This window comes from Colius striatus, chromosome 6, assembly GCF_028858725.1.
Source record: "Colius striatus isolate bColStr4 chromosome 6, bColStr4.1.hap1, whole genome shotgun sequence".
NCBI lineage: Eukaryota > Metazoa > Chordata > Aves > Coliiformes > Coliidae > Colius > Colius striatus.
Window position 1 is genome coordinate 11,002,115 of NC_084764.1, and position 61,219 is coordinate 11,063,333.

A 61,219-nucleotide genomic window follows, 5' to 3' on the forward strand; every position below is an offset into this window, starting at 1 on the left:
CTCGTTGGAGGCCTGTACCTAGGGAAGTCCCTCAGGGGTTGATGCTGGGACCAGTACTGTTCAATATATCCATTAATGAACTTGATGAGGGAACAGAGGGCACTGTCAGCAAGTTTGATGATGATACTAAACTGGGTGGAGTGGCTGACACACCTGAAGGCTGTGCTGTCATTTAAAGAAACCTGGACAGGCTGGAGAGTTGGGCGGAGAGAAATCTAATGAAATTCAACAAGGGCAAGTGTAGAGTCTTGCATGTGGGAAAGAATCATCCCGTGTACCAGCAGAGGTTGGGGAATGAACTCTTAGAGAGTAGTGTAGGGGAAAAGGACCTGGGGTCTTGGTGGGCAGCAGGATGACGATGAACCACCCATGTGCCCTTATGGCCAAGAAGCCCAATGGCATCCTGGGGTGTGTTAGAAGGGCTGTGGTCAGTAGGTCAAGAGAGGTTCTCCTCCCCCTCTACTCTGCCCTCATGAGACTGCATTTGGAATATTGTGTCCAGTTTTGGGCCCTTCAGTTCAAGGACAGGGAGCTGCTGGAAAGAGTCCGGCACAGGGCCACAAAGATGCTAAAGGGAGTGGAGTATCTCCCTTATAATGAAAGGCTGAGGGAGCTGGGACTCTTTAGCTTGGAGAAGAGGAGACTGAGGGGTCACCTCATTAATGTTTATAAATGTGTAAAGGGCAGGTGTCAGCAGGATGGAGTCAGGCTCTTCTCAATGATGGCCATTGATAGGACAAGGGGCAATCGGTATAAAAGAAATACAAGGAAGAATTTCTTTACTGTGAGGGTGACAGAGCACTGGAACGGGCTGCCCAGGTGGGTTGTTGAGTCTCCTTATCTGGGCACATTCAAAACCCACCTGGACGTGTTCCTTTGTGACCTACTCTAGATGGTCTTGCTCTGGCAGGTGGGTTGGACTACATGATCTTTTGAGGTCCCTTCCAACCCTAAAGATTCTGTGATTCTGTAATACTTCAGTATGTTTCAATTTTTTCACAGAAATAACCAGTCCTTTTAAAAAGATTTAGCTATTCAAGGTAACAATCCTGTGTCAAGAAAAATAATACTGTATGGCATATGACTGGTGCCAATGCATCACAACCTCAGTTGGAGAAAAACATTTGCAATCTTAAAAGTAATTTTCATTTTTGCAATATCATATAGCTAGACTAATTTATCCTCAACCTTACACAAAGCACCTTGTTCCCAGGAACAGTATAAATGCTGAATAAGGAACAAAAAAGCTTAGGAAGCAGAAGCTCTAGTTTGCCTGTTTATATTTGCTACAACATTACAGACCACCCATCTCCTTCTTCACTTTCTATGTTGAGGCTGAATCGTAGTTTTGAAAATTCAAAACAAGATGAAAGTAGAGTGCCATACCATTGTGAAGACAGAGAGAGGAAATTCTTCAGCAGAAACAGCACTTCTGCCATTTTACTTTCATAATGAAATATTTTTCAGGCTCACAGAATTGAGCCGTACACATAGGCATATTGCACTAATTTCTTGTTCTCCTTCTGTCACTTGTAAACACTAATCTATGTTTACTTTTTGCAACCAATCTCTGATGAAAAAACTATAAGTTGACTTGTCATCAGCTTTCTTTGTGCCTGCAGCCTTTGTATTTCTATACAGAACTGTGTGGTGCTGTAAGACCTGGCCAACACCTCAGCTTTTTTGTCCTGCTTTTTTTTTTCCCCCCCAACACACTGAAACAGAGTCAGGTGACCGAAGCACCTAAATATATGGGGAAAGGGAACAAGAAATGTTGTCAGAGGAAATTCTAGGCAGGTACAAAACTCAGGACTTAAAATGCCATCGTGCAAAGCTCCATCAGCAAGGGAGCAAATGCTGAAAACCCAGATAGTTAACCTGTCTTCCAAATTATTATAGTTATCCCACTAACCCTTCTTGGAAGCTATTAGTATTGATAATTTTACTTGCTCGTCTTCCTTCAGTACCAGATTTCACTTATCTGAAGCAGTTCTCACCAACTGTCCTTGATGCAGACATGCCCAGGAATTTACATTAGGTTTAGATGCAGCTTGGTAGGCTCTTACCAGTACTCCTCTTACAGCACTCTTTACAGTACTCCTCTTACTTTTTATCAGTTTATTTAGGATTTCCAAACTTGGAATTTTTACTTCAATTTTTAGTTCATATGGCCTTAGAATGTATATGAAAACTGAAGTTTTGCCTGATTTTAAGTCACAATCAAAGAGTTTGTTTTCTTTTTAAGTGCGCATTTATTTTCATATTCCCAAAAAATATTCTCACTTATCTTTGTCGCAAATTCTGTTGCTCAGCTTACTCGAAACAAAAGGCTCAACCATATACTGAAAAGCCATCTGTATGTTTCTTTAAAATTTAGTCTGAACTTGCTCGAAATCTGGTTCCAATTCCTTTTTAAACCTGGCTTGTGTCCACGGTCCCCCACAGAGCATAAATGCCATAAAGTCCCACTTCAACTTTCTCCTAATTGTAGGATTTTTCACTTTTTTTCCCTTAAGGTGCAGCGCAAATCAGGAGAGACATTCTCTTTGTTCATTGAGTGTTTTTGCAGCCACTACTTAGATGGAAATATAACACGAAGGACAGGATTTAATAGCTTTAGCTGCTTTGACTCAGTAAAGGAAATGCTCGCTATGAGTAATAGCATCCTTAATGAGCTGAGCGAGCTGAGCCCTTGTACACACTTCAAAATACCTTGAAGTTAAATCAGTGCTGAACTAAGACCTTTGTAAAGTTTAGCACCTGAACAAGAAAGGCAAACTAGCTGTGTTGACATAATTGAGTATTCACGCTGAGGCCTGTGAGGTATAAAACTGGTTTGGAAATCCAGGATCTTCTCAATAGATGGACTATTCATCACATTAGTAAATTTAAGCTATTGTGTTTTGTGGTGGTTACATCAGTCCTTTCGCCAATATTGAAATATTCTCTAATATTGAAATAAATCTCGTTGGTCACTTCCAATCTCAAGACATAGAAAAAGTGAAGATAAACAGTCACCAGAAAAATTATTTCATGAGTGTTTTATTTGAATTTATATCACATCCACAAAAATAGAAACAGTCTTTAGAACCATTTTGTGATACATAGTCTCTAAGCTGAGATTTAAAATGGCCATAGTGAAATATCTAACGTGGATTTGTTTCCACGCACGTACATTGAAGGGGATGCTGTAAGAAACAAGCAGGAATTATGCAACATGCTGCAGAAAGAGAGATGAAAATGTAAGTAAACATTTTCATGTATGTGTAGCTCACCAGCCTACATACAGTTTCTCAGGATGTTTTTAGAGTAAGATGCTCTAATTTTGTGCAGAAAATGTAGTTGGAGAGTGCTCATGACAATACCTTTGACATTGTAATTTGTATTTAACTGTATAAATAAAATATACTTTCCTATCTCGAGCTTTGTACATATGAAAAATTATGGTACAATAAAAATCTATGCACATGGTGCTACCAGTTCAGCAGCTGCTAACTTAAAGGATATATCTAAAAATATGATTGCCCAGCCTCTGAAATATAAAATAAAAGAGCAATCAGAAATGTTTTTTGTTTAAATAGTCATTTACATAAACATTCATCTCTTCATTTTCTCCATTTGCTTAGGTCTGGTAAAAAGACTTCCTTTGGTTGGTTGCGTCTGTCCTTGGCAGGAACTGTAGTTTTAAACAGTCCTTTGTGTTTGTCTTAGGCAAAGGTTAATATGTTTGTAAAACAGAGTAAATGTTGGCTGGCTTCTATTCCAACTCTGTGCCATCGTAATGCTGAATGACAAGTACCTGGTTGGAAAAGTTCTGCTAAGTGGGAATAGAAACTCACACAATTTCCATGCGCTGAAGGACGTGACAGTGGACACCTGGCATTTGCACTGCACCCCAGCATAAATCACTCTCTAGATTTATACTGTGTACTTCTAAATAAAGACTGATCTTTTGGAACCTTTAAAAGCAGGTTTGGCTGCTGCTTGGTAATTGAGCGATGACATGTGTATATCACAAGTTCTTTTTATCTCCCAAGAAGTTTGGTGAGAGATCTGGTAGAAAACAGCTTTATGAAGGTATTAAAAATCAGTTGCTGCATGTCAGCCTGAGATAAGGCACAGCAGTATCATGAGTTTCTGACAGTACCACTGATTTCAGATTTTCACCTGAGGCATGGATGGAGTGATTGGAGTGTAAAGAGTACAGATCAAAGGGCTGCAAATAACACGGGATGGGGGGAAAGGACGGTCTTTGGAGCAAAGTGAAGGTGCTCTCCTCATATGGTAGCCTGGTTGTTGTTATATGAACTACATAATGATGGTAAAAGAAGTGGAATGTAGCCAATCAAGCAAAAAAAAAAAGGAAATAATTGAGTTGCACAGAAGCAAGCAAGGCTAGCTCAGTCAGTCAAAAAAAGAAGAGAGACTGAAAGAAAATAAAGGCTTTGAAGTACAGAGGTTTATTATTTGATTTGTAAATAAGATGAACCTCTCTCCACCCAGGTTAGGAAATGTAAAAATTGTCATGTATGGGTAATTGACAGTGACAGCTCTGGCATACAGTGTAGGAGGCGGTGTTACTGTTTGACATGCCCAACATGTGTAGATAACGAGTTAGGCTTTCATGTTTACATACAAATTGTTGCTAAGCACATTTGATACTCTTTATATTGATACTTCTGTTGTCTCTTGGTTTCATCTCTATTTCCTTTTAAGACAAACAAAAAAATGGAATAGTCTACAACCTCCAGCTGCATCGTGCTGTATTTCAAGCTAATTTGGATTCATAATCAGGGGATGCCTGAAGAAATGCATATTGGATGGTTTTAACATTCTTAACTTTCCTTTTTTGTTTGTTTGGGGATATGGGGGTGGAGGTTTTTTATTTTTTGTTGTTGTTGTTTGGTTTCTTGTATTGGACTTCTAAGTCTCTGTTACTGTTTTCCAAATTCCCTGTTCTTGAAAAAGTGAGTTGGACTTGATCTTGGATTCACCTCTGTTAACATCACCAAGAAAATCCTGTTTCTCAGCTCCCACATCTCATGTACTCAGTGACCTGGTGAAGTGCTGCCTCCTTTAGTTTTTATTTCCCCATGCTCTCCATATGCTTGGTGCCACCAGGAAGCATTTGTGGTTTGGAGAAAGAAACAGTTGCCAATGAATGTTTAGTCTCCACATACCACTGCTAGAGACAAGCCCAAAATACTGACCCAGCTCTGAATGTCCCCAAAATCTCAGTGTCTTTACTTCAGTGGGTTTTTCTCCAACTAAAACTCCCAAGCACAGTTGGGAAATGCAAATACAATATGGAGTTAGACTGGAGAAAAGCAAAGGAAACCAATATTTTACATGCAATCCAGCTATGCATTTCTCAAAGGTTTTTGGAAAGTGTCTGTCCAAGTGAGACTTGACCTGCTAGGAGGACCATATGACATGGAGGAATTGGGGAGACTACTCTCTCATGCTATGGGATTAAAATGTGTTCTGCTTGCCCACCTCCTCACTGCTTCGTATGGCATGGATTTGAATGCTTTAATTATGAATATAAGAGGGTTGGAGGAGTATTAATATTTCTACTGGGAAACTGATGCCTTGTATCAAGTTTGCCCTGTCAAAAAACAATCATCTTCCTTCAACAGCTTTTGGTCCCTGAGATTGACTCTCTTCCTGCAGTTCAACTCAGAGATGTTAAAAACAAGTAATCCTTTTCCTGGGATAAGCTGAATGCCCTTTGGAGATCAGGAAGGATACTCAGTGCCAGGTAAGATCAAGTTCTAAAGTTCTGCTTACACCCAAAGAAGGTCCCAGTGGTGGAGGTAGTATGGATTCTCCAAATAAATGCTGATAGGTGCCTTGCAGAGCCACTGCCCTCTGCAGCTGGGATAAGCTAGCTGAAGAGGAAGACACCAACTGACTCAACAAAGGCAATTGGAAGCCAAAAAAGTGTTAAAACACTCAGAAGTCAGAGGAGGGAAGGAACAAGTGATATTGGCCAATGAAAGCTATAAACCAGCTGACTATGGAAGAATACTTGGCTCAGAGATGCTTTACTGTTTCCTCCACTTATAGTTGCCTTCCAAAGTGGATTATTATACTCCCTAAATGCCCTAGTATTTCGCTCCTTCCCTTTCTTTGCATGAGTCATAAATCACATTATGCCTGTATGATTATAAAAAAACAAACAAAAACAAACAAAACCCAGAAAAACTTCACAAGGGAAAAATAATCATAATTCTATAATGTTACCTTATATCACAGAAAACTGTGTACATTTTTTCCCCATACAGGACATACTTAAAATAAAATAATTTTAACACCAATAATGATAATGTTCCTTCTTCCCGACAGAAGTAGAATTGGTTTTTCACCCTAGTTTGGTACATAAATATAAGAAAATAGTCTTTGAATATTTACATCCAGGTGTTTCAAATGTTATTTCTTGACGTTTTTAATTCTCATTTTCTCTCCAGCCACGGGCATTCTTTCCAAATTTATATACTAATCTCCGACCATCCACACGTTCCAGGATTTCTCTTTTATAATAGTATCTGTTCAAACAAAACCAGAAAAACATTGAAGATTAAATTCACCTAGAGTCCTAAAAGGCCACTGCCAACTTAGGCAATCCTTCAGCTAGCTGAAAAGTCTTTATTTTCTGTTGATATTTATATATTATATATTCTGTTTATATATATATATATATTCTGTTTTATATATATTATATATTCTGTTTATATTTATATATATATATATAATATAATAGATTATTCTAACTGAAGGACAGAGAATTAAAAAAATATGGGTTTTTTCCACTTTATATTAACTGTATTCTGAGTTTGAATTTCACCACACTTCAGGTCATAGCATGTTGCTATATTTATTGTACATTCTTACAAGATTTCATGGGGATTATTTTCCAGATAAGACAGGATCCGAAATCGGACCAGGAAAGAACCTCTGCTTCCATTTGAAAACACATTTTGAATGGTCAAAATGTTGCAGAAAAAATGCTCAGTTATAAAGAAAAAAATTCCTCACACAGAATTTGTAGATCTATTTTAAGATAATGGGTGGGGGTTACGTCTAGTTTCTGAACATTGCTGGAAACAAGGTCTCCGTACACTACTAGGCCATTTCAGACTTCCCAGTTCATTAGCACATGGACTTTCAGCTTGCTACAACCATGTTTCCTTATGTTTGTTGACTGGGTGGCCAGCAACAGAATATATTTTATATATATCTATATATATGCATATAAAAAACATGTAGATAGTCCATATATATTATATGTATGATAGCATACAGAAGCAGGAGGGGAAAGAAAAGACAAAGACGAACATAATGTTACCGACTTAAAATTAATGGGAGAGACTCAGCTGCCAAAACAAAAGTGCTGCAGAGAATTAAAGTTTAAAATTTTTCAGTTTTAAAAGTCAAACAGTCTCCATTTGGGTGATCTCTTTACCTGTCCCAGTCTTCTATAGCAACACCTCAGCTCACCTCATAGCCCGGCTGAGCTTCTCGTAAGTCATGCTGCTGTTATTTTTCTTCTTTCCCCAGAGCTGAGCCACAGCCTCGGATTTTAAAAATCTGAAGACACCTTCTGATCGGTCTTCCCACTTAATTAATCCTGGATTTTTCTCAGGATTCAGAAGAATATCTCGAATAAATTCCCAAAGATGAGTTCCTCGAGGGTCTGAAGGAGGAAATGGGGCAGGAGGAAGGAGTGTCTAAAGAGCTTTCTGGGTTATGCTTGCCATTTTTATGTCACATTCTTACACGTTCTTACTCAGTAAGGACACACCATAGTTCCTGAAAGACCCACACCTCAGATATGTATAGGCCAAAAACCCTGCTGACAACCTTTACACTGAGGCTGCGGGTGAGCGTCAGCCTTCAGTAGTCTAAGCCCCATGGCAGGCAAGTAGGAGCCCCAGCAATCAGGGGAAGCAGAGTACAAACCACTCACTGCTTCCTTCTGCCTTTGGCGCTCTTTCTGCCCTGAAGATAACAGATTTAATTATTCCCCTCACCTCATTTGCCCATTTTTCTTGATATTCTTCTGCAGCATGGCATGTTATTATCGTGCAGTATGTGAAACAGCCATGATAACTGTGAAGCAGGTGCTGAATTGCAAAACATTTAAAAGGCAGAGGACAAAGGAGGTGAAATGCTGTTCCAAAGCAATGACTAGGACCTAACCCTAATGGCAAGTGCCTGCTCATGATGCTGTGTGAGAAGTTGTGCAAAGAGATGCCAAGCAGGGCATTTGCTGCACGCTGAATCTGGCAGGCACAAGCATGAGCATAGCCATGTGCATGCACAAGCCTTCCTGATTTAAACCTGTGTCTCCTTCATTATCCGTTACACAAGTTCATCAGCCCAGCTCAACACAGGGCAGATGCAACTAGTTTCTGGTTGCTTCTGAATAAGCCCTCACTGATAAAAACAATTTGTAAAGCATAACAATACTGAGTCAAAAATATCACAAGCAAACAGTACTAGAAACAGTCAGATCTTTGGAGGATTCAATCACGATAATGACCTAACCAGCTTTGCTTTGAAACCACTTCCTTTTTCCTTCTGAAGGGGATTTACTTTTAATGCGTTTCTTTTCCTTCAACCAGCCAACCACTACAAACATGGATGTTGACTTACTGTGCTTCTTGGTGTGGGACTTGGGGGTATGCTCTTGCGATTTTTTTATATCTGAAGAATCTGCAGAGAAGGAAAATGAAGCCTATTTGTAAATTTGATTAAAGGCTTTCCATTGACTGGCAGGTTGAAAGAAATAAAACCACAAAAAAGAAGGAATATCTTTTTTAAAGATAATCACTTTCAGAAGGTAATCTAAAGTGGGGAGGAAAGGGGAGAGTTTTGTTTTTTGTACTGGATGTTAATCAGCACAGTTCACAAAGAGATCATTAATGAATAAAGAATGAATGCAGAGGTAAACATTTGGCTTTTGAAACTTAAATTTGATTAACAAATACCTCACCTCATGTTGTGTGAGAGAGAAAAATAAGACCATCCTCTTTAAAAGGAAACCTGAATTGTCCCATTATGTCTTAGTCTTTGCAGAAGCATGTATCTTTGGGGGCTTATTTGTTTCTGAAGAGATGATCTAATGTGAAATGAATGCCCTAGCACCAATGCACAGAACACCTACTTGAGTAAAACATAATGAGCTGGCAACATGTTCGGTTTTTTTGTGAGGGGGCAGGGGTGGGGGGAGTGGAATAGAGTTGCATTGGTAGGACTTTTTGGCAGCTGGACGTGCATATATTGTTCCATGGCTCAGAGCCATAGAAACAAGCCATTTCTCATCAATGGTACTTTATCACCTGCAGCCATCCAGAGCAGGAATAGGGTTTCTGGCACAAGTGTTTCCTCAGAAATGAAAAAAAAAAAAAACCAAACCCAAACAAAAGAGAACAGTTGTGCCTGTTCACAACTGTAACCTGTCCCACAGTCTGCACGCTCAGCCCTCCAACCACTGCAGCCTGCCTCTGCTCTTGTCATTAATGAGTAGCTGTCATCTGATTGCTGAAGCCTCGCAAAATCTGTGGGATAGTCCTGGGAGGGAGCCTCTTCTGCGTTTGCTTTCCAGCATACTCCATGCCTCAGTTCCACAAAGCCAAGCTGAAGGTCCCACGCATGTTTTCCCAGCTTCTATGAATGCGCGATTATCATACTTTTCATAGAAACTGGGGATTTGCATGGGAAAGTGACTCACAGGAAATAGAAATTTGCATAGAAACTTGTTGGATTTGCACAAGCAACTGCAATAGTTGCATGTGAAAGGGTAAATGCAAAGCTATTCACACACTTGCTTTATTCATACATAACTGGAGACATCAGCTGAAACAGGTCAGTGAGGATAAGCCTAAACTCCACTGTTTAGTGGGCCTGACATAATTATTGTCCTTGCTCCCCAAGCAGCAAACGTGCTCCAAGTCATTTTGCCCTCCCGCTCTCAAAGAGAAGGAACTAACCTGAACATTGCTCAGCTTGGGGCATAAAAGTAAAATGAGGCTTATTTCACTGCCTTTCCTCAGGTTATGATTCCCCTGATGTTATTAAAAGCCTGTGGGAACTCCAGGCAGGGACAGCAGGACCCAATCCTTCATTTGCCTTCTTATATAAATCCTCATTTTAAAATCCCACAATTCACTTGCAAATGTTTGTTATGCTCCACTTAGCTGGCTCTTGGAAGTTCAGTTGCCTTCTGCATAGCTGGTGATTTATTCTGGATTTCAGCTGTGTAAGTAGCCTCCCACTGCCTCTGCTCCTACGTGGAGATCAGTTTCAAACATGCCATGTTAAGAGGACTAATATGCAGACTGACAGATGAAAAGAGTTATGATGCAGTTTCAACAAAGCTGTCTTGCAAAACTTTTGACAAAAGGTTGCACAGTATTTGCATATGATTCAGGAATGAGCCATTTTTTTACGGGATATACAAATTTAGTTTTTACAGGAGGCTGTGTCCTCAGTGTGCCACCCTAGCTCTAGGCTTCAGGAGTCAGTGGGTAAACACATCGTGCCAGGATCTTGACAGTTCCCCAGTCCTGTCAGAGAGCTCTGAAATCCTGGTAGCCATCTTGTGAGAGCAAGTGGAGGTGGTGGAGAAAGCAAACAGATTGTTTGGTTGGGGTTTTTTTAAGGTTTGGTTGTTTTCTTTTTCTGCTCAGGTTTTCACTTCTTTTCTTTCTTTTTAATTTATTGCTGTAAACTGTCTGTTACTTGGCAAGTCAGCTGTGCTGGGGCAGGCTCAGGGGCTGCTGCAGCTACACCTATAGCAGTGTGCTCTAGTTTCTCGTCCTCCTGTGCTTTCCACTACTTTCTCCCTCTGGTATGTTTGCTTAACAGCCTCCCAAGGAGGACCTGCCTTTCCTTCTCCGCACTTGTTTTCCCATACCCAGTTGCACCCCAGAGATGAGTGGTGGACCTGCATTGTCTCCTCTCTCTGATACTAACATCTTCCACTTTGGCTCAGTTACTTTATAAAAATACATGAGGATTATTTGATCTTTGTCTTGACAGGGAGAAGAGAGAAGCATTTATTCAAAGCAAGCTATTGTAATAACGATCGCTAAAATTGCTGTCAGAATCAGTAAAAGAGCTGTCAGAATCAGGCTCAGATTCAATCCTACAACAGAAGACCAGAGAGACTATTATATGTCAGTAGTTATGAGACAAGTAACAAACAATTAACAATATAATTACAAGCTCCTTACCAGGAGGCTGGTGACTAGAGGTCGTCATGGAAATCTGAGTACGACAGAATGTTTTACTGTCCAATAACTCTGGGAATTAAAAAATGAAGGTATTTAAGGTGATAGCCTCAAACAACAATGAAACCCTCTTAGAAATGTGTGAAGTGTTGTGATGTTAGTTACCTACTGTGCTACCATAGCCACTGTCATACAGGTAATTCTCTTCTTTCCAAGACACCATTAACGAGGGATCTGAAGGTAAAAGACCAAAGGGAAATTCATATCACTAGTAGGCAATTTTTTTAGCATGGAGGTGAATATTGAGCACTGAGGGAATAAGTAATTAGGAAAAAAAGAAAAAGTTGTGATGTAAACCAAGAATTGAAGAGGCTATGCATGAAATTACTTCCTTTCACTCAAATTATGGATGGGGTTTTGCATACTCAGGCAAATGTACTTACACAAAGCACTGACTTTTAGAAATAATGTAGTAGGCTCTTCCTCTTCCTGGCTAATGTATCATTTATGCTTGCCCTTGAAGGAGGTTTCCTATGACAGATCAACTCTAATTCTACCCAATCCAGTCCTGAATGCTCAGCCTCTGGTGATTTTGACAGTACTTTGGTGCCATAGAGATGAAAGTGTTCCCAAATATCTAGTAAAACAGGAGGATGGATGCTTATAATGAGTATTTATTTCTGTAAATGGTAGAACTTGAAAGTCCCCTCTGAAACAGAGCTTTGTCTGTAAGCACACAGTGAGGAACATCAAAGCCTAAGCTTAGAAGAAGCCATTTGATTCCAAGCATATCATTTCCCCATCCTTACCCTAAAAACCACTATCATGAATAAAGAAGAATAATCTTTAATGACCTTCTGGTCGGATGAACCACTACAAGCAGAAGTATTGACCTGTGCATTGATCAGGAAATCACCCTCTTCCCAGAGCGTTTTTGAGGCCAGAAGCCTTAAAAAAATCTTTTTCTTTTGAATCCAGGTAAGAAAGGGTGAAATGTAAGGTTCAAATAGAGGTGCTACTTAATTTTTAACATGTTCGTATAAATGAAATTTAAAAAACAAGCAAACAAAAATGAGTTATAGCTGGATCATCATGTTTGGCTGAGTTATCAATTATGACATAGGAATTTAGCAAGCATGTAAGTAATAACTGCAAGTTTGGGCTCCTATAATAGCACACACCCTTTTCTTGCTTGGACACTTGATCTGTCTATGTTACATCTGAAAACAGGCCTTACCTGGCCAGAACATAGGGAGACAGCTCGTCTTCTCATTTTTGCCTTTTCCAGTAGCTACCTCTTTGCAACTGTAAGGGTCTAACCCAGATCAGTATGCTTCTCATACAAACCACCAGCCCCGTCCCTGAGGGCTCACAAGGAGTTCCCTCCTCAGCAGTCCACACCTGCACCATCTGCTTCTCCCCACCCAGAAACTAAGCCCGCTCCTACTGCCCATGGTCACCATCACAAGAGCCCCACCGTGCCACTCTTGATTCAACACAGCTTGGAGAATAATCAGTTAGTCCTGGTCTTTGACCTCTCCAGGATGTGCAGCTGAGGTGCTTTGCACTGCACTGTGCATCTCTAGTGGGAAGAGAAACTACTATTTTATCAAGATCTCATAAATCAGGACTTAAAGGATTACTGTGGTTTCTTATATGGTACACATCGAGGCTGTTGCATATTTGTCACGCACACCACACACGCACAGACTAGTGATAGACTGCAGATTGCCATGCTTGCCTGCTGCAAGGAGAAGGTGAGTAGTGACCCTGGATGAAGAGGCTGTGCTGCTTTGTGTTAGCTGAATAAATACCCTGGCAGTATCTGAGACATCACACACTATGAATCTGTATTCATTCTGCCAGGAGATGATGGTAAAAATTGGCTCATGAACACATCCACACGTGACAAGAGTGGGATTGAGACTGTTTGGATGTGAAAAGAGGTGCTTCAGCAAAAGGAACCAGGAAAATAATCATGCCTGAGATGGGGGCTGAACTGAGCTGAAGTTCTTTTCTCAAGGAAACAAGTTCCTGGGAGGACAGGGATGTAGCTATGAACACACTAGAAAAAAAAGATTGCCACGGGAGAAATGCAGATTCTGTCAAATCAAAATGGTACCTGAATTTAAGTTTCATTGAAATGTGAAGAAATTGAAATGAAACATTTTTTCTCTTAAAATTGTTTTGTTTGGAAATTTCCTTGTTTTTCAAACATTAACAGCACTTCACAACGAAATAGTTTTCCCTTCTTTTTTTTTCAAAAAACCCTAAGAATACTGTGAAAAAAGCAGTTTTGAAATCTATTGAATGAATCACAGTTTGAAATCCTCTACAGAGTGCACTCACTGAGTACTGCAAGCTACTCTAGCTCTGCACATCAGTATAGACTGCTGATAGTGCAGACATCTTCCAGGAAAAGTTGCCACATGCAAACCGAGATACAGTGGTACCACCCAGAACCTCAAAAAGTAGACATTGACCGATATTTGTGTTATTACTTTTATTCTGCACAATACACCCTCCATTTCACTTAATACCATTTTGATATCTCTGTTGGAGAGGAGAGATTCCCTTCACTATCAAAAGACAAGTTACCCAACTCCTACTCACCTGTTTGCTCTGTCTTCACAATGACATTATGAGATTGGTACATGTCACTTCCACACTGGCCTGCAAGAAAGCACATAGCAGCCAGAATGTATGACAACAAGTATAGGGAAATCAAAAGTATTAGCTCCAAGTAACTGCTGCAGCTGAGCCAGAAGACTAATTTTGGAGTGGAAAACATACCCTTTCCCCTGGTCCCTCAGACTTCTGCCTTACATTGTATCTAAGCAATTTGTTAATATCGTGAATGAGGTATAAGCAGTATAGCAAATATAGCAAATGAGGTCTCTGGGAACCATAAGGGCCTTCTGAAGATCGCAGAATTCGGACCACTGGGCATGAGTCTCTCCCTAACTTCTATTTACCGTTCCATTTCAGGTGCTGGAGGTTGCTGTAAAGCAATTGCCCTGCTGTCCCAGCTGCCTGAGTGAATTCCTGCAGGCTCATGCTGCACAGGTGTTCCCCGTTGATATCAAACTCTTGAAAAGGTATGCAGTTGGCATCCAGTTGGTTGGTATCAAGGAGATGTTGCAGCCATTCCCAGACTTGATACTTAGTCCAGTACTGTGGATGTATTTCATGCCACTGAGTGCCATAGAAGCTGCTGGACACTATAAAAGAAAAGAGGAATTTACTGTCTCAACACTGCAAGATTATGTCACTGATAAGAAAGACCTACAGCTAAATTGCATGCCCTGGAAGTCCACAGATCTAGATGCTTTTTTCGGGCTTCGACACTAGTTCAGTGGATATTGTTGGAGGGTTTTGGGGTTTTGTTTTGCCTTGTTTTTTCCACCTAGAACCTAGGCATTATTACACTGTCTTGTAGGGCAGACTAAGCATTTAGGAATTAATTTTTTAATGTTGGCTAAATACATTAAAATTCTTTCCCAGAAGATACCTTACAGTACTGCTGTTGAAAAGTATGTTGATCCTTGCATGGGAAAACAATTTTAGTGCATCAGAAAATGATGAAAAAGCCTTGCAACATTCTCTTAATGTGATGTGGAAATTTTCTTTGGATAAGGACTGAATATAATCTGCGGGGTTCAATCAAAGAATGATAAAAACTAAGGCACTGTCCTATTTCTCCACAGTAAAAGCCTATGAGTGTGGCCCATAGCTTCATAATGGAGCTCAGGTTCTGAGGAATGCATGGCACTTCTGTATTCAGGTAAGGTAATTTCCAAATGCAATGATAGAACTCAGTTTCTTTAGTTATGGAAGTTGCCTGATTTTCTTGTTAAGGTGTCTGAATCTTTTCTTGGTGCTCTCTTACACTGCTCACAGTCGGATGCTGTTGCCTGGTGCTAATTTCTTTGTGTAATGAAAGAAATTGTATGTGGAGATAGGATTATTATACGAAAACACAAAAGCCCCATGGTTACTTAGGCTTCTTTATCAAAATTGGTCAACAAATTTTGTGTTGGTAACTTTGGGAGTTTTCAAGACTGTTTCTCATGCTCCTGTTGAAAGTTTTGGGGAATGAATGTGGACATTATTAAGATTGTGGTATGTCATTGAATAAAGGTTTGATGGCACCGTCAAGTATTCCCTGAAAATGAAGCTGATGTGTAATGCCATCACTTCAAAGGAATGAAAGAATTTCAGAGGCCCTACTAATGTAAACAGAGAGCCTTTAGGAAAAGGAAAGAGTAGGTAGGGAAAAGGAAGTGGTGAACGATTGTTGAGGCTGGTCTGAGCTCTTTGCTTCCTGTCCCTCTAAAACGTAAATGAGAACTTTCACACTAAAACATGAAAATAGAACCTGTCATTTCCCGTCATGAAAGTGGAACTCAGTCGGGATTGTTTTTCCCCATTAATCTGTTACAGACAGGTAGGCACATTTATTGAGCACATGCTTATATATGCTTGTGTATTTAGAAATTACATGTAAAAAAACAAAAGAAAGAAAAAAGTTTCATTGAGTAGGAATTTTCATTGTGAGTTTTGTGCAGCATTATTTTGATTAGAAGGACAACTGCAGTATTTGTCTATCTAGATTTTAATGCATACCTGTCAAGTGATGAAAACTTCAAAATTATATCAAACACTATATATATACATACGTATGTCTCTAGCTTTTACTGAGAATATATACAAGAATATAGATATATTTTTATATATCATCAGAAAACAGTAAGAAAAAACCTCAGATCACAACTATCCAGTACACTAACGCCACTCTAACTAATAAGCTGTGTAGTAATTTGAGTTGAAAAACCAAATACAATACTGGAGGAAAAGGATTATTTCCCTACAAAGGCAAAGGGATGAAGATCAATATTGTTTCAGAGAAGGCATGACAGGTAAAGGGAAGAGAGAAAGAATTCTGAACTGAGGAGAAGGAAATTTTGGCGCTTTTAACTCCACTAAATTCATTTTATGAAAAAGAAATAGTAAGGAAATTAACCAAAAACTGATCTCTTTCAGAAACTTGGTCTTGTTAATTCAACTTGTAACAAATATAAATTCTTCTTACCAGAAGGGAAGATCCAGTAAATTAGTAATTTACTGAGTAATATACTAGTAATTTAGTAGAAAACTAATACTCATGCATACTTAAAGGTATAGTAGCTGCTTCTCCCCCTTGCCTTCTCTCAAAAAACATGGCTCAGAGCCGTTTAATTCCTCCTACCATTGCACATGGAATATCCATCCGTCCAGGAAGGCTGCTGGTGGAGTAGATTGCTGCTGGAATTGATACTCATTCTGCCAGCTCCTTCCAAAATCATGATCTGTAAGTGAATCAGACAGCTTGCTTAGTGAGCCGTGTCTAGCCTGAGAGATAAATGGCAAAAAAAAAAAAGGCACTGAAGGTGAAGTGAGGAAGCCAATTCCATTTGTAGATGATAGAACTGAAATCAAGAACATGTTGCCACAACCCCTTTTCCACTGCCACAAAATCTCCTTATGATAAACATTACCATGATTGATTTGCATATGCAAGAAGCAAGTTTCTACAGCTGCCCATCCATAAATGTATAATCTCTAACCAGAAATTAAGCTGAATGAGAAGACAAGGCTCCTGACAGAGCAATGCAGGAAAACTGCCAAGCATTGAGAAATGAAATACTGAATAGTTCTACTTATTTTTTTTTTCCTCATTTAAAGAGAAATGTGTTTTAAACATGCTTTGGTTTTTTTCTTTTCTGCGAGAGAAAAGGCTTTTCAATAATTGCAAATTAAACTACACAGTTGATGACAACTCGTGTTCAGAAACTCCCTCACACAAAAGGATGCACACTTTAATGCCACAGGGGAGTAACATTACATGGAATATTTTGTCAGCTGATCCAGTTTCTTATCTGATATGTGTCAGCAGTGTCTATAACACTCCTCAGTAGCAAATATCACAATCATCCATTTCAAACCAGAAAAAAAAATCAGATGGTCAAAAATCTTGCCAATGAAACAGCTATTGTAACAGAAAAGGCACTTTGGAGTGACACCACCCCACAGACAGCATTCTCCTCTTTTGAGTTCCTTTCTACTTAACATTCAAATGAGTAAAACTGTCCTTTATTTTGGTTTTGTTTTAAAAAAACAAATCCTACTTATATTGGAGAAAAATGTCATGTATTTATCACGTGCTTATTAATTCCTGTGAAAATATTAAGAAAATCCCCAATAACAGATATTCTTGATATTTTACATTATCTTTCGGTCGTTTGAAGTTGCCGAGTTTAAAAATATACCTTGTAACCATAGGCATTCATCAAGTATTTGGGAAAGTAAATTGTTAAATATTACAAAGGTTTCAGAGTGTCATTCTTGTATAAATTCCCTGGGGGGAAAAAAACCCAAAACAACCCCAAAACCATTGTTCAAAATTATTCTCAATTGAAAGCTATAAAATCTGTTAAAAAACTGTAACGTTAGACATCAGGACGGTGTGTGTATGCAGCTAGACTTCACCATGGAATCAAAAGGGGTATGAAATTCAGAATGGACTTATGAAAGCTGGTCATTGGTCTTGGCTGTTTACTCACTGAGGCCAATGAGAATTTCCTCTGAGGGCACAGCCTGACCCTCTGTGAGCTCGAACCAGCAACATTTTGGTAGAAGGAGCCCATATAAACACTCACAGCTTTTATTTTAAAAAACAGCCTGAAAATGACCTGGGTTGGTATTTTCCTCTGTCATTTAAAACAAAGTATGTAACTCTAAAGCTACAAGTCTTTTCAGAGAGGGACAGCGAGAGGTTACTGAGATCTACTTAAAAAGCTGAACCCTTAGGAAGTTATCACAGGGAATGGTGCTTTACAGTATAACCCAGCTGGAAGTCTTGTTTTGCAGCTATACAGAATAGCAAAATCAAACCATGGATATCTTAACAGTTGCTTTCCACTGTCAATTCTAGTCGGTCTGTGACCACTATCGATGAGAAGTTAATTTCTCATAGCAGGTATGTGAAGATATAAAATATTAACAATTGATACTCATTGTCCCACAATGACTGTCCTATCAATCAGTAAATGTATGCGAGTTAGAACAGAAGACTTTTTTTAGTCCCTTATTAAAGCCAAGTGACTCAGTAACATGAGAGAGAAAGAGTAAGGAAGCATTTAAATTTATTACACTGATTACAAAGGTGTTCGGTGTAGAACGTGAATGTAATTTATCTCACATACTTGATACATAATAACTTCAAAACAATAATGCATGTTTGGCAGTCAATAATACTTGTACTTCAGAGATCGTATAGGTTGATGATATATCAACCTATACAGTGTTTATTTTACTTTTAATCATTGAAGACAATTAGGTAGGAATGAATGAAGTATTAATGTTTAAAACCTTATTACAGTATCATATACAGGTGCAGTAGAATACCAGCTATTCTGGGAAAACCATTAAAATTTGAGGATCAGCAAAATACTCCTAGGAACTTAGTTTGGTAAATTCACTTCTTTTTAAAAATTACAGAGTGCACTTAATACTGAATTTCAGCTCATTGATCTGAAGCCAAATTTTCAGAATTTCACGTACTGTGCTATGTGGAGTTTTTTCCTGCAATTTCTCCAGTTTCTGAAATTCTACATAGTTATCAGGTGTGATACTTGTGCAAGGAAAAAAATGCCTGGGAAAATGTGTGCATATGAACTGAAATATTTTTGGTGTTCAAGCTCCTGTGTAATTTTGCCCTGAAAATGTAGTTCTGCTAAACACTCGGTTTTCCTTCTTCATAACTAATCGGGTGAATTTCCAAACAAAAATATCCTATGATCCTTTGGTTCAGCAACTGAAGCTATGAGTAGTTAAATAAACTGAATCCTGTGTCTTCCACAGTTTTTCCAGCCTAGCAAAGCCAATGCATGTTAGAGATCTGGGAAGCAGTGCTCTGATAGTCTTTTCCATAGATTCAGATTTCGGTTATTTTCTTTTAAATTCTCTCTCCACCACAGTCTAACAGAAAATTCCTCTCCCCAGTATCCTTTAACAACATTAATAGTAATTTCAGATAATGTGCATGGAATTTGCTTTAAAAATTGATCAATCACTACATCCCACATTTAAAAGTAGTATGTTACCTGAACCAGAGTAACTTCACTAATTTACAGTATTACCCATAGGAATAACTGTACCTTAAGAGGAAGAATTTGCAGTATGACATTAACCACAGGCACAGAAATGAGTTTAGTTTTAACATAAACTTTCACAAAGTTCTGTCTGTTATTCAAGGCACTGGGGTTTTCTGTGACTTGAAAATTGTCAAGTTACCTTCTTTTTAATGCAAGCGTGTTCCTTATTTGGAAATCATTCTAGCCCTTTGTTCAGAGTGAGTATAAAGTCCTACTAACACAACTTCTATGCCTTTGCTTGGAAGCATACAGCATCATGCCCCAGAATATTTTCCCTAAGGAATCTAAACTGTGATTATTATTATTTTTTTTCCTCCATTTCATCCTGTGTATACCTTTCTTTGATATGAGTTCATGGCAGATTTATGCTTATAGCAGTGTCTCATCCTATACTTGGAAAGATTTTGAGTCAGGATATTGGAAGGGGTGTGTTCTTCATTACTTTAGGGCTAAATCCTCAAATCTCCCTTGTGTACAGACAAACCTGGCTAAAGGGTGTGAAGCCTCAAGGGGAAGGACACATAACATGTTCAGTTTTCTTTTAATCATATGCCATGTATCAAAGCGAATGGTGGAACTAATGAAGCCCGATTTCCTATGAATGTGTATCTTGTGGTTGGATTCTCTAGTGTCTAGTAAGATGTGAGCACTGATTGAAGTTTTTCCCACGGTTGGGGCATTCATAATGTCTCATTGTCTCAAAGGAATGAGCTCAAGTTTTACTTTCTTTCAGATGGAGTATTAATAGATTTTCCTCTTGTACTTGGCAGACATTTTTCATTAATCCTGGAGGAACTTCTACCCCCATATCAAATTTAATTAAAATTAGCGATGGGACTCAAAGATTGTTACAGGCCAAATGCGAGTGCCAACACACAGACAGAATAACCACAAAAGCCTCATTTCCTCCGGAAACCATGTTAAAAAGGGATTCTAGCTGAGCTGGAATTTTGGAAAACAGTATAAAGACCTTATGATCTGTCTCTCTACTAAGACTTGGTACATTATAAATGAAAGAACATGTGAAATATCATACATATATACACACACATGCATTTTTATATGCACATGTGCCTCTTTGTGTGTGCATTGCAGGTATCTGTGCATACATTTCCATTCTTTTCCACTGAAGTGGAGTATAATCTCTGGAGCATAATCTTTTAACACTACTAGGAATATTGCACAGTTATGAGAGGAAGCAAATAATGCTTTACTCAATCATTAGGATTAAATGTAGTTGTGCACTGATGTTCAGCAACATTCTTTCTAGAAAGAGTCCTATGAGAAGGGATAAATGCATTTAAGAAGATTTTTTTTTAATCTGTATTCAATATATTGGGTGTTATTCAAAGTCCAATCCCTAAAGGCTTTAGTGAAAGTTCTCACTTGGGCCAGGAGGAGCTTTGAGCAAGACACAATGGAGCAATCTGACAGTAACAGGAGGTCATTTGCTCTGTTCTTCTTGTCTACCTCGACTACCTGACCGTTCTGAGTAATTGGCAGTAATGGAAAGAGTAAGGAACCGTGGCCTGCCCATGCAGCAAATCCAGTATTGCAGAAAAACCTATTTACAAATCCTTGAACCTTGAACACGGTATAGTGCACTCTATGCAAATTATTTTATTGCACTACAGATGTGCTCTCCGATCCCCATTTCCACATTCAACCCAATGAGTTTTAACATCCAGATAATGAGTTTCTCTTTTATTTGAACCAGAAAGAACAGCTCCTATTAAATGACAAGAAAATGCTGAACACAGAATGAAAGGTGAATACACAGAAGAGACAGAGTGAATCCCAAAGTATGCAACTGGAGTGATTGTTCTGACATTGATTTGTATGGTTGCTTATGTTACAACACTGGATTGAACTAAGGGTCTCATTAATTACAAATATGACAAGGTGCAAAGCCCACGGGGAAGGGAGCCTACAGTCTCCTGGTTTGTAAAGCTATTTACTCTCTGCAAAACACACACACACACAAAAATGTCTGAAACTATTAAACTATGACTCCACCTGTAAGCTATGCAAAGTCTGAGTGACTTCTAGCTGAGACAAGCTCAGTGCAGCTCCTCCTGGCGTGTCCAAAAGGGTGGATCTCCTTTGGCTATTTACCTATGGGATCCTTCCCCATTTTTCCCCTTTTACCATCATGGCTGAACTTCAAATGTAGATTTCACCTGGGCCCATTTTCTTTGAAGTGTGTTATGTACACAGTGAAGACACAATCCCTGCTTTTCAGGGCTCAGAGTTTATGGAACAAGTATCTACAGAGTATGATAAATATTTTAGATTATTACTTACTGCAACTTGGATTATAGTCAAATAACCAGTGATCTAAAATAAATGATACTGGATAATAACTGCAGCTGCAGAGGGAACAGAAGCTGGATTTTAATCTTTTTCCTGAAAATCAAAATACAACCAAGTAGGCTGAGTTTTCGAGACACCACAAATGAAGGATATGTACAACAAAGCAGGTGATCCTTCTTTAGACATGTGATTACTGCAGAAACATAAGCATCACACTTGCAATGAACATGATCAATTAGCTACTTTGCATTCCATCCACCTATTTCGCATCTCTGCTGATGGTAAAGGCAGAATGGCTGAATGCATGAATGTTGAGAACCCGTTTGCATGTTACTATGAGCTTTGAATCTTCTATTGTGCTTCCCCCCCCTCTTTGTCTTATTCTGAGCCACTATGTCTATAAGCAGAGGTATGGCTGACCCTGACATTGCCCTATCATATCTGTCTACTTAACAAAGGTCTCTGGCTCATCCATGGTGTTGGTGCCAGATTCCTAGGTAAGATACCATGCCTGGAACAGCTCACTTTCAGATATGACCTTTTCTGTAGTGTGTTAGGATCTCTTCTGGCCATGTAGATCCACATGTAGCTATCACACACTTCCTTGCTTCCATCACTTTGGTTTGGTGCTTAAAAAATAGAGACATCTGAAAAGAAACAACTCATCTGCAGGCTGATTCCCAGCCAGGGTTCACTTGACAAAAAACCCCTCAGCTTTAGACCACTTTGCTGTGAACTGTAAGTTACCGTTCAGGTGACAGACTATGCAGTTTGGCCAAACTGATGATAATCTTAAGACTCACCACTAATACTATTGCAAATGTACCCCATAAAAATTTGTTTCCAAACTCTTTGAGAGCTTTGAAGAAAGTTCAGAAGAAGCAGAGCTATGATCACACTCATTATTTGTTGTACAACATGCTGTTTAATGGATTTCATTTTTATTCCATCATACGTACCTTTGGGCCATAGTAACAAAATTTCTTTACTGAATCACATTGTGAGTGTGAAGTTCAAGGAATCATTTTTGTAAGGAAGAATTTTAAATAACCTCTAAAACTCTTTGTATTCAGGATTCTGGTTTGGGGTTGTGAGGCCAATCTTTTTTTCCCTTCTACATCACTGTGAACTGCACATCCCTACCTTCTGTATTTCCAGTGTATACAACTGTGTTTCATATGCATAAACCCACCTTTGCATGTGCAAAACTGAGGTGAGCTTTCAGAGACTACATTGAAACCTTGATCATTTACTGTTGTGGGCTTTTGTGGAAAGGAAGAGTTGGGTTTCTTCTTTGTTTTCTTTGAAGTTTGTGTATTTAATGTATATGAGAAAGTAAACAGAAAGACCAGAAAAATGAAGATTAATAGAAATGGAGCATTTATCGTTTAACTACAGTACAGATAAGATCATGATAAACAAAATCAAATAAAGCTTGATTGGAATCTTTTATTACTAAAGATATTATTTTCATGATGCACTTACTTTTGTAAGAGATATGTGATGGTTGTTTTAACTTGTTCATGTGGATGATTCAAAATCTTGCATATATGTTTTAACTAAAGAGAAGCTTGGATAGAAATGTTAGGATCTAGATCTGTATCTGAGCTATCAGTCCGCTCCGGGGTTTGGGTTTGGCTCTTATCTCTCTCTTAACTGTGTAATTTAAAGACAAAACCATAGTTCAGTTTCCTTTTTAAGAGAGAACAAAGTTCACTTTATGAATGCAAAAAAAAAAAAAAGGGATCATTTACTTGATGATATGCAAAGTCTCATGGGTTGTTTTTTCTTTGACCCCTTTTTTCACAATCAGCAATCTTCATATGAACTGACTTCAATTTTCAAGGTACTCATTAGTATAATGAAAACAAAAGGGATAATTTTAAAGAGGTTTTGTGTGTTTGTTTGTTTGTTTTCCTAAAGCAGAAGCAAACAGAAGGCCAAGTGTGAAGGGAAAGTCCTGAAGGCATCGATGTGTCTGACAATGCTAGCTTCCAAAAGATGATACTTTTGCACATAGTTCTGTTATGAATTTTGCACATAGTTACGTTACCTTAGCAGAGGAAACAGTGAACCCGAACCTGGCACTTAACAAGGATCCAGTGTTTGGGATACATCCTTCCTTGCCTCATCACAGCCTAGATATGCCTCTTCTTGCCATGTCAATAGTTCATGAACACAACAAAATATCATCACGTATCTTGCTGTTAAAAAGCACATTCTCCTGTGCACAGGCTTGTATCTTACTAATGGGGTTGCTAGTCACAGAGCTAAGACATAAGCAAGCTGAGACAAAGTTTTCTTTCTTGTGATAAATTTTGTTCATTTTTACATCTGTGTACCCTTAGAATGCTTGGAACAAACAAATATATTTGTTTAAAATTGACCAAAAAAAAGCGAGCTCTTTAATTTTTTTGGAAGTTGGTGCTTCAAAGGATGGCTTTAACAGACACATGGTACTACTCTCATTATCATCTGCACCACCTTAGCAAGTATATGATAATTTGGGTCAGCCATTTTTCCTCAATATTTAGAAGTAATTTGCCATAGATTCATCAGTCTAGCCCCAGGGATACAGAGTCTTGGAAAACACAATAATTGGAAAAATTCCCTTTGCTCTTTATTCTTCTTTCAGCACTTAATACCACACCTCATAGAACAACTCTTTACCTCCTTTCAAGTCCTCCCTATCTGTGTGTTACATCCTTCCTCTAACCAGGAGCCAGCTCATCTCCCTAATCTCCTTTTGCTAAACACCTTTCTTTTGCTTACAATATACTAAATATACAAATGGCCAAAAAGCACTCTAGATGCCCCTGTAGCTTGACAAGCCACATACCTATAATTAGGCAAGAACCTCATCAGTTAACAAAATATTACCATCATGTTCTAACACCTTCTTCTTTTTCCTTGGCCCTGGTTCCCCAACCACTTCCCTCGATCTTACATAGCTTCTCTTTGCCTTATGTTAAAGTCTAACAGCACGTCAAGGGAACTGCTTTTCATGCCGCTAATGGAGCCTGTTTGGCTGTTACTGAATAATGATGGTAATAACAATAATAATGGAGTTTTATCCATGTTTGCCTCTCATTAGCTGCTGAAGTGCTTCTGATATAACAGCCACTCGGATATAGAGACTGATATATGCTGCTGTAGCAGTCAGCATTTCATGAAGTTTATTTTAACCACCATCACCCCTAGCATTTCTCTTTTGTTGTGGGACTAGTCTAGTTTTCAACAATGACAATCAATACTTGTAAATACCTCTTTTCCTTTTTGTAAACTATGTTTCATACATTTTGGTTTTATAAAGGGCATCTGCTTGGAAACCGCACATTTCTTCTTTGGGCTTGGTTTCTGAGTGAGAACTGAACAAAATTAGAAACAGACACTAAAACCAGGAAAGTGTCTTGAAGAACATGACAATTTTCCCATTGGGACTGCTCTTTTAACATCAAATAATTAATTCAATCATCAAATGAATTATGTTTCTTCATGAAACATGAGGGGCAGGGCACAAATTAGCTAGGATGGTGAAGTTGGAAGTTGAGCGTAACGCGTTTTATCCTAAACCAGATAACTTGCTGGAGGACTAACCTGTTCAATAGCAGAGTTTATACCTTCTCACAACTCCCTGCGTGACAAACAGTTTTTTGCCAGCATGATAGCAAAAGGTTATTTCCAGGAGACATATCGGAGGCAGTGCAGGGCTCATGGTGGGAAGGCTCCTTCCATGTAGATGACAGGGAAGGTTTATATGGCTATTAACTCCTCTGTCCAGGTCAGCCATGTTTGCTAGTGCCAAACTGGAACTCACTGATCCCACTTGCATGACAGCTGCAGCCATGGTGCCTGCTGTCTCTGCATCCCTCTCTCAAACTACCCACTATCCCAAAGTGGGGAATTGTTTGAAAAGGGAAGTGTTCCCAGGTGGGTGGCTATCACTGAACAAGTTCAATTTGACTGTGTTTCAAAAACTTGCAACGGACCTTTCCTTCGACTGTAATTCAGACTTGAATGTTTGCCTGTGTTTAGTAAACATTTATTTGGAGCACAGCTATATCCATGCAGTTTCTTCATACCCTATTTGTTGTGTAAAGAATACGAGATTACAAGACTTCTGCCCTGGCATCCCATTTCACTGGCTGCACAAGAGCTGCCTGCCTTAGCACTGGGTGTAGCAGCAGCTCACGAGTCCCCTCCACTCAGGACTTCGAGGAAGCCCTCAGCCTTCTGGAGTCATGTGGCACTGAGACAGTAATTGACATATACACTGAGGCTCATTTATGCTCCCCGCCTTCACTAAAAGCAACGAGAAAATGGGAGGAATGAAGTCACACAGAATCATAGAATCTTTTTGGTTGGAAAAGACCCTTAAGGTCATCGAGTCCAGCCACTCAGAGCAAGTTTCCTTGCAGCAAGTTTCTCGGCAGCCACCTTCTCTAGATACGGGAAGAAGCTGTGGGAAACAAAGTCCCCCCACTTTTGTAGAAGCCAGGAACAGCTTCCTCCTCTCTCCTGCTTGTAGTTAGAGGAGCAGCACCTTGACCGCATCGCTCCTTCTCCCCTGGCACAGCGTGAGCTGCCCATCCTGTTTCTATTGATTTCTCCAGTGGTTGCATTAAACAATGGAGTATTTATGTGTCAGTGTTAGGAACAGGTTATTAAGTAAAACCCACCATAAATACAGCCGTTAATTCAGTTGTTGGCATGGCCCTCTGTTATCTTTTCAATACCTCCCAGAGGGTATTAGTCTTACCCTTTCGTTTGAGTTGGCAGCAGAGTTATTTTTTTGCACCTGCTGCTCTACTCCAATAACAACACAGGTCAGCTTTGATTTGTTGGAATATAAACAAAAGCGCAAAGCCAGGCATCTGCCTCAACAGCCTGGGCCGGTTTGACAATAGAACTTTTCCATTTGGGTTTTGTACAAACATAATCTTTCGGTTCTTAGGTGAACTCTCTCCCACTTCATAAATAATCCTTTGCCACAGAGTAGCGTGGTGTCAGGGGGAGAGCTCAATACTGTACTTTTCCATCAACTGAAGCCTCAGCAGGTCAAAGTAACACACCATTCTAAGGCAGGTTAGAAGAGGTGTCATACAAAATACATAAAGAAAAATCATCTGAGACACAGTGGTTTGAAAACTCGGAGGAAAAAAAGGAACAAATTGTCAGGAGCAAAGGACTTTTCTTGAGAGAGAAAGAAAACCTGAAGCAGTAGGGAGGTTTGCTTTCCCATACGAATCTGCACACACTCCAACATTTAATCTACGACTTTTTAAAAAAGAATTTTTTTTAAAAAAATGAAGCCCAGCAGAAGAAGGTACTGCTCTGGGAACTGAGGAACTGGGAACTGAAAGTTCTTACAAAAATTAAGCCTGCAGGGCTCAGCTACTGTAAAAGCTTCTAAGGTGATGGAAGAACTGCTGAAACACTGTCAGTCTGTACAGCAGAAAAGGAAGAGCTCACACAGCGAAGGCAGTAAATTAAGGCACAGAAATTAAGGAAGGAACAAGCATTGCCTCCTTATTATAAATAGGAAAATTGAGACACGGTGCTGAAATTATTTGCTTAAGTCATATAGCAAGTCAATGGACAAGTCAGTCCTAATCTGTCTTATTAACATTTACAAATATCTAAATGGTGGGTGTCAGGAGGTTGGGACATCCCTTTTTTCTATTGTAGCTAGCAACAGGACAAGGGGTAATAGGATGAAGCTGGAACACAAAAAGTTCCACTTAAACATAAGAAAAAACTATTTCACTGTTCAGGTGAGGGAGCCCTGGCACAGGCTGCCCAGAGGGGTTGTGGAGTCTCCTTCCTTGAAGGTCTTCAAGACCCACCTGGACATGTTCCTGTGCAACCTGATCTAGGTGAACTTGCTTCTGCAGGAGGGTTGGACTAGACGATCTCTAAAGGTCCCTTCCAACCCCTACCATTCTATGATTCTATTCTATCTTCCCACTCAAGCTCCATTGCTACCCATTGCATCACATGGCGAGCAAAAATTTCAACCTTTAGATGAGTTAGGATGACTGTGGATTTTTTCTCATTTTTATAAAAAATAGAGACCCATTCAGACTGAAACCAAGATTCTCCTGTGCACCATGGCTATTCTGTGCCTGGTAGAGATTTGAATGTTAAGTTAGCCAAATGATGAAATCTACACTTGAAATATTAAATCAAAAAAGCTGTAGGATGCTAAAAACGAGCTAGAAATTCCTAGGCAAAGATGGCTGAAATGAAAAATATCTATTCTGTGGAACTTTGACTATTTCAAGGTGTGGAGGGTTTTTTTCCTTTATTTTTTTTTAATCACAGTGAAAGAAAAGAATCTTTAAAAACAAGTTCACCGGCAACAGAGAGGGATAATCCTCATCTCGATCAACTGACATGTAAAAACCTATGTTCAAGTTATTCAAGTGACAAAAGTGCAACTCGGCCTGGTAAGCAGACTGGTTTGTAAAAGACAGAAAATAACAAATACTAAACTGCGATATTACTGAAACGGGCAGCAATGTCACCATAGAGCAGCTGCACTGGGAGCAATAAACTCGCCTTGCACGGCTGTTGTGCAAATGGTCACCAGGGAACCCTCAGCAAGCCTCACCACAGTAATCCTGAAATGCAACCTGTGTAGAATAACAGATTTTACTGTGTCAAATGTTAGCTAAGATGTTACGTTTGCAAATCTGTTCCTCCTCTTTTGCTGATTGCTGCTATTCTTTCTCTTCCTTTTTACTTCTTATTGTATCTAATTTTCTCCTTTTTTTCCTGTTTTATTCCTCTCATTTTTTAACTTATACTTAGTCAGACTGGCTGACCTGGCCATGGAAGTTTTTTTGAAACAAAAAACAATATGTTTTAAATAAAACAAACAAAAACATCGTCTTCAATTATCTACCTGTGGCACAACAGTGCAAGATCTTAGGGCAACTGCGGATTTTGTGGTTGATCTCTAGGATGGAGGCTGGAGGAGTCAGAAACAAGTTAAAAAGCTTGCTTCCCTCAGTTCTTTCTGCTCCTCTGTACAGGTATGTATCTCAGTCCTCAAGCTAACTGGAACAGGTTCCACCAACAGAACCAATAAAAATATTTCCAGACTGTTTCAAATAACTGCTTTCTTCAAAAGCATTTTTATTACTATGTGAATTATACCAACTTTTACATTGTTGTAGGAAAGAAGTGTTATCATAGTTCCTTACAACAGCTGTTTTTAGTTGCTGTGGAGTCTTTTTCTTCTTTTATTTTTAACTTTAATTATTAAATCCTCTTAATATTTTAAATATTAGAGATGTGTCATAGCTTAAGGCTGATACCTTGGTTCTAAATGACCCAAAGCCCTATTAGCTTGTCACATGTATAGCAGCATTGATTATATTAACACCTTTGAGGCTGTGCATCCATGCATTATATCACTGCCAGCAGAGAAGAGCCTGGCTATTGCTGGATCTGCAGGCCTGCTGCCTACAGTCTGGTGTTTGGGGAAGGGCAGCCTTGGGCATATACCTGCAAGAAAAGCTACTGCGGCACAGAGCAAAAGCAACAGGCAACAGATAAAATACACGTATATACCAAACACAAATAGCCTGGTATTTTAAAGGATTAAATAGAGTTATTCAGATTAGCAACCAAGTCAGCTGAAGCTGGGACAAACATTTTAATTTCTATTATAAAAAGTGAAGCCAGGAAGCCTATGCTGGAGATAAGGGCTTAGTACAGTGCGTTTGTGTGAGCATACGCACGTCAGGAGCGGCTACGGGCAGATGGAGAGTTGACTGGATTGGCTACAATTTCACTATCATCCAGAAACATTTAATCATTTGAGATTTTAAAGAGGGAAGAGAAATTTCTGCCTGTTCTTACAAAGGATTACATCTCCATCAAAAAAAGTCCTAGGGGGTGTAAGGATATCTACAAATCACTGAAAGGAGGAAAAACTACAGCTATTTCATCTTCTACATCCCACACTTGATAAGTCTGTAAGGTTATCTTACTCATCTAATCACCTTATTTCAGTCTTCTGAATTTTTTTCCTTTCTGCTATCAGGGCAGCTCCCTGTGAATATTATGAGTAAAGTCTTTTTTATGTGAGCAGCACATAAGATTCTACTGCAAAAGGGTTGAGACCAGTGCCTTTGAATGTGTCCCTGACAAAGCCCCTCTATAGCCATGTTAATCTATGCCACAATTGCTTAACCAAGCATTCCCTGAAACTGCATCATCAAGATGCAAGCTTCTAAGTTGTTATGTAATAATAATTATTTGTTTCAGCAAAATATTATCAAGAAAGTTTGGAGGTAATCGTTATATCATAGGTTTAGTCTGATTCCTGACCATAACATCTTGGGCAGATTGAGATGGGTTTGTTAACTATATAATGATATAAATTAGTTACCTGCTCGTTGCTAGATTAAAGAAAACTCAGAGCGGTTTTAAAAAACAAAACCAATTCTTCTGATGATGGTACTAGTAATTTGGAAAAGAAAGCTTGTTTTTACACATAGTTTGTTGGCCCTTACAGACTAGTAAGGGCTCAGGAGACTCTTTTGGCTATGTCTGTGAGCTGAGGAACTATCTCAGGTCTTTATGTCTCCATAATAGGCAGCAACTTTTATTTTATTCTACCTGTTTGCAGATCCTTTAAGTAGAATGACTTTCTTTTCACCCCTGAAAAGCATGTCTCTTTTATTGACCCATCTTACTGGTCTATAACCAGTCATTATCCAGCCTCAGATAGCTGTTTTGTCTACAAGTTCCCGTACTCTTTCCCATGGAGCACATTTCACAAGATCAGCAGAGGAATAGGTACTAATAACTGCATGCAATGTTAGCTTTTGGAAAGGGATCTTTCGAGAGCTCTTCCTCAGAGGGAAGAGCCAAATATCAGTTGATTGCTCCACTAGCTATGTGACGCCATGTTTACTCATTCTCGCCCATCTATGGACCAATGACCAACAAATGCCCCAAGTATTTTAGGCATTCAGTATGGGATTTGGTGTAAGCTGTATTCCCAGTAGAGATCAAAGCAGCTCTCATACTAAGAAAGACTCCTGATGACTTCCACAGAAAATAAATCAGTGCTTACTTTTCCATATACCACCTGCGTGAACAAACCCTTCTGTGCTTATCCTTTCTATCAGCAGTGTTACTTAGGAATTTAACTCTTAACCAAGTTTGCAACGTGCCCTTTTCTTGAAAACTCCTTCGCTCATCAGGGCAAAAATACATATGAGCTGCAGTGTATTGTAGGCAGGGACAGGGAGAAAGAGAGGCACACGTTTCTGGTTAGTGATCTTGGAGCACACTTGAGCACTCTGCTGGCTAAGTGGCTGAAGTCAGAGCACTTTGTTGAATATGGTGCTGGACTTCACTGGATCTCACGAGACACTTATTAGGAAGAACACTCTGTGAGCTTATGCTTAAAATTCCAGTAGTAAGTAAGCTGTAAGACTGGATAGGGACCTGACCTCACTAAACACCACAAACTATTCAAGCTTAAAAAATCGTTAGCATTTCTGTTTATTTCCTCATGCTCGGCAAAGCCTTTATATTTGGTTCTGCCACATCCTAACATCGTGTGTCATTAGCAATGACAACTGACAATTAAGTTTGTGACCCTTTTCTTTTTAGGTGCTGCTTGCCACAGGAACTCCTAGTCCTCAACAAGAACACCTAGTTTACAACTGTAGGAAGGCTGATGAGAAAGAGAGTGTGGCAAGACCACAGAAAATCCTATAAAGGGTGGTCATTTTAACATCAGAATAAGAAAAGGTCATTCAATTCTATTCATAGCTTGGTCTAGGCACAGTGAATAATTTTTGAACTAGACAAGTCTGTCCTGTAGCACCCACTTTCCAACCTATCTCTTCATACAGTAGGTCATTGCTCCAGTTCGTGGAGCAATGTCGTATGTCAGGAAGAGCTTGGACCCTAGGGTGGGAACTGAATCTAAGCAAGTAAACAGCAGGAGAAATCACATAACTATAGACTCCACAGAATAGATGCAGACTACACTGCAGTCAATGGAAAGTTTTCCTGGGAAAAGACTAAGTGATTTGGTCCTGAGAGTGAGACACGTTTATAAGGAGTGTGTAAGGTCTGAACAAGGGTGGGATGGTAAGCACCGATTCTGGAAAGTTGTCATGGCTCATGGGTAGTTCTCTGAGTTCACTGAGGCAATAAAATCATTAATCCTTTTCTGTGAGAACTGTACATAAATATTCACTTCTTCACCAGGTGTAGAATTTCATCCTTGCAGGGTTTTTTTGGTGTGAATTGCTGTGGGACAGGCAACAGACTAACACGTCAGTCCTGTCTGGACAAAGACACACCTACAAAAATCCTCCTTTTTCCTCTCTAATCTCTCTTTATCTGTGTCTCTGGATGATTTTTCCTTTTTAGCTTGATCTCTCTCCATTGCAACTTGTTACCTTGCACCTCCCAGACAGAACAAGTACTGACATTCACAATAAAATTCATTTGGAATGAAAAGAAAATTTAAGGAAGTTCAGTTGGAGCCAAATGGTTTTATTTTGTCTTTGTCCAACTGTCCTATGGTCTGTTTCCACCACTGCTGAAAACTCACAGCCCCTGGAGACTATCTGAAGTAATGTGAAATTACTATGGCAATATCATGGTGTACTCTCTCAGGTGACAAGAGGGTTATAATATCCCATGTTAGACAGACCACATTCTGTTACCTGATCTCACCATGAGAGATAGTGACCCTATAAATTGTTGTGAAGGATTGTTTAATTTATACCAGGGCAAGCAAAGCATTATTCTGCTCTGATATGAGATCTTTTACTACTATGACTTTTTACCATCTTTATAGGCTTTAAACATGACAATATCAACTCTACTAATGCTAACTTCATCTTTGCATGTAGGACCAATGCTCAAAGGCAAGAAGGGTGGGTCTGGAGGATGGTGACTTGAGTACACTTTATAAATCCCCGGCCCTGAACTCCCAGTATATCACCTCATATTACCATTGTGTTTGGCGCTGCTGTTCCTACAGCCTGTGTCTAGTCCTGACATCCACATTTCCTAGCAGATGTTGAAAACTTAATGGTGACAACTGAAGCGATTAAAAGATGGAAAAGCTTAAAGTAGTACAGGTTGAGGTCCTGGGGATTTTCACCATAGTGCAAGTTTTCGCCATCAGAAGGAATAGTCTATGGAGCTTAGACTAATACAAAGACCAGGCTAAGGAAAGGCTTGTCCCCAGGTACACACACAAGGAACAAAAATTTGCCACCCAGAGGAACTTCACACATCAAGAGACAACAAAATCAGATGGTTGAATGTTGAAGCTAGACCACATCAGACTGAAAAAGAGATGTTTTCAGAGGAATGATGTTTAACTGGTGGGGCTCTTTGAAAATCTCTCTTTAATTTCACACTGTTGGACTTCTGAATTTTGGGTTTGGGTTTTTTTCTTTCAAGATTTGAAGTTTTCTAGAAGATAAGCTCTACTTCAAGTCACCTATCTAAACTGTGAAAACTTCGGGGAAGTTCTATGTTGTAATCACAACAACTACTTCTATTTTTGAAAACTGTACAAGTCCAAAATTAGACTATCACTGTGATATTTGTCAGTGAAATACTTTAATCCTGTTGTTTTTCTAGTTTTAATTGCAACTATTCTTTGGTTTCTGCATTTGCATTAAATAGAAAACTACCTTGTTTTCCAGCTCTGGTATTTTCTATAGGGCATAACAGGTGTCAGAAACGTGGTTTAGATTACTACTGGCAAATTTGCTATTGAAACTTTAAGGAGTGTAATTTTTGATTCTACTAGAATTTCCAAAAATTACTGCAAATACTGGTGCAAGATGTGTATTTAACACCATCCCATGTGACACAATTACAAGTAAAAACACTAAATGAAACTTTAACCTTAAGGTTAATTTTTGTCACTATGAACTGCTTTCCATTGTCTGAAGAAAAGGGAAACAGGATAGTTGGATGTACTTTAGGTTACATATATTTTTAAATGAAGTAATTCAAAAGCATTTACTGATAAACTTCAGTAACTTTATAACTATTTACACAACACTATCTGCCTAAAATCATATGTTGATTTTGACGGGGCCCATTACACATATTTTACAAAAACAACATAAGCAGCTTTTTCTTTGCGTTCATTTCTACCATTACTTAAACAGCTCTGTCTATACCTCAAGGGGCCAATTCTGATTCTATTCAAGTAAAATTACTGTTGGAAGGGGGGAACAAATTAAACAGGCAAAGACACTGCAGGCCTCTACTCACACTGTATTTACCTAAGCAGTGCTTGAGCTGGGTTCTGTGCAGTACTTTAGCTTAAAAGGGGCTAAGATCAGCAGAACGCCCTCATCCCTTGCCACAAGAACTGCCAAGAAATTGCCTTGAGGATAAAATCAAGCCAAATTATAAATGTACGTCAGGATTTTTTTGTTATCAGCACAATCACTATCAAGATACTCATCAGTAAAAGCAATAGAAACACTATCACTTTAAAGTCCCCCAGTTCTGCAACCCAGCTCTGTCAATGGTGTTGAAAAGGCTTCCTTTTTCACCCCTTGCCTTACTCAACAGATGAATACTCTGCAGACAAAAGCAAGAGATTGAGGACCTGGAATATTATTTGATGTATCATAATGAAAAGGATCCTCAGGAAAATCTGAGTAACCCTGACAAAGCCACTGGCTCAGTTCAAAGTCAGTGAAAAGTAAAGGCAGCAGATCCAGCCCCAATGAAACATAACCATGGCAGAATTAGTTAAACAGAAGTTTTGTTTAGAAGGTTTGAACAGAAGCTCAAAATAGGAAAATAGAAGTTTTTATTATGAGTTTAAAAAGCCTCTTGATCAAAGGGGCTTAGCTGTTGTTCGAAAAGTGGGAAGGGAGTGGCTCAGTAGAGTGACCATGAGTCCAGGATACCCTTCTCTTTTTTGTATCAGCTGGTGTTAATTTAAGGGAAGTGTATTTAAAAACAAAACAAAGCAATACCCCAAACACCTTACCTCATCTAGCTGCAGATTCTGGAGTTGAAATCCTTTACTGAGGCAATGGGAAAACTGTCTACAGAATCGTAGTCTGGGTAAACACAGGAACTAGGTTATGTGTCCTAAAAGACTCCCAGGAGTGAAGATAAATGGATGTGATATTAATTTTAAAACATTTTGCTGAACAGTCGGGCAGCCAATAGGGGAATTCCTGAGGTCACTTCCCATTCGTCTGATTGGGCCTGCACCAACAACAGCCAAGATGGGGCTGGGTACATTTGCATAAGGCCAGCTCAGTCCTCAGCATGCAAAGAGAACAGGTCTAACCAGGTTACACGTGTGGCTCCAGAACAAAAGAAAAACCTGGTAATGGATGAGGGATTGATTTCTTTGTAGTTGTTTTTCTAAGACCATCCCTTTTTTTTCTTTCTTTTTTTTTTTTAAATGAAGGTTACTTCAGGTAGATAGGGAGATTATCATTAGAACGAGGAGAAGCGAAAAGCGGGAATGTCCTAAACACAAGTCTGGAAATAACATTAGGAGATGCACCATATGGAATAACTTTGTGCTGACAGGGAGGTGGACTGTGTGAGCCAATATCATGGCCCTAGTTCTTTCTTTTCGTACCTTGAGCATACTGCGAAAAGCATGAGTCTGCAGAAGGAGGGGTCTTCCGACTTCTCTGGTTCTCTGAGAAAGTGAAAACAAAATGAGGAAAAAAAACCTCATCACTGCATGTGTGTATGGGGTTGGGTATGAAAGCTCAGTTACATCCAGGTCAGCGGGGCAGAAAATCGGCAGATGAGTGCTCAATTTTACCTTTCTCTGCTTTTAACCTTTCTAATTCTGAGAGTTAAGATCAGGAGGGGAAAGGTAAAACTTTTCTTAAGGCACCTGCTTCACAACCCATAGAAATCCAGCAAAATATTTTAACTTGTCCCTCAGAGCCACTACCTGGGCATTGCATTAGAGGTTTTCCACTAATTTGGTCATTGGTCCAGCTCTCAACTGGGGTGAAAAGCAAGGAAAGTCTGTTTCCTCGTGGAAGATCTGTGCTTGAAGGACACTTCTAAGAGTTATGACTCCAGTGTTTTCCTTAACTGTGTATGAGTTACCCTTCTAGCTTGCAACCATGAATCTAGGCAGGAAACAAGTTGCCTAAGCAAAAACATGAACCATCATCTGTCTGTCATTATTTCACTAGTCAGAAAAGGCATCTAACACAAAACCAGCTAAAAAGGCAGTTACATAGGGAGGTTCTGAGGTTTTGTCAATTTGTATGCATAAAACACAAGAAATGCCGAATATTATTATAGAGTGACCATTCAGTGTTCTGTGTAAAGTGAATTTTCCAGTCTTTGTTCACTTTTGGTTCCAGATCTCATCATAAATCTCCTTCCGACAGACACTGACAAGCATTCTCAATGCTAGATTTACCAAACATGGGGAATGAGTTGTCCTTCACCATCCACAGATACTATTAATTATTAATCAAGGCTCATTGTCAGTGAAGAGGAAACATTTCGTAGGTTCTACTTATGCCAAATCTGATTTCAATATACACAGTGGATCTCAGGCTCAAGGAATGTCATCTTTAATCCTATCATCCACAGTAACACCAATTACATTAAAACCCAAGTCACTTTTATTCACACAATTAAGGTGCGTCTGCATTCAAGTGTTTTGGGGAAGATCCCATTGTTTTTTACTTGGGTTATAGTCATGGCTGCTCACCTATTCTTACCTATCAAAGAAAGTTGTCTTTGAGGAAGAAAGACAGGCTAGAAATGTCCATCTTGGAGAGCAGTATTGTCTTGTAGTTACAATGCTAAGGACTGAGGATGTCACTGAAAACAGCTAGGCAACTATTTGCAGGTTTTTTATTAGTAGTCCAAGTAGGTCTAGTTTTTCTACAAGTAGGTCTAATACCTGTTAAGATTTTTTCCAAGCATTTGTGTCACTGAAACTGGTATTTTCATACCAGTTCATGTCTTGGTGAGTCTTTACACTAAAGCTTTCATCATCAAAATGATTTCTTCTTATCGTAACAGCATGAATAATCAATCAGAGCAGGAGAACAGGTAAAAGCTAAGAACTGAGCAAGGAGTGAGAAAGCAATAAAGAGCACTTCCCTTCCAAGGAAAGATATCTTTAACAAGGAACCAGCCTCTTACGTCTTTAGCTCTTTACTGAGCTAAACACAGGAGATTAAAGAGTCACACTGGAAAACACCTCATCCATTTGCTGCAGAAATACTACAGGAGGATGTGATCACTGGATCTCAATATAGCTAGGGAAATCAGACTTTTCCTACTGCTAGAAGGGGCACCAGCAGATCAGCAGAAATTTGGTTCAAATACAGTACTCAGACTGGCGTGTCACTTTCTGTTTGTATGTCTGTAAGCCTTTTCTGTCTCAGCTCCTAAGGGCAGAAACAGATCTAGTTGCTAAGCCCAGACAGACAAAAAAGCACATTGTACCAACAAGTCTGGGCAAGGTGAGGCTAACTTGGCCAGCACACCAGCATGCATTATTTAGCAGTGTGCTATTTTCAAAGGCAGGGTGCCACACAGGGTGGTGGCTCCTTGAATTTGCTGCCCTGCCTGTCCAGATGCACTGTCCCTGTGCTCCCAAGGATGCTTATTGACATGAACATGTGGTTGAGCATAGAGAGGATTATGGGTGGCTTTTGGAGACAGGAAAACCTTTGCCTCTGCGTATCCTTCTCCAGCACTGCAGCCACAAAATTAACATTATTTTGGTCCCCGCACAATTCTAGGTGGCTGAGAAAACATGAAAACCTCTATAATTAGGAGCTAGGAGGCCACATTCACACTGTGGCAGAAGTGTCAGTGCAGATTCCCAGAATTAATTTAATTATAGCCATCAAGCATCAAGTAAATTATCTAAATCTGTCTAGATTCTTAAATTGGCGTCTGTTGCTGTAGTGTCTGACACCTGATGAAAACAGAAAAAAATGCATGGTAATTCTACTTTTCCATTAATATTAATCTGTTTCATTTATTAAATTCCAGTGTATTATCCAAAGGAGAGTATAAAAAAGCTGATACGTAGGTTAGAAATGCCAAACAATCAGAGAATTCAGGGTATGGTGTTCCTGCCTTCATGGTGTTGCAGAAAAATTATAAGTGATTCCTAAAATTTGCAGTAAAACAATGTGCTTTTCATAAAAATATCACCAGAGAAGCCAGGAGGAACAAGATAGATACTGTTTCTGCATTATGTTCAGTGATATAGGCAAGTACCACCTGGTACTAAGGTTGCCCTTTACTTGGGCTTGCAAGACCTTGTAATTATTTTCTTTACAGTTTGACAAAATCTAGCTCTTAGGTGTTTGGCTAAACTGAAATTTTCAATCATAGATATTTCATTTGCAACCAAACTTTCAATAATTGTCATCCATAATAGTGCAAGTTTCCCTGATAATTTTAAAAAGATGGGGGAAAATATGCTGTTATTTGTATTCACACTGAAAAATATTGCTGCCTTCTCTTTGGAAAGCTCCATAACATTTATTTTTGAAGCAAGGACTGATTACCATGGGCTGTTGAGTTAACGATGTGCTCTTTGCCATTCCAAATAAACTCTAGCCAAAATTACCAAGTTTAAAACTCGCTGACAAACCATAGTCCACACAATGGATTCCATGATGAAGTACCACATTCCCTGAGCTTCCATCTGCACTGAGTGTTCCCAACTTCTTGGCTTCACAGGGCTTTCCCAGCAGCTAACAAAGGCTGTTCCTCTGCTTCTACTGTCCCTGAAAAACACATTTTCCAGCGAAACTCCTGCTTGGCCCAGCAACTGCTCTAACCAGCGGAGGTCTATTTTAAGCAATCTAAAGGTTTCGTTCACGGGCTTAACCCACAGGATATCCAATGCTGAAAGAGCTATCTTGGCATATCACTTATTCCAAACCCACAAATCATATACAAGAAATAGAACTAGAGGAAAATTATTAACCTTGTGACAAGTTAGGAGGTACTGTACTTGAGACCTAAACACCACAGTATTCATTGAAAGAGAAGCCAGCCAATTCTATGCGTTCAGGGAGTGGCCCTGAGCTGGATTTACTGCACATGAATCAAATTCATTCTGAAAACTTCTGTTCATTTCCTCATGAGTTTTCTTACAGGGGTAAGAAAAGGTATCATCCTCATGGTATTTGAGGTATTATAGTAACACAGGTATCTATCATGTAAATAAACACTTAATACATGTACATTAGTGTATAACATTATATTCATGCATTAGCACTAATATTACAGTATTAATATTGCATGAAAACATTCATTTATATTTGTGCTTCCCTAGTGAAGTGAGAATGTAATAAATTATTATCCTTATTTATATGGGAGTCCTAAAAAGATCAAGATAGAGGTGAAACACAGTGCTCATTTATTTCCATTTCAAATCCTGGCTCTTAGCAGTTCTGTAAAACAGATCCCCTTTCTCCCAGAAGAGAAGCAAAAATATTTTTTCTAAAAATAAGAAAAAATGGTAGCATCCATCTAGAAAAGAGCCCAAGCACTTTCTCTGGATTTACCAAACATATTCATCCTCAAAAGCCCATTGTAACTCTGCTGGTCACCATTTGGATAAATTATAAGTAAAGGAAGTAACAATAAGTAGCTAGGCAAGCTTTGTGTACAATTCTATGAAGGTTCCATTTCTAAACCAATAAAGTTTGTGTTTGCATATACTAGTATTTCTTCAACTTCTTCACAGAAATCCTAGTTGTCAGACAGACCTTCACTTGGTGTAAACTGGAGGTAATCGAGTAACGCAGCTGTTTAGAAGCTCCCTTAAATTCCTTTCCATGTAAAGACAGCTGCCAGTCAGAAAATACCCCTTAAGCACCACTTCTCCTGCTGCAGTGGAGAAGCTCTTATCTTAACCCTTAAACACATTGCAGATCAAGGGTTGGATGTTTTCTTGGAAATGTCACTGTGATTTCTCTCATTGTGAGAGTCTAAAGGTAAAGGAAAAGGTAAAATCCAGCACGGACCTGTTAATGTAAGAGCTTGCAGAAAAAAATATACAAGAATCTTTGGAAGAATCAGTGCAAAACTGTCCATGCTCTGGGAAAGAGATTCATGGGAAAAAAAAGTCATAGACACCTGCACTGAGAAATTGAATAGGAATGGGATAGAGGCCAAATAAAAATACAAGTAACAAGTTAAGTTTTCCATGGAAAATATAAGAGTAACATAGACCAGAATGTATCAGCAAGGTGAACGTGAATTGCTTACAGGAACACTGAAAGAAAAAAATGCAAATCCTACAGAGAATATAGGCTTATTAATAACTACGTATTTGTTTTAGTCTCCCCAGTGTGCAGGTCAAACCCACTCAATGTAACAGTGCAGTGGCATTCAACCACTCCTTTCTTCAAGAGCTTCCATTGTTGCTCAAACTGCTGGGAGTAAACTCATGACAAATGGGGAGAGATTGATATTAATAAATAATATAATGTCTGTGCCAAATAAAAAGATATGTAGCGCTGAGGAGACTATTCAGTCCAGTGCAGCACTGGTTATGTTTTGCTTTTCATTTGAAAGAAAAATGTGAAGAATTTGTAAGGACTGAACAGGATGAATTGGTAACTGGTATTTATGAGACTCTTTTCTTGTTCACCTGAACTGATGTAGTTGCATGAATTTCTGTGAAGTTTTGACAATATATATCTAACTGGATTTTTTAATATAGTTGTGCCTATTGCCTTTTCATGAGAAAAAAAAATATTATGAGGCTATACTGACTGTGCAATGATCTCTCAGAGAAGAAGCTTCATAACTATGCAATAGCAGGTGTTAATCAAAAGGCAGGGCAAAATGACCTAAGAGGTTCTTTCTGTCTGCGGTCGTTTGAATGCCTCAGCAAACTCCTTGATGCTACTAGGACCAAAGCAGAAAACCCTTGATTTCTGAGAATATAAAACTATCTTTTACTGAATGCAAACACAAAGGAATGCACAAAGATAAATAAAGGAGCACCAAATATGGTGAGATAAACTTTTAGCAGGGCTCAAATGTTTTTGCTGTTACATTCATAAGCTGGGATGTGATGAAACCACAGAGGCTAGGACTGGTACAACCATTACTATGAGTGTTGTACCTCTCATTCCCCAAATCTAGTGAATATAGAAGCATGTTTGTGCTAGGACTCTTTATAGATACAAACTGCTGTGTAATCCCCCAGGTGACACTAATTCACAGAGGCAGAAACTGGAGCACAGCTATAGAGCTTAGAAGACATTTGGTGTCATGTGGATATCTTGTTATGGAGCTACAAATAAAAGCAAAAAGTGAGGGTGAGCACTCTAGGCTATCCGGACAAGAGTTCAGTCCTCGCCAGTGCCTCTCTATCTGTATTGTGCCATGGCACTTTATATACAGCATATAATGTCAAATCTTTTAGGAAATTTACAAATGGGTAAGTGGCTCCCAGTTGCAGAATGCAGATCCTAACAATGTTTCTCATCAAATTAAACTTTCCCCAGTTTAAGGGTGTTGGATCCCCTAGATGCTCACTGGGGCCTTTGTAAATCTAAAGGGTTTGAACATTCACAAACTTAAAAGTTGTTCAGAGGAGAGGATTTGATTTGAGATAATCTCCAGCAGAGACCTATAAGGAGCATGTGTTATTTCTTTTATGCACTGGAAAAGCAGGAAAATAAAAATTAAAGACAACAGGTTGCCAAAAGATCAGTTATTACATGATAAGTACAAATCAAAGACACAATAACATAGAAATTAACATTAGGAATGGGAGAGACAGTTATGTGAAGATGGAAATTGTTCATAGTGTAATCAGCTTCTTTACAAGGAAGTCATCCTTGTAATACATACAGTGTGGCACAATGAAATGTGGAGATGAGGAGTCAAGGACATGTGAGATGAGGAGTCAAGGACATCCCTGGACAGAAATGTCCAGGTCCAAATTTAGATCAAAAGCAGTTCAAGGACAGGACAGCATAACACAGGTCCTAATTGAGAATACAGACAGGTTGGGGTGCAGAGTGTCTGGGACATTATGGGTTTGATTAGTTGTGTGGAATTGAATGCACCAGTGCTGCTTCCCTGGATTGCTCAAGTAGGAATGCACCCAACAGAGACTCGTGGCAGCATGAATGTTAGTGCCCAAGCTCTTCAGTGTGAGTTTCTCATTCTTTATTACAGTCAAGAGTAATAACATTCTGTGTGAGTGCATTTTCATGCACGTCTGTGTGCATGTGGGTGAGTGTTGAATGCCTGAATGACTAAGGAGGGGATAGAGTAAGAAACTCATTATGCATATGTCTGACTTGGTGCATAAATGTGAGCTGAGTGCATTCAAATGGGTACATTCATGAATTTGGGAAAGGTTATTAAGACTCCTAGATTTCAGCATTTAGAGTCAGGGAGTGGACAAACACATCTGCCATAGGTCAAAGCTTGAATAGGATCACAGAAATGAGTGAAGGGGCCTCAGAACTGCACAGGTACAAGGGACAATAAAACACCAACCCTTCATGATTCAAGTTAACCTTAGGAATCATACCAGAATAGATCTTTTGGGGACATCTCAAAGCAAGCAACTACCTGCAAGACAGAGTGAGGTGTGAATGATTCATAGGCTATCTTCCATTCTGAGCGGAGGGAGTGAAGGTTAGCCCTTGAACATAGCTATAGCAGTTTATCTTAACTCCAATATCTATACAATGCTCAGTGCCCATGAGACGCAAATATCAGGTTTATGATTAACTCTGTTAAAATTCCACAGAACTGGAAGTACTTTTGTATAAAGAAATTGAAACAATGCACAGTTTCCTTACTATACTTTCATTTTTCTAGTAGTTAAAAGGAAATCTCTCAGTACCTATATGTGCCATATCCTTATATATCCCAAAACTTTCCATCACATCCTTTAGCTGGACATACTAGTACACTATCTGTCAGGGAACATCCATGTTCAGTGCCTGCGTGACCAGGGTAAATGTTGTTCTACTGGAAATGTAGGATAGACTGAGCACGTATTTCACACAGATCTCAGAGAAAGTCAGTTGAGTCTACAAGACTTGCACTAGTGAGCAGACACTTATGCTAAGCAGGATGTAGACAGGACTTCAGAGGCCTGGTTTATTCCTCTGAGTTCTGCCACAGCCTTTCAGCAATTTGTTTCTCTAGGTCTATCTGGTCTATGATGCTAATGAGGTAACTCTTCTTGAAATGGTGTAACACTGTAAAGATGAACACATTCCTATTTGTGAGACACTCATAGCTTTAGTGGTTATGTCTAAATATGAAGATTCTACAGAGTTAAGTAGAGACCCTATAAACAAAAGCTTTGCATATACCAGACTATTGTACTTGCTCTTACCACACTAATTAAACTTGGGGGGGGACAGAAGTTCTGCCTTTGTCCTTAGAATTCTGCTGCATTAGTCTTTCAGATAGGCTGTCTGTGTCTCATTGCTATGGTTTTATTCAGATGCCTTTTACTCTGCAAAAATGTTATTTTTCTAATCCTTATCTTCTGCGTGTTGTTCCTAGATGAAAATCCATGTACATCCTTTTTGCCAGGAGAAGGGGACAATCTTTTTCAGCTGTGTGGTGGTTTGATCAGTGCACATTGAAAGCTTTGCCAGCCATGCTCTTAAGTCATGGAAACATATGAACAGTATCACAGGTAGTGCAATGAGGCACACTGGCATGAAGCTGCACCTCATCACCCCTGTACAGGGTTACTACATTGCATTACTCAGAATTAATTACTTATTTAGAAAGAAAACCTTCTCCCAGATTTTTCCCATGCCCTTTCTGAAATGGCTTTTAGCAGCTGCCATGGTGAACCTGTGGGAGAAAAGAATGAGAAAAATTGTAGTGACTTTACTAGGACTCATTCTGTGGCTTGCAAACTAGACTCAGTGACCCAGAGCAACACAGTCCTGAATTTCAAAGGAGTGAGTCTCTCCTTGAGCTGCTCTCTATCCTTCCAGTAAGCCAGAGAAAGCCTTGGAGCTGGAGTTGTGATCTTCAGGAAACTACATCGCTCGTCTCATGCCCTGCAGGAAATCCTTGTACTTACATGCAGTTTCCACAGGAGAACTCTGTAAGCTTATTTTGTATAAAATTCTATTTAAATGCCAAGACATATTAACAGGCATCAATGCCTGCTGCAATCATCCTGGTAGTGGGAATCAACCCCCTCAGAAGAGTGAGTTGAGATGTTGATTAAGCAGAGAGGGAGCTTTATTAGGCACCTCCACACACATACATACATTGCAGAAATCCCTCTCAAGATGATATCTAAATAAACCACCTGCAAGGTAGCCACATCTGGAGGAAAGAATCAACACAGTTTTTTAGTTCTGTTCTAGGAGACTGCACCATTGCTGCCAATATGAATTGGCTATTCTGTCATTACTGCTAACTATATAATTTAGTTATTGGTCTTGATGATCTAATTGAAATGGTGACTGGCACAACATGCTTACATCAGAGCATTTTTTGGTATGGACACAAAGTGCACAAAAGGCAAGTCCTTGGATCACAAGACAGCTACACAGGAAAACGTGTGAATACACCCAGGACTTACAAAAGAAGAAAAGGAGAGGAAAGGGAGAAAAAAAAAAGGAGGGGGTTGGGAGAAGCAGGGGAAGGAGAGGTGTGAAACTTATGGACTCTATAGACATAGACACTTTCTACATTTAAGCGAGAAGCCATATGCTTCAGTTATAATCCACTGTCATATTCCTCTTGCTATGTTGCATCATCTTCTAAACTGTACATAATATTCCTTGAGACAGCTCTGATAATGCTATATGTAGAGGTACCGAGGCACCATGAAATCCAGTGTCCGTAAAGGTACAAGTTAAAAGAAAGCAGCCATCTGTTCATGTGCAATTGTGTATAGTAAAAAAATAACAGAGGCAAATTCCCCTGGAAAATGATGGTTAATTATACATGAGTCCAACCATTGCTAAATACCACCTTCAGCATTTTTCCCCATATAGCATCATTGCACAGAACAAGCTCCGTTCCCAGCACCAGTTCTCATCCCTGGAAAATCAATGGCAGCCAGGACAGGTAAATCACAGTATGTTCACACATAGATTAATCACTTCTTGCAAAGCTACAGCAAAAAAGAAATTACACTAGAACTTTCAGGTATATCAATAATCTTATCATTCCAAGCATTTGTGACCATAACACCATAATGTATGAACTTAATGTGAGTTTCTAAATGACACGATTCTTCAATAAATGTGTTTTGTTTACAGTAATAAGAAACAGGATGTATGTCCTAGTATAAAAGATTTGATAGGCAACTTCTAAGTCAGGAACTTACTCTTCCTATTTGCTGACATTGGATTATTACCATTCTATGATTATTATTAAATTAATGAAAAACAGAGATGGATGGGGAGAGAGAGAGAGAATAGCAATTATATAGTATTTGTCATTTGGTAACCATTAATATTCTTAGGGATGCAAGATGAAAATCACAATATCTGTATAAAATAAAGATCACAGTTTGAAATCACCATCCAGATCAGATTTCATTCATTTAGAGTTGAGAATGAATATTAATATATCCATATTAATATTGTGTGTATATATGTATGTGTAATTGTGACTTAACTTGATCTGAATGGAAGTGGCCATATGCGATATTCACAAATGTATGAAAGCTTCAATTACACCATGTTCTTGTGCAAAGATCCTAGAGCCAACAGGAAGGTTTAAACTGATAGAAAGTTTTTTAAAAGGAAATTATTTCACTTATGATAGACTGCACTCTAATACCCAAGCTAACAGATCCCAGAATGCATCTTCACTGGGTTGTTTTTAAATGCCCTCTTAACATGAGTTTCATGTCCTGATTGTATGGGAGCAGAGAAGAAGTCCAAAGAGTACAGTAATGCTCTGATGATAGTCAGTTCAGCCCTGTGGTTGAACTCTGAAGTGCTGCATTCTCCTATTTAAAATCAGCTCCTCCTAAGCAATATCCAATGGTGTCACTACAAATAGCTACATCACCTGGTATTTTTTCAAATTGTTTCAACTGCAAATTTTATAGACTGATGAGTCCCTTGGATCGACCTGTGAAAATAACAAATCTCTTATACGAAAGGACAATAAATCATGACTCCAGTGACTCATTCCCTCTGTAGAGGATGGAAAATGAAAGGGTAAGTCCTTGAATAAGAACTGACTGAGACCTGAGTGAGACCAGTTACTGAGATAATTAGCCGATGAATGTGAGATGAAAGCTAAAGTCTTTTCATTTATACATTAATGAACCAGAAGATCAAAGACCTTGGCTAGACCTGTAACCACGACTGCAACGTTGGCTTGCCTATGCAATAATGAACTCATTATTAGCTGCTTTCAGAAATTACCTGTGGTAGACTACTTTATTCTTAATACTGTACATAAAGCACAAAAACAACTACAGTGTTATTTTAGAATATTTTAATTGCTAACCTTGTACTTCTGTGTAATAGGCGTGTTCATCATTTCAGCTGATTGCTGCTACTAACTCTGTTCTTCCATTAGAAACTTTGACAGGTGCCAAACCTTTTCATATCTGGTGGAAGAAAGGGGAATTAAGTGACCAAAAGACTAAAGTGAACTTGAAGTGAAATGCATCAATTAAGAAAAATCTGAAAATCTCCCTCAGAGGGAGGGAAAACAGATCAACAGGTTAGAATTTCATCAGACTGAGAAAAGTAAATACTCTAACACTGATCTTCTCCCCATCATTTTGTGCCACTATATTTCTGCCATTTGTAATATTAGGAACGGATATGCCAGACCTGTGGCCACAAAGTCATTGTTTAGCTTGGATGATTCTGTATTTAAGGCTCTAGGGTTGATTGCAAGAAATCTGGAATGTACTTCTTTTTACCATAGGCTTTCTGCAAGACTATAGGCAGGTTACATGACACCTGTCTTTCAGGTCTGGACCTGTGAAACATTATGTTGTACAGATGCTGGGAGTATAAATGCATAAATAGTCACAATCTGTGTTGGTGAAAACTTCATAAATACATATGTGATTCAAACTTCCAGATAAACTCCCAGTAGCTGACGAAGGAAGTTGTGAATTGACATTAAGCCGTGATGTGGATAAAACCTTTGTCACAAACAGAGAAGTTACTATGTGGACATGTTAGTATGTTCCCTATAAAAGGCATAGAAAGCTATTTTAACTGTTGGGAAATTTTTTGCTACAAAGAAGATATATTCACAATTACTTATGACCCATTCAGAAGATCTGACACTGCTGGTGAGAAGTTTAAACTTATGGGATTAAGCCAGCAGTTGCTGGCTGCAACACAAAGAAATTATTCACTGCTCTGGGACACAGGGTAAACCTGGCACATTGATTTGCCCCTCTGTAAATTTTTTACTTAATTATTTACCTTCAAGATAATGACTGGACGATTCACAGCTCAAGTGAAAATAAGAGTGAGTGAACAGTTTGTTCAGAAACTCTATTTTTTGCCGGAAAATTATCCACAAGCTAACATTTTAACATGCACTTCATTATTTTGAACTGCTCTGCAGACTTTTGTCAACTCCCACAGTTCTCACTGAGTATTCACCAAAGCTTTTGTTTCCAGAATGACTATTCATAATGTGTTATTCATCCTGTGACCTCAGTAACATCTTATGGTTGTTTTTCTCCCTAACTGCATGACTTGAGAACCCACAAAGATTTATGATGGCTGCAGGAACACTTCCACTGAAAATACTTGTGCATGTCAGAGCATGTCATTGCATAGGTGCAGCTAGATGGGTGTTTATGGCCGATCCCTATTCACAGACACTATAGTAAACAAAATGTCAAGCCAAATGCAAAGACTAGCAAGTACAGTCCAGGGCTGTTATTAAAACATACATTCCCAAAGCTCTTTGAATGACTCTTTCAGGTTCCCTTGAGAAACACACAAAAGAGAAACTCATTATCACTTTGCTAATGTGCAGGACCTTTACAGTACAGTTTTGTTGGCTCTTCTTATGCCCTAGAGAGAGAAAGGGATGTGGCTGAGTGCATTTCCCCAGGAAAAGCTGAGATCCTCTGAGAAGGGTGCACTGTCATTGCCAGTGCTACAGAGTGCCTCGAACTCCTCACTCCACCCTTGAAAATCTATCCTAAGGACTTCAGTGTTGAATGAGAACTTGGCCTAGACATTGAGTTCTTTTTGGTAATTAAACAGTATTTACCATAGTGTCCGTGGAGAGAATAAAAGATGAGCCCTTTAACAACCAGCACTCAAATCTAAATGTAGAGGGCAAGGGCAGAAGACATTTGCTGTCAACTTCAAGGGCATTGGATCGTGCTAGCCCAGCAACTGATGTCACAGCTCTGTGCCAGGAGCAGTGCTCCTCTGAGCTGCACAGCTAGAGGCTTTCTGGAAGGTGCATCCTAAGTTTGTTACTTCAGTTAAGTTCTGAAGCACAGTAGTTTCTTGGTGATGTTTGGGAGGTGAAGTCTGCTTCTTCCTCAGAGAGTCCAGCTTCCCCGCACCCGAGCACTAGATTTTGTAGCCTGTTAATTTTGGAGCTGAGACAGGACTAAGATGTTAGATCAGTCTACCTCTCTCTTTGCCAGTGCAAGACTATCTTCTCCATTACATTCTGTCACTGAGTTCATCATTGAGACATTTGGCAGGCGTATCTCCTCAATACCACCAATAACACCTTGTCATGGGGGAAGTGAAGCAGGGGAGGATCTGACAGCAGGCTAAATATGTAGAAAGGGAGAAAGGAAGGAAAAGCTTGACAGCAAAATATGTTCTTAGTTTTTTCAGGAGTTTTCTCAAAAGGAGATCCACAGAAAAGGCAGAGGTGAGGCCTACGGAGAGCTCTGAGCAAGCCGAGGATGCTGACGGCTGAAGGACAGGCCTGCAGATGACTCTGTAGCCTTCACTAAGCAGTTGGTAGCTGGAGGCTTGTCAGGTCCCAGAAAAAATGTTATCAGTGCCTTTTCTGAGCAGTATGACTCCATGCATCTTAAATGATTGGGAACATGTCCTGAAACATGGTGTTAACCTTTTATACTTTCCAGAGCTATTAGTAGAGTTAGTGAAGCTTTTACAACATCCTTTGCTAACGGTCTTCCTGGTGCTAAATAACAGTGGAAGTTAGAAAGGAGCTGCTCTGGGTGAGCCAAAGTGCCTTGGCTTTGGTGAATGCAAGATCAGAGCTTGCCCCCAGCAGGGAACGGACAATCTGGTGTCAAGGCAAGTGCAGCAAGTGTCCTGGAAATCGTAAGGTGCAGACACTGTCAAATCAGATTTGTTTCCTGCTTGACTCAGCCTTTGTTTTCAATTTGGCATGTCATCCACTTGTTTACAGCGATACAGACCTAGTCTGGAGAAACCAATACACGATTTCCAAAGAGCTAACACATTCCGTTGCAGGTCATAATCCCGTGCTTGATTAATACATCATGACCTCTAACAGCCATGCTGGTGTGTGGAATTGCACACAGGGTGCCTCATTTCTTGGTTTACCTATCTTAGACAGTGACATAAAGGTGAATATGTACGGTGGTAACAAAGCATTGGGATATATTGATGCAATGTGATTGGACTCAGATCCAATATCACAGTCTGGCAATGAAGCATAAGGTGTTGAGGAACCAAACAGACTCCAAACATCCTGTAAAGCAGTCAGTCATGCACATCTGCAGGTTAGATCTTCGAAAGTGGGTCACCCAGTGAAATGCATCCAGGGGTAAAGTGTGAATAGAGGCAGATACAGAGAGGCTAAGGAGGTGAGGTGTTAATTGTTCTGAGCAGCCACCACCTCAGGATAAGGGAAATTGCACCATCTAGTGGAGAAGAAGCCAAAATTAAAAGTAATGACTCTCCTCTTTATCACCTTGCAAAAGCCTCAAGGAGTTACTCACTGTGCACTAGTCTGGGAACCTCTGACATAATCTTCAAAGATCAGATCTGTCTCACTTGATGTATGTAATCTGAGCAACTCATCACATAAGGTAGAAATATTTCTTTGAGGCTGAGGACACTTGGAGTTTAAGGACAGTTTTGGTTTAAATTCCCAAGCAGAATCAGATCCAGGTATAACATGCCTGTAACAAAACAAAACACAAAAAAACCCATTTTACATTCATTCTAAAACTCAAAACTATCTTAATTGTTAACTGTTGCAATTCCATACCAGCTCATATGCATTCAGTGTTTCCTCTGAAAAACTGCATCCTTGAGACTGTGTCTTCACACATTTTTAAGCGTTTGTCCACTCTCCAGTCAGAGGAGCCTCTCAACTTCATTTGTTAAGGCACTGAATATTTGAAAAGAGGAAAGTCAAAAGGAGCAGTACCATAAGCAGTGAGACCAAGAAATCCTGGTTTCCTGTGGATTTGGGTCTTCTGGCACAGTTCTCAAAACCTGTGTGGGCTGTGCCTGAAGATTCCCACAGCGGGACTGTTAACTGTAGATGCATCTCATCTGGATTGTCTCCTGTCTAGTACGTGTTGCAGCACTTCCCAGATCGTGTCTTTTACTGAGGGACATGAAAGATCTCTTTTCCCTCACCTGACCATCTCCATTGAACCTGTGGTGTCCTTGGGACTGCTACTCATCTGTCAAATATAGTTAAAACTGGCCAATAGCTTCAAAAGGTACAAGGAGGCAGATAGAAAAGATGCACATGAATTCACACATGCACAGGCTTTCTTAGGAAACAGGACTGAAAGGATGAGAACCCAAATGTAAGCCATTATCTCATCTGATTGTTTTGCAATACACATATCTCAGTCTAGTGATTGCAGAGAGTTTCTGCAACAACAGCTTGGCAAGAGAAAGGCACCACGCATCTGAGCCTATTTGATACGCAAGTATTTCATTAGAATTCAGAAGAATTAAGTACAATATTCAGCAGAACTAAGCTGGTAAATTACAATTCTGGTCAATTCCCATGATTCTGTTGTTTGCAAAAGAGAAAACATCTATCAGTAGTTCCAGAGTATGATATTGAGCCAGCAAACATCAGCAATGTTTCTACAGTAGGGAAGATCCAAGGGACACCTTGAAAAGAAGCTCCAAAATAAGCAGCTTTGAGAATTGCATTAGCAACAAACTGCTCCAAGTCTTGAAGGTATTTCCTCAAATGGAGTCACAGTTTCTTTTCCTGCCTTTGGTTTTAAGAGCATTTATGCATCTTGCACTAAGGGAGCACCCAAGAAGTTGGGTACAGTGTTGTGTAATTTAGCAATAGTAGTAAAGTAGTTTCTTCCAGGCTATTTTATTTTTTCTCACCTTGCTAAAGAAATAAAAGGTTTCAGGGAGACAACAGAGGACAACAATGGATCCTACAGACCTTGCACAGCAGTTGTGGGGAGAGGATTCATGCTTGTGGTGTTTAACCCCAGCAAGCAACTCACACCCACATAGATGCTCACTCTCCCCTGCTGGGATGGTGGAGAGAATTGGAAGGGTAAAAACGAGAAAACTTGTGGGTTTAATAGGTAACACGAAAACTGTGCACACTAGCAAAGCAAATCAAGCAGGTGTTCAGTCACCTCCAGAAAAGCAGGGCTCCATCATGGTTAGTAGTTACTTGAGAAGGCAAATACCATCACTCCAAATGTCACCATCTTCTTCCCCCACTTTTTCTACTCTGATGCCAAATGGTCACTTTTTCTACATGATGCCAAGTGGTTTGGGACATTCCTGGGGTCAGTTGGAGTCAGCTGTCCCAGCTGTGTCCCCTCCTCATGCACCTCCAGTCCCTTTGCTGGTAGGGTGAGAGGGAGAAAAACCTTTGACTCTGTGTAAGCCCTACTCAACAACAAAAATATCCCTGTGTTATCAACACTGTGTTTTCAGCACAAATCCAAAACAGCCTTGAAACAGCTACTGTGAAGAAAATTAACTCTACCCCAGCCAAAACCAGCACAATGGTCTTTCAGCCATATTCAAATGTCACATGGAAAAATACAGCCAAACACAGAGTTTATGATGCTTCTTTTTAATAAAAGGACTGCTGTTGTTATCCGCTATAGAATTGCTGATAAATGTTAATGATATCCACACTGGATATAAAATACCAAATCTATTTGTAATTACAGTCACCAAAATGGCATTAGCAAACAAATATGTGTTTGTTCAAGCTAGCTATCTCACTGTCTCACCTGTGCTGTTTACCATGCTGGGAACCACTTACACAATGGTATCCGTTGCACAAGGAAACAAGCATCTCTCTGTGTGCCTCTTCATAGTTCTGGCAAGAGACCTCTGCATTCTTTTAAAATCTACCCTCTAACTTAGCATAGGGATGTTTCTTTTTCAGTTGTGTATTTCTTCACTAATAAATCAAGTCCTCTGCCTTTTTTTTTTTAACTGGCAAAGCATGATTCAATGGATGGAGTATTCTCTTAACTTCATTATGATCTTGGACATGTTTCGCTGTAAGGAACTGGGTGTCCATCCTACTATTGCCACATAGCTTCACCTGCTTGGACCAAGTAGAGCTCCTCACTGTCTGACTTCACCAAGACTGTCATTTCAAGTAATATTCTCTTGAAGCTGACCTATTTTCACAAAATATTTGAATTTTTGACAGAAAAGCAGAAAGATGATGACATGGCAGATTGCCCACCAGCACTGCATGCAAGTACTTACCGGAAAATGCAATGACTTGTATCTAAAAAAAGATCTCCTAACTGCTGTCCAGGGACTTGAATCTTGCTCTCAACAAGGTGCCATAAAGAGAGGGGCTAGGTCATGAACTGCATTTCTCACTGACAGCTCCCACCTGCTTGGGAAGGCAGCATATACGCTTGCCCACGTAGCCTCCACTACACTTGCCATGCAGTAACTGCATATCCAAAGGAAAAATTTCCAGGAGTAATGAACTGAGATCTGGAGATAATGCTAAAAGAAGTAAGAATTTGACTTGCTGGCTGAATCTATTTTATCACTTCAGCTTGCTCCTCATTTCAGCCTGGGACTCATGCCTGCCCAAGTACATTTAATGTACTTGTTCCTTTATATATCATTGCAGATTCCTGGCAAGTATGTGTTCTTCCATAGTCTTTCTCTTTTTTATTTCTCCTGTATTTTGCAGGTTTTATGGAAGCAGACTTTAAACAAGAAACCAACTTTTCCACCCTGCATTCAAACAAGAAGGCTTTCTATGTTAAAGATAACTACATTTTGGTTTAAAATGAAATTTTTATGTAACAATGTTATGGCCTAGATTAATACAGACTGCTTTCTAATGGTGTACTTATTGGAGATTCTTTGCCTGAAGTGAGTGTGAGGTTTCTCAGTGCCACAAGACACATCATTTTTTCCTTGATCACACTGTTATTCTTTTGATTGTTTGAGTTTGGGTTTTCCTGTTCCTAATGAGCTAAAATGAGAGGGATATTTGTAAAATGAGTTCTTGTTGGAAAACCAAAATCCCTATTAAAAATCCATAGGACACTATCGATTTCTTCCAAAAAGGTAACGTTCACAGGCTTACATGAAAACAACAAAAAAAGATAGCACAAAGTATGATATGCATTACTGACTAAAAAGGTGAAGCCCAGAGAATGGGTTGCCCTCGTGGCTGCAAAGCTTCTATTATTGGTCATTGCAAAAGCACTGTTAACAGCTGTATCCCACTTGCAAGTCTAATCTATAGGACAGATAAATCTGCTCTAATGTAGTGTAGTGTATGAGATATCCCAATGAAAAAAGTGAAGCTTTGAAAATGTCATTGCAATCCTCAACAGTAAATGTGGGGAAAAAAAACCCAAAAACCCAAACATTTTCTAGGTGTTCAGCCCAGAAGCAGGACAGCAGTTCCCCATCACTACTTTCTGCTGCCCTCCCAGGACACCTCAGTTGCAGTTATTCCCTCATAGAAATGCACGGAGACATACTACAAGCAAATGTTCTTACAGCATGACAACTGATTCCTGTATGACTTGGCCTTGGTAAGGCCTGAGCGTGTTAAGACTTGACTATCTCAATGTTGTAAAAGGAACTGAATGTGCAGTAAGATTGCACCTTCACTAAACTTCTTCAGTAGAAGTTGGTTTGGGAGAGATCTATAAGCCAGTATAATAGAAAAATAATGAGTGGTAATAGGAGGTGTATGGCATGTGGTAATCCTAGCTTATGTCCATGGAAAATTAAAACATAGCAATGGTTGCAGAAAATAACATTTTATTTAGTTCTCAGTTCAACTTTCTGGCTGACCTTTGACTGTCATTTGTGTATCCAGGAAAGTGGATATGAGTTAGTTTTATGAAGCTGATGGGTTTTTGCTAAAGTATGTTAAACATCCAACTCCGTGCACTTGAGTAGCCATAAATCACTGTAGTTTAATCCCCAAGAGTAAGATTGTGGTATTTAACTTTCCTTTTTGCCCAGTTTTCAAATCTATCTTGCATCAAGTTTTTGAAGAGCTCTAGCAATGTAGTCTTGCATTCTGATCCTTTCAGAACTCTTACACAAGGCCATCATGGACATGAGGTGACCAAAAAGTGTAATTTCTTCTATCAGGCATTGACCCAGCAAGTGGAACAGCTCTGTCTCAGTATATGCAACATAGGATGTTGCATTGCTCCCATTTTTCATGTGAATGGAAAACTTGTATTGTTTGTAAGAATTAAAACTTGAGCACTTTTTATGGGAGTGAAAGTATTCCTGATACTCTGGCCACTTTCCAGCCTGAATCCATACCAGCCCCCTGATACTCTGGCCACTTTCCAGCCTGAATCCATACCAGCCCCCTGATCCATCCAGTATGGTAATGGATTATTTAGGGAAACTGAGGGATCTCCTCCACAATGCTTTTTAAGAAGAGGTTAGACAAAAAGTTCTCAGGTATTATCTAGATGCTGATTCTGCCTCAAAACAGAAGAATAGCCTGGATCAGCAATTCCCAGGTTTTCTAGGTAAGTCTTGCTATGTGTGCTATCACTTTCTCTTCTGTTTCTATGCTTATCCCCCACAGACCCTGCTCCTTGTCCTCTTGCTTTCCTCTTTGACAGGAAACATAGCTCCCAGGCTCTGCTTGCAATGTTGATGGGCCAAATTAACAAGAAACTCCTGAGCTAACCAAGGACTGGTTCCAGTGCTGTTTTCCAAAATCCTTAGCAGCACCACAGTGACAGTCTTTCCAGGATGTCTGCCTGTTTGCAGTAGTGACCTAAAAGTCATTTTCCCCACTTCCCCATTGTAAATTGTAGCATGTAGACTCAACATACTCCCTCTGATCCATTTGCTATCATGCACACAGAGCTTTACAGCATGCCCACTCCTCTATCAATCACACATCTACCCTAACATTTACTGGTTTTCCCCTAGGTTCCCCGGGATTCTTAGCTCAAATACAGAAAGCCAAATGCCCTCTCCCCAGTTCCTCTTTGCGGTCCATCCAGATCATGCACACCTTCTTTTGGGATGTGTGAAGGGTTAAAGATAGTTCTTCTTGCAACAATGTGTCATTTACCTGCTAATCCCTCATGCTTAATTCATGAAATGTCAAAAGCATTGTTTGAGCCAACAGCATTGGCAGCCTTAAAGCTTTCTGTTCTTCCCCAGGTTCCTGAGAAACAGCAGAAACAAAGATTTTCATTTATTTCTAGAAGCTGTCTAGTTCTAAGGGTTACTTTCATCTGTCTGCTGTGTGGATAGCTTGCAAGGTCATTTGAAAGAGAAATTCAATATAATGAAACACTAAAGAAGCTTAAGCGACCTTTCCACATAGTGTTGTACATTCACTGTGTTTCTGCACTGCACAAATTACTGCTATTCCTATTTTGGGGATTAGATTGAAGCAAAAGGTGAAATATGTTCATTCCTCCAAGTAAATGCATAGCAAAACAAGAAGTCAAGGACAGGTGTCCTTGTTGCTGGCTGCTCTCTGTGGTCTCTGGGCTGTACTTCAAGCTGCTCTTCACCATGTCCCAACTAGTTAGTTGGTCTTCATTTGCAAGCCTCCAGGAGAGCATGAAGACTTGCAGGATTTAATGATTCTCATCACTGAGTTCTCCAGCTAAGGCTGTCATGAGAATTTCTACTCCCCAAATCTCATGCCTCGGGTAACAAACCTGTCTCCTCATGAGGTTAGAGTAGTATCAAGAGAAAACCATAAGAAAGACTTTGTGTTTAAGAGAGAATTTGTGTTTCTCATACACGGTCACAGAGGGAAGCTTTTCTTTAACTGGAACTGTGTACAGCTCTATGCCTGCTAGAGGTCTACCTTTCTGCCAGCCTGCTGCCCTTGGAAGTGGTGGCAAAGGCATGCACAGGTGTGTAGCAATGAAGAGGTTACTTTTCTCTGCCTTTGAGCTTCAAGGATTAAGAAACAGGCTCAAACAATTTTTGAAGTTTCATCTTTCATTGAATCCCTTAATCCCTCAACACTTGGCACCATTTCTCACTCATTTGTTTGTATTTTAATCTAAAGTTTCTCACTTGAGAACTACACTGACCTTTTGTTTAAACCTGAGGCTGTGAGTGATGGTGCAACTGGGAGTTTTGTTACAACTTTCCCAGATGCTTCTTACAATTTGGGGTCAGGAATAGGTGGCGAGGATGTACACAAACACAGTGTGAGCTTGATCATGTTTGTAATAGCCAATTTTATGGTATTTTCACCAGGCCTGGACACTCATGAACTAACAGAGAAAGCAGTCATAGAAAGTAAATGATCTGATGCTGAAGGGTCAATGCTTGAGCAAATTTCATCAGTCCCAGTGGGTTAGATGGCCCTTACATTTTAAGTAGATACTAATTAGAATAGGTAATATAGGTAAGTATTTATACAGTGCTAGCAAAGGGCCAGATCTCAGATTTCACTCATTTCTCCAAAAGTTTGGCTTTCAGGTTCACTATGGAACTGTCTTGCATGAACAGCAAGTGTGGGGAGGGGCAAGAGTTCAAAATACATCAATCAATGTACAGTAGGAAAACATTTCTCTCACACCAGCATCAGCTGTGAGTTACTAGGGCCTTGCTCTACTCATCTTCCAGGGGAGTAGTACAGCTGCCCTCCCTTACACTTCCCCCAGCCCCCACAACGTAATTGGAGCATCTGGTAATATGGAGTTAGAGGAGGTAGATAACAGCACAAGTTATGAAGTCACCTTTTTTTCAAGCTAAAGAGCCTCAGCTCCTTCAGCCATTCACCATAAGGGAGATACTCCATCAGCTTTGTGGCCCTGCACTGAACTCTCTCCAGCAGCTCCCTGTCCTTGAGCTGAAGGGCCCAGAACTGGACACAATATTCCAGATGAGGTCTCATGAGGGCAGAGTAGAGGGGGAGGAGACCCTCTCTTGACCTACTGCCCACAGCCCTTCTACTATACCCCAGGATGCCATTGGCCTTCCTAGCTATGGGGGCACATTGCTGGGTTACGGTCATCCTGCTGTCCACCAAGACCCCAGGTCCTTTCCCCTACACTAAGAGTTCATTTCCTAGTCTGTACTGGTACATGGAGTTATTCTTTCCCAGATGCAAGACTCTACATTTGCCTTTGTTGAATTTCATTAGCACAGCCTTCTTGTGTGTCAGTCACTCCCCCCAGTTTAATTGTCGGCAAACCTGCTGACAGTGCCCTCTCTTCCCTCACGAAGATAATTAATGACTATATTGAACAGTACCAGTCCCAAAACCAACCCTTGAGGCACTCTACACTAGGTACAAGCCTCCAACTTCAGACTGCCCCACTGATCAAAGCTCTCTACCTTCTTCCCTTCAACCAATTAACAATCTTCAATCTCTGTGCTCTGAAGGCATTTAAATCCCCCTCTGTGCGTGTGGCTTTGCCCTCAGCTGGCCCTGCCTCCCTTGCAAGGTTCGCTGTGTGTAGCTTGGCCCAAGAAAAACAAACCCCTCAGTGCCTGTTCTGCTGCTCTGCTGACCGCTCTGGCTTCCAAGGCTCATCACAGTGAGTGAAAATGCTATTAGAACTTCCTCTTTCTGACAGACACTCAGATAAGTTTTAAGGATGAAAGAAAACATCAGGTAATTATGATCTCAGATATGCCGAGGAGAGCTCACTGATAAGGTCTTTTTCACTGATATTTGGTAGTTCACTGGTAAACTTGATGTTTTAACTGACATTTCGACTTTTCCTTTGAAAGGAAAAAAACCTGTTGCTTACTGGCAATTCACTGGGATGGGCCACATTGCCTGGGAGATGTATTGCCCAGGATTCACACGGTTTGTTCATGCTATAGGGAAATGTAGTAGGTTCATTGTTTCTGTAGCACTGGTATCTTCTGAAGAACCAGGGATTAGAGACCTTCCACTGTCTGTCAAAGCTACAAACTACTACTGAAGTCTGTATCTGCCTTTGTTCTCATGGCTTGTCTGTAGCTCAGAACTTTTAAAGCACATGGTTTTACTTTACCTGGTACAGCAGATCTTAATCTCTTTTACAATCCAGTTTGATCTTTTATACTCTTAATGAAGACCAGCATTTGGTAGCAGGTTTATAAACTCCCTCTTGTCATAAGACTTCAAAGAAAGTAATCCCAAGTAATTTTTTTTGTCCATTGCAGATAAGCAATTGATGGAAGTTGATGAGTCGGACACAAGTACAGAAGGAGCCCAAGGATGAAAACAAAAAGAAAATAGCCCAGCAGTCAGGTACAGCCATTGGTCCCTTCCTCAATGTGTTGGCTAGCATGCAGTTTCCAATGTACATAGGTGGTTTCCCAGTTACAAGAAAACCTTAGATTAAGGATTTCCTGATGGATGAGACTGTTTGACAAAGACTGTACTCAGTTTGAGACTTACTACAAAGGAAAGGAATAGAGGTGAAGAGGTGAGGATGAAATGCTTTAACTTCATTTCTTCTCTGCAATTACAGATCTCAGTCTGGGAATTACAATTTTATTGAAAGCAAGAGAAATTATCACAGCAGGATAAATCAGTGGTCCATCTGAATTGGTAACCATGCCCCTGACAAGTCAGAAATATATTAAGACAGATTTAAAATACATCTACTTGTGTGTCATTAACACATAAGCTTATTCTAAAACATAGATGTTGACAAGTCTTTATGCTCCATAATATTCATCCTTTAGAGATCTACATTTTTTGCTCATTGTACATAAAAATATGTTTAAATATCTTATAAACACCTACACACTGTTGGGGCCTGGGCTATAATGAATGTTATGGAGTTAGCGGTAGCAGAAAAGAAAAAGGAAAGGGGAGAGGGGAGAGGGGAGAGGGGAGAGGGGAGAGGGGAGAGGGGAGAGGGGAGAGGGGAGAGGAGAGAGGAGAGAGGAGAGAGGAGAGAGGAGAGAGGAGAGAGGAGAGAGGAGAGAGGAGAGAGGAGAGAGGAGAGAGGAGAGAGGAGAGAGGAGAGGAGAGGAGAGGAGAGGAGAGGAGAGGAGAGGAGAGGAGAGGAGAGGAGAGGAGAGGAGAGGAGAGGAGAGGAGAGGAGAGGAGAGGAGAAGAGAAGAGAAGAGAAGAGAAGAGAAGAGAAGAGAAGAGAAGAGAAGAGAAGAGAAGAGAAGAGAAGAGAAGAGAAGAGAAGAGAAGAGAAGAGAAGAGAAGAGAAGAGAAGAGAAGAGAAGAGAAGAGAAGAGAAGAGAAGAGAAGAGAAGAGAAGAGAAGAGAAGAGAAGAGAAGAGAAGAGGAAAAAGAAAAGAAAAAGAAAAGAAAAAGAAAAGAAAAAGAAAAGAAAAAGAAAAGAAAAAGAAAAGAAAAAGAAAAGAAAAAGAAAAGAAAAAGAAAAGAAAAAGAAAAGAAAAAGAAAAAGAAAAGAAAAAGAAAAGAAAAAGAAAAGAAAAAGAAAAGAAAAAGAAAAGAAAGGAATGCCTATGGGATAGCAAGCTTGAGCAAGGGGGAAACCGAAACTGCAGATTGTAACAGAAACAAGGTCAAAGCAAGAAGACAGGACAGAGCATTAAATTAAGCATTGTTAGAAGATTGAATAAAACATTCAATGTAGCATTGTATGATTACTTGCACCTGACTAACAAATTGTAACATATGTAACTAACAATAGTATAAAGTTAAGTAAATGTAGGGTAAGCATAACCATAGTCTAGTGTTAGAGAAAACTAACTGAAGGCCGAACAGATTGGGTGATATTTTAAGCACAATAAGGCTGATGTTTTAAGTACAATAAGGACGGTGTTTTAACACAATGAGGTTGGTGTCTAAGTTGTTACAAAAATGAAACTTTGAGGCCTTATGCATAGTGCATGATCCTTAGTATTAACTAATTGCCATGGATTGTAGCATGTACACAGCATTTGGAAAGGAATATAAGCGATGATTATGTGACAATAAAATGGAGCTGATGCACATCATATTGGTGTTTGGTCACTCCCGTCTCGCGCAACAAAGAAGAACCCCTGCACAATGAAAAAGAAACCCTGCACAGGACCTCAACCAACTTGAGAGTTGGGCAGAGAGGAACCTCATGAAGTTCAACAAGTACAAGTGCAGAGTCCTGTTTCTGCGAAGGAGCATGGCATGGGGTTCCACGCACCAGCACAGGCTGGGGGTCGAAGTGCTGAAGAGCAGCTCTGCAGAGAGAGACCTGGGAGTCCTGATTGATAACAAACTAAATACAAGCCAGCAACGTGCCCTCATGGCCAAGAAGGCCAATGGCATCCTGGGATGCATCAAGAAGAGTGTGGCCAGCAAGTCAGGGGAGGTTCTGCTTCCCCTCTGCTCTGCCCTAGTGAGGCTTCATCTGGAATCATGTGTCCAGTTCTGGGCTCCTCAGCTCAAGAGGGACAGAGAACTTCTAGAGAGAGTCCAGCGCAGGGCCACCAAGATGATCAGGGGACTGGAACATCTTTCATACGAGGAAAGGCTGTGGGAACTGGGGCTGTTTAGTCTGGAGAAGAGGAGACTGAGGGGAGATCTTATTAATATTTACAAGTATCTGAAGGGTGGGTGTCAGGAGGTTGGGGCATCCTTTTTTTCTGTAGTAGCTAGCAACAGGACAAGGGGCAATGGGATGAAGCTGGAACACAAAAAAGTTCCACTTAAACATAAGAAAAAACTATTTCACTGTGAGGGTGTGGGTGAGGGAGCCCTGGCACAGGCTGCCCAGAGGGGTTGTGGAATCTCCTTCCTTGGAGGTCTTCAAGACCTGCCTGGACATGTTCCTATGCAATCTGATCTAGGTGGACCTGTTTCTGCAGGGGAGTTGGACTAGATGATCTCTAAAGGAACCTTCCAACCCTAAAAGGTCCCTTCCAACCCTACCATTCTATGATTCTGTGATCTTAAAATGTATATTCATATGTTATACACCATTACTACTAGATTTATCATTATTTGGACAGGATCAAAGAAAAATTTCAATCAATTTGCCTTCATAGTCACAAAAATAATTCACCCACAGAATGTTCAACATGTGTCACTACTTTTAGAATTTTATCCAGATTTTATGGCAAAACAATTTAATTAGTAATATTTCTTCAGTCAAGGCAAGGTAGCAAGTTTGAAGAAGGT

The 61,219-nt window shown here is 39.7% G+C and overlaps 1 protein-coding gene across 4 annotated transcripts; it reads right to left on the reverse strand.

Annotated features, from left to right (window-relative positions):
* Positions 1-6,247: 6,247 nt before the first annotated feature.
* Positions 6,248-56,264, reverse strand: EHF (ETS homologous factor). Of its 4 annotated transcripts, XM_061998255.1 has the most exons (11): positions 49,943-50,010; positions 49,671-49,853; positions 46,235-46,337; positions 16,486-16,585; positions 14,213-14,458; positions 13,851-13,910; positions 11,403-11,471; positions 11,241-11,309; positions 8,659-8,718; positions 7,501-7,696; positions 6,248-6,548 (listed from the first exon to the last, which is right to left on the reverse strand). In XM_061998255.1, the coding sequence occupies exons 3-11, from the start codon at positions 46,265-46,267 to the stop codon at positions 6,449-6,451; spliced, it is 933 nt and encodes a 310-aa protein (XP_061854239.1). In that variant the 5' UTR covers positions 46,268-46,337; positions 49,671-49,853; positions 49,943-50,010; the 3' UTR covers positions 6,248-6,448. The 4 variants fall into 4 exon arrangements, with proteins under 4 accessions (XP_061854239.1, XP_061854240.1, XP_061854242.1 ...); XM_061998256.1 differs by lacking the exon at positions 46,235-46,337; XM_061998258.1 differs by lacking the exons at positions 46,235-46,337; positions 49,671-49,853; positions 49,943-50,010 and adding an exon at positions 56,220-56,264.
* Positions 56,265-61,219: the final 4,955 nt, after the last annotated feature.

What these genes read in the sequence shown, in the direction of transcription:
- EHF (XM_061998255.1), bottom strand. Translation starts at nt 46,267, where the DNA reads ATGATGAACACGCCTATTACACAGAAGTACAAG. An exon ending in CCAGCACCTGAAATGGAACG is followed by an intron (nt 13,911 to 14,212) that starts GTAAATAGAAGT and finishes GCTTTCTTGCAG; the next exon opens with GCCAGTGTGGAAGTGACATG. An exon ending in TGTGAAGACAGAGCAAACAG is followed by an intron (nt 11,472 to 13,850) that starts GTGAGTAGGAGT and finishes TTTTACCTTCAG; the next exon opens with ATCCCTCGTTAATGGTGTCT.